The sequence below is a fragment of the Hypomesus nipponensis genome, chromosome 1 (genome assembly GCF_054491055.1).
Source record: "Hypomesus nipponensis isolate SF chromosome 1, ASM5449105v1, whole genome shotgun sequence".
NCBI lineage: Eukaryota > Metazoa > Chordata > Actinopteri > Osmeriformes > Osmeridae > Hypomesus > Hypomesus nipponensis.
Window position 1 is genome coordinate 5,428,353 of NC_140361.1, and position 61,294 is coordinate 5,489,646.

The window sequence follows — 61,294 nt, forward strand, 5'->3', positions numbered from 1 at the left end:
CTCTCTGAATTCCTCCTCCCAAGGTTTCTTCCATTTTTTCTCCCGTTGGGAGTTTTTCTGGGAGTTTTTCCTTGTCTTCCTTGAGGGTTTAGGTTGGTTGAGGGGCAGTTCTATGGGCGTACGTGAAGCCCTCTGTGACATGCTTGCATGTAAAACGAGCTATACAAATACATTTGATTTGATTTGATTTAGCATACTCAACAGGACAGAACCTGGCGTCTAGGGCCAGTGGTATGTGGGCCAGGTGTCTGGAGAAGGCTTTCTGACAGGCAGAGCCTGACTGATACATAAGATCTTTCTTGTCTGATATTGAGAGTTTGCCTCGTTTTGTATAACACTATGACACTGCGTGATGCTTTGCTCTGTTATTCTTCTAATATCCTTGAATTCCCTTAAAAAAAAAAAACATGCTCAGAGTTACTTTGCAGCAGACCATGTCCTTGTGTTTGATCTATTCGGTATTTTTGCAGTTCTGTTTCTTGTCTGGTGTTACTCTCTTTCCACTTGGCTGACTGATTAAGGCGCATTAACTCCAGAACCCCGACTGAACACACCGCTAGTGGAGAAATACCTTTTTTCTTCCACTGATCTCACACACAACATGCACGTAAAGGTACATTTTGCAGGTCCCACAAGATGTGATGTGCAAATAAGGGCTGCATAAGGACCTCTCATAAGATGACCTCCAGGTCAAGTAATTAGTCTAGATAGACTTTGAAGAGGTGCATCTTCAGACCTTGTAGGAAGGAGGGCAGTAAGAGAGAGGAGTGTAGTTCAAGAGGGAGCTCCTTCCCCAACGGAGGAGCAAGGATCGGAACATGGCAAGGTGTGTGTGGGAACACTGCAGACACAAAATATCTGAGCTTTGTAGAGCAAACTGCCTGAGTGGAGGCATAAGGCTGGAAAATGTCACGGAACTATGCCTGTTACCTTCAGGAAGCACCATTTTATTACAAAGGAAACATTATTTTAAAGAACAGTTGAGCCAAAAAATCTTTCTATGCACACACAACTCACTGATAAGTGGACGGTAGGCAGCTGATATTTTTAAAGGCAGGGACTGTTTTTTGTGTAACATAACCTCTCACATCCTATAATCCATTATCCTAACTCTACTGTACATTATGCACTGGCCCTCTAAGAGTTTAACATGACATACATTTAACTGAATCTTGGACATGCATCATGGGCTTACAAAATAGTAATGGATTATGTGACCATTAACCACATTGACAGAAAATGAACAATGGGAGATAGGATTGGACATTGAACTCCACCCTTTTATTTAAATACTTAATTGGGTCTACCTGTAAGAAAGGTCGCTCCACAATAATAGCCCTCAAAAAAGTGAGTATCATGCAAAAATAGTTGCTCGGTTAATTAAACCTATTAAATAAAGGTTCCTGGTGGTCGCTATTGCAAAAATCAACCCCCCAAATAAATCTACAAGGTAATCACACAACTGTTGACCCACGTTCAGCCAAGCCGCTCCAAGGCCACAATCAAATAGAGTAACATCTGTAACGGTTAAACCGTCTGATAAGTGTATGATAAATGATCAGGTCACATCAACCCACCTTGTCACTGGACCCAGACGATTAGCGACAAAGGTGTGTGGAGGAGTGTAACCTAGGAAACTATAAAATAGGATTGACTGACAACAACCGGTGTTTTCCAATGTGAAACAAGTGCTAAATCTTTCCATATCACATGTTCCAAATTGGAATAGGACATAACAAGACTATTTTCAAAAGAAGAAAGTTCGTTTTTTACATGAGTACTGAGACATCAACAAACAGAGAAATGCAAAAAAAAAATCCTTTATGGGCAAGTAATTTTAACTGGCATATAATATGGATTACCTATTTTTTCTCTCTTCCATTCACCTTAATCCCTAAGATATTTACCTTGTGGATCTAATTGATTTAGAGATAAGAGGTCTTCAACTACTGGATAATGCAGAGAACGTTTGGAAAAGGACATATCAACGAAGGGTCTGACATTGAAGTGCTGCTTTTGGTCCCAGTCTGTTTTTAGAACAATGTTATTGTAGGTCTGATGTAAGATGTGAGAGGGTGCAAGGGAGGACAAGACACACAATCATCCTTCCTCACATGCCTACCTCTCACATGTAAACACACCAAGATACACAGACTACGCATACTAGAAACTGCAGACACAGAACTGTTTCCAAAAGAGCTTTCATTAACATACTGTACATGTCATCCCATTGAGTGAAATAAAGATCAAATCGGTAGGAATAATGGATGTGTTACCTGACAGGGTTGTCCCTTTCGCTCCCTCTGAGACCTCGACTCATCCACAAATAGCAGCATAGGCATGGGATTTGAATAGGTTGTTTTGAAGCCACAATGCAAGGACATTTCTTTGTCTTTCCACAATCATTGCATGTCCCACTGGTATGAGGAAAACTGAACCACATGTATGTAACCTTTTAAACCCCAACAAATCTATTTAAAACCAACAATTATGTTTAATGTGATGAGTTATGGTATAAAGAACCTCAAAGTAAATCAATTAAAAATCACAACATAAGTCAACCAACACACAAACGTGTCTCATAATACAATTATGAGTACAACTGACCAACGTAGCTACAGGGCTGTAGCAGGTGTAAAAGCTCTGCTCTGGAATTATTGTGTTTGTGTATACATTGCATAGACTATAGAGGGTCATTCCGAATTAAATAAATTGAAATAAAAAGCAAAACAGTGTCTATCTTGTGTATTGACACCCTTTATAACCCATGGCAAATCATTTGTTGTAGGACTAATAGCCATCTGAGTTGCAGAATTTGCAAAAATCGGGCAAGCCAAAATATTAAATATTTTAATGGATTCTTAACTCGAAAACTACTTAACAAATGTACGTAATATTATTACATTTACATGATGCTCTTATCCAGAGCAACGTACAGTAAATACATGGACATTGCCCCAAGGCAAGTAGGGTGAAGTGCCTTGCCCAAGGACACAACGTAATCTAGCATGGCCAGGAACCGAACCGGCAACCTTTTGATTAGGAACCTTTCGATTCCCTAACCGCTCAGGCATCTGACCCCATTATATGTTTCATATCATAAATGACAGTGACAGGGTGCTGACAGTGTGAGTTGATGTGCCAAAGGGCTTTGTAATCGATTGAAACAGGGCTTAGACATTGGCAGTAATGTGTTTGAATTTTATGAGAGTGCCTTGCAAATCATAACTTGATTAAAAAAATGGTTTTTAGAACGCTTCTGCTTGTGTTACACTTAAAAATATATTTTTTATGAATGATAGGGATTTGAGTAGGGGACAATATCATAAGAAAATCTGATATCTCCTTGATTACCCATGGCTGAAAAGCAACCCACAATTGCAACATCATACAGGAAGTGTACAATAAAAAAAAAAGTTTTGAAGATTTATTTTTTTACCCACCAGAAACCTAAACTGACAAACATGATTACTCTGAGAATGCATATATAGCATGGATCAATATTCAACATTGAGGATCCCACAATATATATATTTTTAAACAATGCACATTTGGTGTTTGGCGAGAAAGGGCAGTCATTAATCATGTACTTGGCACTGTTCTTGCTACTTTGACATACTAGACCAATGTGTCTTTGGTAATTATGGAGCAGCTTTAATTAAGTAGATGTAACAGAAGGTACAACAGCCGGGCCCGTTCAAACCAACCCCTCTGAATGGTAAACTGTGACTGTTCTGTAATACTATGCACTTGGTCTTTCATTTCTACAAAAATTCACAACACTGAAACACTGCTTCTGTCCCCAGGCTACCATTGCCACCGTATGTTCCTGACCCGGTGAGCATTCATACGTGATGGAAACTTCAATACACTTTCACGGCTTCATTGCTACTTGCCAAGCACTATATTTATCTTTTCAATCAGTTAATCTACATGAAAGAGGATGGGTCAATAGTCAATCGCTACTCACAGTGGATGTCAAAATTCGATACATCGTTTCAAACTGCACAGTCCAAGTTCTAAATGAATTTGTTTTTATAATCTTCTACACTCAATACCCCATTTTAACAAAGTGGCATTAATATGCAGACCTGAGTACATTTGCCTTAATCGTGTTGGGTACTTGACCAAGCAGCTCTTTCATGCATTGTCTGTAAGCCATTAAATGGTACTGACCTTCCAAGCAGTGAACGGGACTGCACCCGACTACATCAAGTGTCTCCTCCAGTCGCCACCTACGGTCTTCTTCTGACAACCGTCTGGTGGTCCCACCACTCAGGAGTGCCCGTTCCCAACACAAGCTCTTCTCCTGTCTGGCCCCCCAATGGTGGAATCAACTCCCCACCTCCAACAGAGACACTGACTGTCTCCCCTCCTTTAAGAAAAGGCTTAAGACGCACTTGTTCCGCACTTGTTACGGTACTTAGGAATGATTTGCTGGACCTGATGCTAGTTTCCTCCAGGATCACAATGACTTTTATTAAGAGACTTGTTGCTCTGGTTGGTTAGTTGTAAAGGATTAAAATTATTGTACGCGCTGTGAAATATTTTACTGTTGATTGCTTTTCTACAGGTACACTCTTGCACTTTTTGAGGTTCATGTTGTTTAATTGTAACTTGTTAAAACTACATGCTCTTATGGTTCTTCCCTTTGGCATTTATTAGTTTTTTCACAATGTATGCTTCACGTGCTGCCCGCAATGTTTGGGGCTATCTCATTGTTATGATCAGTGACCTATGCACTTTTGTACAGCTCTCTCTTGGAAGTCACTTTGGATAAAAGCGTCTGCTAAATTAATAAATGTAGATGTAAATGACTCCTGTTACCTCATCTATTTTCTAATAGGATACTACAAATATTTTGCATTTCAATGCATCTCTTTGAAAGAAGGGACAGGAAAGACCAATCACAGACAAGTGACAGACAAATGATCCTCTTATGGAATACCACTACCTTCCAGTCTGCCAGAGCGGCTTCAAGGTCATCCGTCATCATTCTGCTGGACCTTTCTGCAGCGTCCGATACGGTTAACCATCAGATCCTACTCGCCAGACTTTCTGAAATGGGCATTACTGGCACTGCACTTCAGTGGATCTCATCCTTCCTGTTGGGAAGATCCTACCAGGTCTCCTGGGGAGGCAAAGTGTCAGGACCCCGCCAGCTCTCCACTGGTGTCCTACAGGGCTCTGTCCTTGGACCCTTCCTCTTCTCTCTGTACACCACCTCACTTGTACCGATCATCACCTCCCATAGCTTCTCCTACCACTGCTACGCTGACGACACGCAGCTATACCTGTCGTTCCCCCCAACTGATCCAGCGATCTCTGCTAGGATCGAGGCCTGCCTCACAGACATCTCCGCCTGGATGACCAAGCACCACCCCCAGCTGAACCTCGCCAAAACAGAACTTCTCATCATCCCGTCCGAGCCCTCCATCTCCCACGATCTCTCAACCACCCTGGGATCTGCGACGGTGACCCCTTCATCCTCTGCCAGGAACCTCTGGGTTACCATGGATGACGAGCTCTCCATCACAGCCCACATTGCTGCAGTCTCCCGGTCGTGTATATTCACCCTCTGCAACATCCGGAAGATCAGGGGATACCTGTCTGAGCTTTCCACCTAGCTGCTAGTCCAAGCACTTGTCCTCTCAAAGTTGGACTACTGCAACTCGCTCCTCGCCAATCTCCCAGCATGCGCAACCCGCCCTCTTCAGATGATTCAAAATGCAGCAGCCCGTCTGGTCTTCAATCTACCCAGACGCTCTCATGTTACCCCGCTCTTCATCTCCCTTCACTGGCTTCCTATCACGGCCCGTATCAGATTCAAGACTCTGGTACTGACCTTTGGATAAAAACATCTGCTAAATGAATAAATGTAAAATGTAAATGTAGGCCAAAAAAAGGAGCTAGGAAGCCCCAGAAAAAGCCAGGTAAAAACCCAGAACATTAACATTTAGCAGACACTTATCCAGAGCAACTTACAGCAAGTACAGGGACATTCCCTCGAGGCAAGTATGGTGAAGTGCCTTGCCCAAGGACACAGCGTAATTTTGAATGGCCTAGAATTGAACCGGCAACCTTATGATTAATAGCCCGATTCCCTAACCGCTCAGCCATCTGACCCCGAACAGACCTGGGACAGCCCCAGGACAAGCCAACGAGAAATTTATGACAGACCCGGAGGAGATCTGGGATGAACCAGAACAGACTATAAAGAGACCCCGGAAGAGCCAGGGACAAACCCAGGACCAAACAAGGAGAGACCCAAGATCCAGTTAAGGCCAGTAGTAGACCCAAGAGAGACAAGGGAGGACACACCAGAGAGAGACACATGACATAGCCTACCAGTAAAGAATAGTGAGAGACCACAGATGTGACAGGGGGCCAATTACACATTTAAAAGTTAATGAGTCAAATCTGATCGAGTCATTCAGGAAGCAAATAAACAAGTTAATGCATAACGTCACCATCTTCCAGTAAGTCCCGGCTCACCATACGTAACCCCTCAGAAACACAGGGCAATTGTTTGTTTGTAAGGCTCCCCTGGACCAAAGGAAGTACAGGAACTTTCTGACCTCTTGTTTTTCTCAGCTGACTGAGTGTGTGTGCACCTACTGTACACAAACCTTTTGCAAAAAGTTCAATGTGAAGGTAAAACCGACTTTTGGACAGAACCGTGTCTTGCTGACTCTCCTTATAGACCATTATAATTAGATAAACATATTACCCTGATGCACATGAAAGCAGTTAATTCTGGGACACTGAATTTTGGTAAAAGCACCAAATTCTAAGACACTGGTTTGTCATGTAAATGTCAAGTTTATTTTACTTCATAGGCCCCGTTCTGATGAAATGCGTACAAGCAAAGCTTGGGCAGTGGAGAGCTTAAGTGTAGATATCAAGGAATGACTGAAGCCAACCAGGGATACATGCAGCTGAACCAGATGTTTTCCCACATTGTCCCCTAGATAAGTTTTTCCCAGGCTTTGCTTTCTTGGGAAAGGAGCCAGGATTGAGAAAGTGTGAGAGAAGCAAGAACTGCATCCAAAATTATTCTCAAATTCTTGTATTAGTAAAATTTTTGGTCATTATGCATCATTAGTCCTGATTACACAGCATTATATATGGAATTGCAGTGCTACCAGTATGTACAAAACAGGCGACATGAGGACAAAATACATGTAAAAGCCTTTAAAACATCTGTACCTATTGTAATAACTTACCCCCAGTACCGGTCTGTTTATTGACATCTATTTGCCTTGTTATTTGTATTTCAGTTGGTTGAATTTGCCTGGGTCCATATGGGTCGATGGGTATGACTCTATTTGCGTCTCTGAGGTCTGCAGGGTCAGGCCAAAAGGACACAGGGTGGAATATTGCTCCTGGGGTAGTCAATACTGTGACCTATTACTGATATCAAACAATTGGGAGGATAGTTGGGGTTAAGGACCACTCCAAATCCATGTGCTTTTGTTGACGTGCCTATTGCTAATTAAGTCACCATTACTGTATGTATGTAGGAATGTGTATAGATAGTGTACAGGTTATACAGGAAAGACTAGATACAGTAGAAGGAATTCAAATATTGTTGAAATGTTTTTCATAAAATATATACATTTACTGAAGAGTTATGGGTGAGTCATTAACATCTTCTGTATAATCGCATTTATGTGAGACGGTTTAATTCAAGAAAGAAAACCTAAAGCCAATAAGGAGCCATTTGAAACTTTGTGGAAGTATTACATTTATACTATATTTGCATTTCTGTCATTTTAATCATGGATGGTACATTTGGCTTTCTGTCTTATTTATCATGACACTGACATCTGAGCTCATTAAGAGGGCAATATTGACAATTTCATACCCCCCAGTAATACTGTTGTGTAATAGACATACATGCACACATGGCACCCTCCCTCACTGACACATGTCCTGGCCTAATCTACTGCTATGGCAGAATGACAAAACACTTTTTCTGTGGTATGGGTCTTTTTCGCGTACAGTCGGTCTCTTGCTGTCCATGTAAGAATCAAAGAACTGAAGAAGTGTAACATTTGTTGAACTGCATATATCATATAGTTTATTTTTTTATTCTTAAATGCTTCAAAAAAAAATGCATGAATCAACCATTCCTCATTTCAAGTCGTTTTTCATTGGTCAGCACTACATTTTAATGTACATAAGACTACATTGAATACACCTTTTGCCACAACAGCAACTCAATCTTATGCTGGGAAATGTCGTGAATTAGATCCTTCATGTCAATTACAACCAACTGTCACTCCAATGCCCTCTCCATATCTTCTGTCATTTATTAAAGTTAACATGCAAATAAATATCAGCATAACCGGAACTGTATACAATATAATTGGAAAGCTAATGTAATCCTCCATCCAGTGGTGTGTAGGCTATAACTCAAAAAGCACTTTGTGGTCAATGAGCAAGTCATATCGTCTAAATGGTAGATTACAAAATTCTGGAACTCACTAAAACATTTATAACACTAGAGCCAGTACACAGTATGTATAGTTGAAAGTACAGTAACCACACCTTTGTATCTTAGGATTTGTATGTATATTATGGACACTTGCTTGTCAAACATCTACTTTAAAAATCATGGGCATTAATATGGAGTTAGGCCCAATTTGCTGCTGTAACTGCCCTAAGAATTCTGGGAAGGCTTTCCAATAGATGTTGCAACATTGCTGTGGTATTTGCTTCCACTGAGCCACGTCTGTGAAATGAGAGTTACAATGTACTTAATGTTCCCAATGACCTCAGTATGTATCGCCCAGAGTATGAACGTTCCTGGCTAGTGAGACAGAAGGTGAACATCTTCAGCTTGTGCATGACTTACCCAGCCACTTAATGTGATCCAGACAAAAAAAGTTAGCATACTAAATATGTTCACTGAATACCCAGCTCATGTGACGCCTGGACCATACTTGTTGACTTTAGCTGGCGAGTGTTCGACCCAGCACATAACAGTTGGCTTTAACGGGTAAGCACTGCATGGTGATGCTATAGGCCTACATTGTACAGTCGGCCTACGCAGCAAGAGTTTACTATGTGGAAATTATTTACATGAAGTCATTTAGCAGACGCTCTCATCCCGAGCGACGTACGGTAAGTACAGGAACATTCCCTCCGAGGCAAGTAGGGTGAAGTGCCAGTACCCAAGTACACAATGTCATTTGCACAGCCAGGAATCAAACCGGCAACCTTCTGATTAATAGCCCGATTCCCTAACCACTCAGCCACCTGACTCCCCTTATTAACTACAGGCATTAGCTACTGGCAATGCCTGACCAACTGCAAAAGTTTATCTTGGCATGTAAATATTGGCTTGACTTTAGAGACTCAACTTGAAACTTGGGGAAGCCCTTATCTCTCCCTCACCTTTGACTACTTACAGCTCCCCCTTCCAATCCTTCCATCCCCAAATTCACTCAATTTACATTTTACATTGTTCTCTTTGTAAGTTGCTTGGCAACTACAGATTGGCCTAGACTCAGTGTCACTGGAATACACAAAATGTATTGCCTTTTGCCTTTGACTATTTAATAACAAAAGATATGGGCTGGGTTGGGCTGAAATGATCAACCCAAATGGAAACTTGCACAAACCATCACATGCTTGTATCACAAACACATCTGACTCATGAACACAAATTAAAACCCAGTCTAGTTCCTAATGATGCATCCTTGTAGGTAGGAGAACCTTGGTTGTAATTGAGAGGCCTCATCTCAACCATGGGCAACTTTATAGATACATTGCTTTCTTCAGATCCATTACTACCTATTCATTGAGAGGGAATGACTCACACTTGTCTCCTGAATACCACAGATAATCTTTTTGTTTGACCACAGTTTTCTCCACCTCGTATTGTTTTTCCCTTTCTCTGAGTCAAGCACTTGTTGTCAAGGCAACAGCTCAATCGTCATCGCTAAAATAAAACCCAGATGGTTGAACTCTAATTTCTTCAATTCAGGTTGTTGAAAAGAGGATACTTTTTGTCATGGTGATGAACCATTCAAGAGAGATCAAAGCTTAAAGGTTAAACTGATAAAAACTATTTATTTAGATCCCTTAGGTTTACAAAATGTCAAGAAGGCATACCTGTTAGATTTATTAGGCAAATCTTTTAGGGAATGGTTATATTAAGCCATTTGTTCATTTGTTTTATTTTATACATTCAATTTAATGCTCTCTGCCTCTTTGCTTTCTGCTCTACATTTTATTTAAATCTTACAACAGGTTTTATGGAACCAATTTGCTTCTATAACTACATCCACTAATCCAGGAAGGCTTCAAAAGTATGTGGTACCTTCAAATGACTTCTGAGGTATTTTGCTAAATAATTGTTTGACTTCAGATGCAACACTCACTGTAGGTACAAACTGCGTCTGGAAGGCGTGTCATAATCTTTTCTTTTTCTTTTTGTTTCAAGCTTTATAAAATGGTCCCCAAACATATTCCACAAAGTATGAAGCAAATAATTGTGTAGAATGTCATTGTATGCTTAAGCATTAGGATTTTCTCCAGTAGAAATATGCAGCTAAGCTCAACCCATGATAAACAGACCCCAACCATTATTCTTCCTCCACCAAACTGTATAGTAGGCATTATGCAGTCGGGCATGTAGTGTTTTCCTGGCATCTGTCAAACTCTGATTGGTCTGTCAGACTGACAGATGGTGAGGGGTGATTCTAACTCCAGACAACGTGTTTTCACAGCACTAACAGTCCAATGGCTGCAAACCCTTGGCATAGCACATTGTGATCTTAGGCAATGGAAACTTCATGAAGCTCCTGACAGTTACTGTGCTAACGTTACCTCCAGATCAAATCAAATTTCATTTGTATGGCCTTTTTACAAATAATGTTACACAGGGCTTATTAGATGCAGAAACAACGACAAGGAAAAATACCCAGGAAAACTGATATTCTTTTTAATAAACCTTGGGAGGAGCAATTCAGTTAGGGATCCCTTCTTCCAGAGACAGTTGGTGAAACAGTGAGCTGCAGACCATAGGCTGAATACAATTATGCATAAAAATAGAGATAAAGGTGAAAAATGTGCCAGTTGTGCAACATAAAGTTAGCCTCCCAGATGGAGACAGGAAGTGTATTCCAGAGGAGAGAAGCTCTGAATTGAGAAGCCCTGCCCATCACTGAAGTGTCCTTGATGTTGGGAACCATCAGACATCCGGTGTCTTTTGATCGTAGTGTTGCTATGGGTGACAGGGTGTGAGGAGATCCAGGAGACAGGGCGTTCCTGATCCGTGGAGTCAGGAGTGGGCCAGTGTTGAGGAGCAAGGATAGGTGAAAGGTGGTTGTATTTTCTGGTAGTTCTCCAGGCTTCAGGGAAATGTCATCCATGCAGTAGTGAAAGTGTACTCTGCACTCCATGACTTACAATCATGTTTGCTAGAAGCAACAAGTAGAGAGAAAAACATTAATTTGATCTAAACCTTTCTAAGCATGGTTGCTTAGAAAATGGTTGGTTAAGCATGGTTGTTATTCATAGATTCGCAGGGATGATAATGATAATAAAAGTGTACAAACGATCCTGAATCCTGATCTCAGTTGTAAAAACCCTTTTTGGATGAATGTCAGTGATTTTTCTGGCATGTTGTATGGTCTGCATAGAAGGGTTAGTCAACATTCTCGTAAGTTGAAGATGGGGTGTCTGTTAAATCCATTGCTTTACAGCTGACAAAGCAGATGAGAGAATAACAATATGGCTTTATAGAGTACACATAAAATGAGAAACAGCATCACTGAAATGATCTCGACATCAGATGTACTGATTCAAGGAGTCTTTACACCTCTTTTCGATGCCATCTTATTTTGTTCTCTCCTTCATCCCTCTTGCTTTGCCCTCTTATCCATCTGTTATTTCATTTTTGTCAACAGCTTGCCTGCTGGTTGGCTTTCAGGCTTTTCAAGGAACCAAGAGGCCTCTGTTGTTGGTCCGAGAAAAATGACCAGGCCACCAGGCGAGAGTTACTGAGTTAGATTCAACCCTCAGTCTCATTTTCTTAGCCTTTATTCGCTTTGAACAGATCCCGTTGAGGTAATGACTGCACTTATCTCTTTCACAACCCAGCCAGGATAAGAATAACTACTTACTAACCAAGAGTGAGGTTATGCCGGGAAATATCAAACTGAGGCTGGAACGGCAAAAGCCGAGGTTTGATATTTCCCGGCATGACCGAACGGTCGAGGTTAGTAAGTAGTTTATTATATGGCATTTTTAGCTTCTTTTCATTTTGTAAACGAAAATAAATGGTACCTCTAGGCTCATTGTAGCTAGCTCTCAAGTCTTCTCACGCTGTGTTTCATTTGTTGCCTAGCAACTCATTACTTTTGATAGAAAGCGTACAACATGGTTCTGCTAAAATGGCTTTAATTTCAATACAAAATAACGACACAACTGATTAAAAGAGTCTAGTCTTCATCCTCACTTTCGATGACAAATCTTTTCAGCATCATCTGTATAGTAAAACTCAGCAGCTGACTCGTCGCTCATTTTGAAGATGACGTCAGAAGGGCAATACGGAGCCGTATTGACCGCTGAGGAGGGCAATACGCGTCTGGCATGACTACCCATTAGCCAATCAGAAAGCTCGTACCGTCGTTGCCATATAATAACAATTCATAATACAAAATAATAAAATGTCAACATTAAAACAGATGGGGTTTCAGAGATAAACCATGGCCAGAAAGACAAAGACAAAGAAAGACAAAGTGTCACCTCAAACAGATGGAAGGGTGAAGCAGGAGAACAGCCCAGCCACTGAGGGACCTCCTCTTGGCACAGGACCTACGGTTCATTTTATGACTGAGAATGAGGGGATTAAAACAGTAACGCCATTGGTCAGTAGAAGCTGTTATCATAGATTCTGCCTTACCTATTTAGCATGTCAAGTGGATGGCAGAAGTGGTATTCAGCAGTTTATATTACATATAAATATCATAGCGAGTATGTGTGAAATCTTGTTAAAAGATGACAGTAGAAAACAACTTAAGCATCTTGTGGGTTACTGAGCAACGAGGACAAATATGACAATTCCTACTGATCATTTCTGTTGGCCTCCTGCCCACCTGTCTAAGTACTTGTGTACTGAAGCACAAGGCCATTTGCCTCTTTCATAGTATCACTGGTTACATGAATGGATGCATGCCCATATGAACAATGAGGGGTGATGAAGTTGACATGAATCCGCTCAAGCAGTTTCTCTTTTGATACATTATTTTCAGAAATCAGATTATTTGAATGAGTCGATAACGTTTTCAGCTGTCTCTACTGAAAAAAACCCACTGTACATTTTTGGGGAAAAGCACTAAAATAAGGAGAGCGGGAAAATCTGATTAGCAGGAGTGTTTGATTTTGTAATCTCTAATCCTATACATTTAATCCTATCCCTACATACTACCAGATCAATACTGAAATGTCCCTTTTCATTATTAAATTAGTGTATGAGCCAGGAGGTGTCTGTCCATCATGACGAACCAGGTTATTTAAGTCACTTGAGTTTGAGCTAAATCAAGTTGTCACTTGAGTAATGGGAAGTTGGAAAATCCAGAGGTAATATGTAGAGAAACTGCAAATGACCTTTTTGTACTGCTGAAATCTAGTGCAGTGGTCGTTTATTTGGACTCAGTTTTTCCACATCTTGTACAGGGATTATTTATTATTTTTACATTTATTGCCCTTTTTACCAACATCAGTGTGGTTTAATGTGACTGCTTTGAACTGCAGAAGACTGCAGGGGATATTTTATTTTAGTCTGTCTACGTGGTGGTGGATGTTAAGGCCAGTTGTGTGTTTGAACGTTGAGGTATAATGTGTTGCACTCTCACAGATGACCCCTTCACATGTAGAGCTGAGACCAACACAAGCAAGAAACCTCACTATGAACAGCTCACGTCTGCCCCCCACTGGTGGCTCAGCAACATTCCCCTTTTTATAAAAATGCAATTGCACTGTATACTCTTGAATCTGTTTCGTCTGTATACAATTCCGAACACTCTTTAACGATAGGTATGGCAGAGACAGACAGACAGACCTCCTGGCCAAGGACTATTGGATGAGCAAGAGGTAATCCCAGAAAGACACAAAAGAAAAAGAAATGACAACATCAGTCGACATTCCATTAGATACCAAATGAAGTCTTTATTGTCAGGTAAGGCACATTTGGTTTGCAGACAAAGTTAAAATTTATAACATAAATAAGTCATACAGTACATTACAACAGCGTCCAGAGAGCATTGGTTCAAAGTAGCTTGTAAGGGGATGGCCCAAGAAGACAATGATAGTATTGGACATTTTCTGCATCTCTGCAAGACAAAATGGTCTGAGCAATGCTGTGATGGAGGCCAAGACAGACTGAATAAAATGTAGTAAATAGATAAATTCATTAAGTAGAAAACATTTCCCATCAACTCTATATCAACACAAAAGGTGCCTACCCATACTCACCCTCACAAACCCACTTATCAATTAACTTAAACAATAAGCACACATGCACACATAAACTTGCAGCAATTGATGAACAAACTTTGCATCAAACTGCATCAGAGTTAACACAGCTACTGTAATACAGTAGGCATGTTGTAGCCACAAATGACTTGGACCTGAGTTACGTAAATGTAAGAGATGGTTACAATTGCAAGTCATACAAATGAAGAATTTAAGGGCCTTTATTACAAAGTTTGAAGATAAGTAACTGGTAATCTACACTGGGTAATCTACACTACACAAATTTACCATAACTTCACTTCTTAAATTTTTAGTAGTTGTGAAGAATGTTAAAACCAGCCCAAACAAATGCTCCTAAACAAAGTTAAAAATGTACGTTGAATATTATTCCACTTTTATCATTTTTGAACACTTATTTCAAGTACATTTGCTGTGGCCAAAATTGGGAAGGCACTAGGATACATTTACAAGTAAAAAACAAAGGCACTTGAAATTGAGGTAGAACTTTTGGATCTGTCCCACTATATGCAATATAAATACCTTACTCATACAGCTGCAACAATGTTATATATCAGAAATAAAAAACAAATCTTAAAAACTAAAAGATCTGGGTGGTATTCCAGAAAGCAGGTTATGCAACGCTGTTGCTACAATGCTGTGTGTCAGCTCGGGAGTTCACTTACGTGGTTATGTCGCATAACCTGCTTTCTGGAATACCCTCCAGAAGGTTGGGATTCAGTTTTGTATTTTACTTGATAACTGGTGGTTAACATACAACGTCCAATATGGTCATCTCTGAATGTACTTAGCTCACAAGCCTGCTTCTCACTATCTCCTCATGTTATGGTTAAGCTGGCAAAGATATTGAACGATGGCTGGAGTATCCCTGAGTAGAAGCCTGGAGGGCAGATATTAAGTTGGAGACATTACATGGCAATCATGAGCCCCTTGTAAAGGGTGAAACTCTCAATATCTCAGTGAGTTCTTATTGACTAATTAATGAATATATATGTGCAGTGAATGTCTTGGAAAATACACTCAGCACATTTACTGAGCAACACAGGGCATTCTGGGGAAAATCACTAACTGTTTTTTAAATGGTTTACATTCAGCTTTAGAAAACACATCTTTTGGAATAGTATTCTTAAGAGAACATTGATCTTCCTCTGATAGATGCAGTAAAACGTTATTGTTTTTTGCTTATTATCATAATTGTTTTAAACCAGGTGATAATACACTATGGCCAATAGTATGCAGACAACGCTCAGTATACAGACATGTGCTTGTGGAACATCTCATTTCCAAACTTTGCAGATTTATCTGCTTTCAGTCTTCTGGGGATTTCCAATATCTGCCATACATGAACAACACATCAAATCTGACATAAATATTGAAACATTTGTTATGTGTACCCCTTTCAAATATACGTAGATGCTGTATGAAGACATTGAAAACTGTCCTCAGCAGTGTGGGTCACATTGCCCATTTTCACCTGAGAGACGTTGAGCATAATGCACAGCATCACTGATGGTGAAAAACACGAGTTCTCTTTCTCCAACGTTGTCTGGGTAGTACCCCCCTCTCTGCAGAGAGGCACGCACTGAGAAGTTACACTGTGCCAGTAGTACCTTCACTCCCAGCTCTTTGTAGTCCTCATATACCTCTTTCAGTGAATTCACCCCAGCTGTATCTAGAAATAATACCGGACTACAATCTATCACCACACTGTGGAAGCTGGACTTAGCTGGCAGAAAGACATTGGTGGTCATCTCTGCCTCTTGACCCTTGGTTCTGTTCTCTTCTGCCCTCATCTGTTTCCGGTTCTTTTCCAACTTCTTCCGATGGACCTTTTCCTTGACTGGGTCTAGCCCCAGCCGGTGATAGAGGCACTTCTTGAACAGGCTTTGATTGGCGTAGTAGATGGGTGATTCATAACGGAAGATTGCAATGCCAGGCTGGCTCTGGACACCGTGATAGCCGGCTAGGTCCTCATACAGTTCGCTGGTTCCAACCCTTCCCAGCTCAAGGCCTTGGGCCCTCTGGGTGCGAACCAGAACACAGAAGGCTGAAACCAGGACCCCGACCAACAAACCAAGCTCTGTGTTGATCAAAGCCGAAGTTGCGGCAGTAATAAGCCAGATGCTTGCGTCAACATGGTTTACTTGCCACATATGAGGAACTTCCGTGAACTTTCGCAGTGCCCCGCTAAGGTTCACAATGATGATCACAGCCAAAACACACCTGGAGAAATGCAAACCCAGAAACAACATCATCAATAAAAATGAAATAATTATACAAGTGGGATTATTAGTGGATACTGTGCACCACAAAATCATTTTCTGAGTGACAATTAGAAAACACCAATAGTAAATGGCATTAACAATTAGATAAAATTAGATATTAGAGGTAACTCAATAGTCGTACCACAGTAAATCATGATGAATCAATTTGTAAACAAATTCATAATTGAAAAAAACGAATGCCTTACTTCTGCAGTGAGTAGAAGAGTGGGGCGATGAGCAGAAGTACTAGCAGCAGCACCAGAGCAGTGACCAAACCAGAAAGTTGAGTCTTGCAGCCTGTTGACTCCTTCACCAGGGTTTTTGTCAGTGCTGCACTAGTAGTAAAGCAACGGAAGAACGATGGCAGGATGTTACAGAACCCAATCGCGTACATCTCCTGGTTAGGATCCACTTGGTAGCCGTGCTTCTTGGCGAACATCTCGGACAGTGAGACAGTTATAGCAAATCCCACAACAGCAATAGAGAAGGCATCCACTGCCACGGCAGGGATAAGTGACCAGGAAGGCATCTGGGGTGGCAGGAAACCTGTGGGGATAGTGCCAGCAACATCTGACCCATACACCTCCTGGAAGCATCCAAAGTGGGAAGCAACTGTTGCAACAATGACAACAAAGAGTTCCCAGGGGATCGGTGCCTTGAGTCTGAGGAGTAGATCCATAGTTGTGTGGTCAGATTTTATTGAAAAATGTATATAAAAAAGTGTTATTTTGTGTGTGTGTGTGTCTGTAAATGTTATGAAAATGCAAGGGATACAGTATAATGCTGTTCCAAATAGAGCCAACGCATACCTGGTCTTGAAACGCTCATTCAGTTCCTTAGTGGGGACCAGGATGAGCAGGCAGAGAAGACTGGTAAACAAGTCACACAAGTTGGTGTCGGCCATGTTCTGTAGTAAGCTGAACCAGGTCTTTATTAGGGTGAACCAGCCTTGAGCTCTGGGCAGCTTCAGTCCTAAAAGGTACTTTAGCTGGGAGGTGAGGATGGTGAGGGAGGCCCCAGTGGCAAAGCCGCTTAGGAGGGAATCAGACAGGTAAACGGACACAAAGCCCACCTGGAGAAGACCCATCATAACCTTGAAGGGACAGGAGGGAAGTAGGGGTAAAGGTAACTATTGATACAGTACGTGCAGATATTTTGTGATCATCCAAGCGCTTTGAGGTTTGTTAACTCTCAGCCACAGTCTTACCTGGTAGACCCCAGCCATGAAGGTGACTGTAGCTCCGACCATAACGGCATAACAGCTCTTATCACAGACTAGACCAGCACCCGTGGTATCATTCCCCAGTCTGCCCAATACAAAGGACGTCGTTTTATTACTGTATCCCTCTGTGATGTATCCTGCGGCAGCCACCTCCCTGTCCACCACCTGCCCCACGAGAAGACACAACACGCCAAAGATACCCACAGACACGTGACGTGAGCTGCCCAAGAAGGCGTAGATGATGGAGGAGAAGAAAGAGGTATAAAGGCCATAAATGGGTTCCTGCCCAGCTAGTAGGGAGTAGGCAATAGACTGGGGAACAAGCAGTATTCCCACAATTAAACCTGACATAATGTCACCAAGGAGCCACTCTTTAAGATGGTAGCGAGGAAGCCATTGTAAGATTGGGATAAACCTAAGCACAGAAGCTTTGGCTATCTGAGCTGAGCTGCAAAAGCAATGTTTTTGTAGCCTCCGAGCAAACACCGTCTTCCATGGCTCTTCTGTCTTCTCTCGTCTCTCTAAGACAATAGGAAGCTGCAGGTCACTGTCCTTGGCTACTGAGTAGCAGTCGTTTTCAGTCACAGCAGGCCTTAATGTAGCCATCATATACCCTGCAAAGATATTAAAGGTTATTATTATTATTATTATTGTACTGAAACTTTGCATATGTCAGTGATATTTTCCATTGTCAACAGTTTTGTAGTTAAGATAATAATTGTGTTTCTTGTTCATGATGAAATAAACTGCTGATTTGACCTGGCACAGTATTTTTGCACATACACCTAAGGAATCAAATCAATTATAGCATGCTATTAATGGAGTATCATCATAATAATTTCTTTAATTCTAAATGTAAGGCCTTTTTGATTGTAGTATTACTATTACTTGTGTCTGCTGCATATTACATGGTAAATATTTGTTTTCCTGTTGATTCATGAAATACGCTCATTCGATTCCCTTGGTTGCTGTCTTCACTGTGACTGTGAATAAGTATACGATTTGTGCTGAAACATACAATCGGGCATAGCCTAGGCCTGTAGCCAAACCTCAGTCTATGAGCCTATACCTCTGTTTGCCAATAGGATTATTGGCCATGAAAAACACTAATGCAGTAGGAGTGCTTCGTTGTAGCCTACTGCACACACTGGAAAGGCAAAAAGTGGCCTTTTGATTTTTCGATTTTAACAACTAGGCTATTTTCATAAACAATCCTTAATGAAAAGCTACAAATATTAGGAGAAATGTTTTTATTTTAGTAGTTCTCAAAATTTGGAGATGGGTAAACTGTGGTGTGGTTTAGGCAGGCATGTCCACAAAGATTATCTGTATGTCCACTAAACAGTTGGTAATGTACAGTGAGACATAGTATACTTCTTCATTGGAGACTACACCAAACTACTTCTAAACTCCATCACTTCCACCCTTTGCTTGAAGCTTTATGAATGAAAACCGTAACTTCTGGTCGCCAACGTGTCTAATTGACAGCAATTAGCGTTCCAATAGTCTATATTTAATGATAGCATTCCTCACCTGAGTTTACGTTTATCCGTTCATTGCCCAGACTTGTTTCTTAACATGAGAGAACAAGAAGGCTGCCTCTAAATCCGGCTTACTTTTGACAACGTCACCCACGCCGTGTACACGTAAACACACGATGGAATGATAACCAACTACAAGGACCAAAAATAATCCTAAATCTGCACAAATGCGCACCGTTTTGACACTGCACGACATTTAGCAAAACGTAGACTATTTTATTTGTAATAATATAGCCTATAGGCAGAATTCGTTAGCGATGGCTATTTTTGTCCATGTCTTACTGATATTTGAGACCTTGCATGAGAAGTCAACATGTAATTCTCTGCCCCCTGGTGTCAGATACGAGGCTCCATTTCTTATGAGGAGTGGGTGGACTGAAATATGTAGCCTATAGGCTACTGTACGCAAATATAATACTAAAACACGGGTCCCTATCAAGGTTATAATAAAATAGCCTAAATGAATAGGCTACTAAAACAGTACGTCACTAAAGATTCATCTCTTGATACAAAAGAAGCGTATGGCCTAGAAGTTAGATTTCAACCAAATTCAAATTAGGCATAGTTTAGGCCTTACACCACCCACTACTAGGATGTATAAGGTGATTTTTAAGACTTTTGTGGCTGTTTTTTACTTTCTTTACCTGGTATAGGTCATTGGCTCAATCTTTACCGACTAAAGGTGAGAACATTTGTAATTAGTGTCCTGTGGGCCACAGGGATGTTGTAATACATTGAACACTGGCATGCCAAGGTACACCACGATACAAACTGTCCAACCTAACCTAATTTCCATACCAAAAGTTAATATTTACATAAAATGTTTTTTTAACGCATTGCCCAAATACATTTTTACACAATTACTGTTGACTGTTATTGAAATCTGTTTAGGTCTGTTTTGATTGCATTCCTTGTAGAAACCAAAAACATGTACAAACAACATTCACTATCTCAGGATCTGGTTGCACAAATATGCCACTCTGTAATATTTTTTGTTGGGTTTGGCAGTGTTAGGCAATGGACACTGCTATTTGTCTTTAATATCCAATATGCTTTAATCGATATCTTAATACCACTCTGCCTGGATTTGATTGCTCAATTTGATTTCTCCTCTAGCTATTTGCCTGTCTTCTCATATTTAAAGGCAGGACATGTTTTGTAAAATGGCTGCGAGCACATTAACAGACCTTGGAACAGATGTCCCTCTGGTGGTGTATAGGGTACATTTCACACATGATTTATTTTGAAAGCTCATTTGTGGTTGGGACTACAATTAGTTTACACCTCAAAATACAGTATAATGCAACCACTATGGATTTCACATGACTGGGGAAATATATTAATATGTTGGATGACTTGGTTAAGGTTAGGATGTGTATCAGACAAAGCAATGTGCAGGCTGTGTAAAGTTGGATAGTGGTGTGACCTGTAACAGCAAATGTAGATTCAGAACATTCCAAACACTGTGATAAGAATCACTGCCAATTTCAATATAAAAAAGAATTGGGACAACTGTTCAATTTAGAGTGGCCTTTTAATGTAATCAAAACAAGGTGCACCTGTGTAATGATCACACTGATCAATAAGCTTCTTAAAACACCCTCAATCCATCCACCTGATTGATGTGGCCCGCTCTTAACGCTAAAATCTTCAGAAGGTTTTAGCATTTAGAGCTTCTTAATGAATCTGGGAAACCCAGCCATTGTTTGTAAATGCCTACTCAATATTAGTATTTCTCAAAAGATTAACAATCCCCTGTCTTGAATCATATGTTGATCCTTCCTATGTGTTCTACACAATAATCAGCCTGTAACATTTTCAAACTTTTAAAAACTTTATTACAAGCAAAAGAGTGAAGCTTAAGGGTCAACAGAATACAGGATATTTTAAGTACAGAACTGCAGGTATAGAACAGCACATCTTGGACAAAAAAACAGGTCACAGGAAGAAAAAAAAATCACCATCAGATAAAACAAAATAAATAATGCAATGATCACGATAGTGCTTGACATCTCAAAATAACCTGTCACTAATTTTAAGATACTCAAAAGTATACATTGCTTCCAACTCCATTAATACCCCTGAGTTCATGTTGCTAAACTAATTGACTTTTCTGGCTGATAACTTGAATGTTACCACCCAACTTCTTAAAATGCGACGTGAACTACATTTATTTTCAACAAAAAAAAAAACATTTCAAAATAAAATTACAATTTGACAGTTCTTAAAAGTTTAACTGGTATCAAAGTCCATAATGTTTAGGAGTCTATGTGGAAGGGGTTGAAAACAGGGGCTAGGGGGAGGGGTGTTCATTCATTCAGAGTGGGTGGGTGATGGGCGACGATTCCTTGGGTTCCATTGTAGCAACAAAGAAAGTGAGCACCCCGACCCATGGGTGTAATATCAGTTCTTTGAATCAAACTTTCCCTATGGACTTTTCCAAATTAATTACGGAGGTCAATGGTTTCTAATAGCCGCCATATCCCCCCCTGCCGTAGCCGCCGCCACCACCTCCGCGTGCATACGGTGCACCGCTTCTGCTGGAGTAATTGCCCCCCTTCATAGCTCCGTAACCGGAAGACTGCTGTGCGTAGTCGTCGCCAAAGTCACTGTATCCGTAACCTCCCCCCATTTGGCCCCCATAACCTCCTCCGTAACCCCCCTGGTTACCGTAGCCTCCGCCGTTACTGTACCCGCCGCCGTAGCCACCGTCGTTACCTCCGTAGCCTCCGCCATAACTGCCATAGCCTCCACCTCGGCCGCCACCGTAGCCGTTGTATGACATCCCCCTTCCTCGTCCGCCTCTTCCACCGCGACCACCGGCCGCCTGCATCTCTTGCTTGGTGAGAGCTTTCTTCACTTCCACTTTGTGCCCGTTGATGGTGTGGTACTTCAACAATACTGCTTTGTCGGCCGAGTCATTATCTTCAAAGTAGACAAAGCCGAATCCCCGCTTCTTCCCGGTCTCTTTATCGGTTATGACTTCGGCCTTCTCTATTGCGCCATACTGGGAAAAATACTCATTCAGATGTTCGTCTTCTATGTCGTCTTTCAAACCACCTACAAATATTTTCTTGACTTTAGCTAGTGCCTCTGGCCTATTTGCATCTTCACGAGCAACGGCTCTCTTCAACTCCACGTTTGTACCATCTACGACATGTGGCCTGGCAGCCATGGCGGCATCGGCCTCCTCCGGTGTAGAGTACGTGACAAAGCCGAAACAGCGGGACCGTTGCAGCTGCTGATTTAGAACCACCGCGCAATCAGTTAGCTGACCGTACTGCTCGAAATGCTGCCTGAGTCCATCGTCGGTAGTTTCGACGTTCAATCCACCGACAAAAAGCTTGCAAAGTTGGTTTGTCATGATTGTTTGTAGACTGGCAAAACGGCAAATTCGTTCGTTCTTTTCTCCAAGATGCCGATCGACGTAAAAGGCCTTCCTTGCGTTTGCCGTCTGTAGTGTACGTGCAGCGTGCACGGTACGTTCTTCGTTCTGATTCGCAGTTCACTTAAGCCCCGCCTATCATGGCCACATTTTAAAAAAATAAGATACTGTTGAGAACCCCCGTGTGTAGAAGCTACCTTGTTAACAAGTAACCGAAAAAAAAACACTTAACAGTGAATCTCAGACTGAAGGCATTGTCTGAGGCATTACAACTCACGGTGTCCTACCAAATCAAATAATTTCAGACAATACTAAACTACAATTTTTCATACTCGTCCTCCAATAGGATTTTACTTGTCGATACCACGTTTTCCATTACATAAGAAAACATTCAGTGGATTTAAGATAGTAAAATGTCATGTTGAATCTCAAGTCACAATGTTGTGTTCACTATACAATCATTAAATGGATGCTGTGTCCAGCTATACAGTCACTATGATCTAAATCTAATTTATCCCAAAGCCATCACTCAGGATTAACCACTTAAATTGTCTTCAGACAGAATGCATTAATGTGACAACACCCATCCAAGTCCCCCCAAAAATATCCATGTCTCAGTTTGATCTCATTAAAGGGGCAGTTGCTAAACCAACCATTTACATGTTTATCATCACCTCAAATCCACCTGGCATTGAACCAATGAAGTGAATTATGTAATGTATACTATGTAATGAGGATAGTAACATCAGTTTTCCCAGACAGCTCTTCCGTGTCTGAGGGTTTATAAGTTTGTTTAAAGTGCAATTCTATGGGTGTATTTGAAGCCCTCTGTAAGAAGGGATATACAAATACAATTTGACTAAGGAGTTAGGTGTTGTGGAAAACCTACAGATATCCACCCCAATATTCATAGACATGGTGAGGATTCACTTTCAATCTGAAACAGGTTTCTGCAGTGCTGAAGTCAGATCTCATTCCACTCAACATTCATAAGTCTTCAATGATTCAATAAGACAAAAGCTAATATTGCTATAATATTTATTATAAAAACAAGGTCTTATATCCATACAAATCACTTCCCCAAGTAATCCCCCCCCCCATAGTTTGCGATGTGCCATCAAACATATGCATCTCCTTCCTAAAAATAAAAACAAAGGCAAATTAGGAAACAACTTCTGTATCATAGCCTGCATTTGTACAGAGACAGTAACGAGTTCATACTCAATGTTCCACCAATACACCTGTAATTTAGCCAGGTGGGGGTGCAGGGGCACCAGGATTGGGACAAAATCACCTTGGGTGACGCATCAGCAGTTAGCATGGTCCCCAGGTCTGGATGCACTGGAGACACCATGTTCCTCTTTGCCAGATGGATGTCCTGGGACTGGTCACAGGACAACCTGAGAGACAACACAAAGCAAAGAATGAACCACTAGTCAGGTCAAGTTTTTGGAGGTAGACACTAGGTGCTATTCCATGCGCATATACACAGGAATAGCAGTGTGTCTCCTTAACCATTACATATTTTAAGGACCAAATTGACCAGAAACCCCCTTTTTACTAAATACAAGACGCTATAGATTAAGTCTAAGTAACGATTGAGTTAATGCAAGAACCTTAGTAAACATGGTACATTTGTGTACCATTTGAAAATCCATAGCTTTAAATACTTGACCAACACATAGTGAAGACAGGTTGATTTACATACCTAGTTGCTGGATGTGATCCTAAAGAGATATTTCAGAGTCCTATCACAATCGACCCCAGGTATTGAACAGGGTCCTGTATAAACAAACTGCTACAGCTATTTTGGCGTACTGGGATAACAGTATGAACACCTAAATGTAGGAATCAAAAATAAATATGAGAGCCCTCCAGTCCACAATAAATTCACAAAAGCATAAAGGTAACTACTGTACGAGACAAAGTGCAAGTCATATTGAATTTACTTTATTAGCCATCTAGAAAGCCTCCATGCATTGGCTATGGGCAACGTGACTTTACCATCCCACTGGGAGCTTGCATACAATAAATTGGAAGAAAAACCGGTTAACTAGTGATACGAAAACAAGTAATTTCAATTCACCTGTAACCAAAAGAAGAGGCGAACTTAAGGCAACCTGGTTAAATGAGTAAGAACTAGCTAAACTTGTTTAACTTTTTATTTAAAATGAACATACATATGTATATCAATGCTTAACAATAGTAGTTTGATCTTCAGACAGATTATACAATATACATGAGATATTGCTGGAAGTGAAGGAAACGAACAGACTGATAAGGTGGACGCTTTGTGTAGTGGCTGGGAATCTACTGACGTACTTCGTTGATTTACAAAACATTTTGGCAAGAAAATGAAACTGACTGCATCCGCTCCACCAATCCCGCGAACACTACAACCTAAGGGCTATAATAGTGGACAGTTACACAATTTACATCAGAGACATAAGCTAGGAAATCCAATGCCATAGCACATGCGCCCCTTCCCCATACATTGAAAACAGACTAGTCTTAGGGAAATTCGATACCATTTGCTTAAAATGCAGATAAGAAAAATATAGTAGTATTTAACAAAACAATCCTAAGTTACTAAATTCGAGAAGATGCTGTACGCATAACTAAATAAAAAGCAGGTCAACTAACGACAGCTACACGCCCTCAACTTTAAACATAAGATAAATGAATTCTGCAATCGAACGTGTCCTACGGCAACAGCTGGTCGTGCAAATCAGGTTCTGGGAAGTGATCTTCCTACCTGTTTGGTTTTGAGGTCTTCGTTAATGATTAGGGTTCACAGTGTCCGCATTTTGGCCTGGTGTTTTACGGCTGATGCCCCATGACTGATTTGAGCTCGGTTAGACGTCCAATCTGACGGTATTGAGGGTGTGAGAATTCTGACGAATAGTCTGTCGTGGACATTGGTTCAGTAGCCGCCATAGGCACCTCTGCCGTAGCCTCCAGCACCGCCTCGAGTATAGGGAGCATTGCTCCGACCCGCAGCGTAATTGGCGCCGCTTTTCATGGGCCCGTATCCGGAGGCTTGCTGGTTGTAGCCAGTGCCAAAGTCACTGTAACCGTTGCCGCCACCATAACCACCCATCTGGTCGCCGTAGCCCCCTCCGTAACCACCGGCAGCTCCATAACCTCCTCCATAGCCGCCACTAGCATAGCCGCCGCCATAGCCTCCATCATAGCCCCCACCGTAACCACCGCCATAACCGGTGTTGTAACCACCTCTTGTATTAACGTAGCCGTTTTGATTGCCTCTCATGCCTCTCCCCCCTCTACTCCTACCACCCCCGCCGCCGCGCATTTCTTGCTTGGTCAGGGCTTTCTTCACCTCCACTCTATGTCCGTTGATGGTGTGGAACTTTAGAAGGGCTGCTTTATCGGCAGCATCGTCGTCAGTGAAATGAACAAAGCCGAAGCCCCTCTTCTTTCCGGTTTCCTTTTCAGAAATAACTTCGGCCTTCTGTACCTCACCGAATTGAGTAAAATACTCAGTTAGATGTTCATCTTCAATATCATCTTTCAGTCCCCCGACAAATATTTTCTTGACCTTTGCGTTTATCACTGGGTCATCGGCATCTTCGCGAGCAACAGCCCTCTTTACCTCCACGTTTTTGCCATCGACGACATGTGGCCTAGCCGCCATTGCAGCGTCGGCCTCCTCCGCGGTCTTGTAGGTTACAAAGCCGAAACAGCGGGATCTCTGTAGTTGCTGATTCATGACTACAGCACAGTCGGTAAGCTCACCGAATTGCTCAAAATGCTTGCGGAGTCCGTCATTGTCGGTATCGACGTTCAGTCCACCGACGAAAAGTTTGCAGATTTTGGCAGCGTTGTCCATTTTAGACCTTCTGGGTTTGTCGTTACCAGCGTCAAAAGAATATGAAGGTTGTGTGGGGGAGGGATTCAAGCTGTATTTATAGGGGATCATGACGTCACATTTCACGAACGCGCTTGCCAATCGCAGGACAGTGCGCCCATTTTGAGATCTGGAGAGGTTTTTTAAGTAAAGATGTGAATACTGATAAACTATCTAGGACGTCCACTACGTGGAAAGCGGTTCATTTGTGTTCGCTAATTCACAGTGTGTGATGGTTTAGTAAGCAGACTTTCAGAAAACGAGTGCTATAGGCTATTCACATTGCAAATTGTAAGACAATGTCCTTTGTATTATAACTGTTGTTGTAATATTGTGTTATAATTTGTATTATCACTGTTTTGATTGAACCCAGAAATCAATAAACCTGAACCCATTTTCATGTGTCTTCCATATGACACATGCTTCTGCACATTCTTTATTAAAACCTACTTAACCTCTATCGTGGTTTATTGGATTTAAGCAGTAGACTGTTCCTAGAATATTGTGAGTACTATGTGAGAAACTTGGATCCAATGTCAGCTGGTAAACTGATGAGGATATTTGCACAACAGCGGAGGCCAGGTCATGTGGTCATCTGAACAATGACTTTGGTAATGCAGCCGAGTGCTGCCTATTTGTGATTGAATAGATTGATGAGGCCCCTCACTCTTTATGTAAAGTCATCAATAGGGCAATTGAGACTCAAGGTGCCAACAGTATCAAACTTCGCTTGCCGATGCTTTCTGAGAAGTGTAGAATATGGTCTTAATGGTCATCACACCATGATTATTTGTAAATGGTGACACATCCATCTCCTCCCCTTAAGTGTTCACTACCCTCTCATGCATCACAAACTTCTTTTCATAACGTTTTTTCCAATCACCTGCCACTCTCAAACATCCCAGAGTCAAGCCTTGGGAGTTTGTTGTGGATTAGTATGTTATAGTATATATAGCGATACAAGTTATATACCATTGAGTGGCTGGTTGGGAAAAAATGACAGGATACATTTTTACTTAAATTTTTATCATCAATTGTTTCTTGAACAATCCATTTATCCTACCAAGATAAACATGCATGAGCAGTTTCTAAAGTTGTTCTACTATGACAATACTTAACAGTTGAAAAGCAACCAGCCAATGAAAAGTGGATGGTAATAATTGAAATTCATGACAAAGTGACCTTTAATCATCAAGGAACACCTATGCCAAACTATGCTGTCCTATGAAATCGGAAGTCACAAACTATCAGCCAGCAGATACAATTTTTGGAGCAAAAATATTCACAACATCTTTTCTTTATTGTAATGCACAGGGTTTATCATCGTAAAATATATATGAAGTTAAATGGCAAACATTAAGTGATGAAAGTGATGAGTTTCATCCGCATTTCAAATGAACAAATATCAAAAGTACAGTGACTAGTTCACACGTCTAAGTTGGTTGGGAAATAAGGAATTGCCAAACCTCACACAATGTAGGAAGACCACTTGGCAATAGAAAACAGATACGTTTTCAATAGAATAGCTAAATTATCTGAGTAAGTCCAACTTTTGTCAAGGGGATCTTCTGGTGATCTAAAACTATGATAGGTTGGTGTAGAAAACATTGTAGTTCTTATTAGTTTGTTTTGGTCATTCTCCAGTTTAGTCCCTTCAGTTACTGAGAAGACAAGAGAAACATTTCCCAAATGTAAACAATTGACAAAACCAAATCTGTACACCATGATGGTCAAATTTGTATCCAGTATTTTTCTAAAAAGGAGCCCATTTTCAAAGTCTGCAAATCAACGCCCATGCCCCTAAACATGGCTACAAACAATGTTAACAAGAATGTGCATCACGAAACGAGAGGCCACTATGCAGTTCACTTGACCCCGCCTACAACTCAGTCTGCCAAGTTTATATTGACAGCGCGCTACTCGAGGGCCTACTAGGTTCAATCAAACTCAAAATGTCTCACTTTAAAAACACAAGTCTGTTAACTAATAATCTCTTGTTCACTCCCACAGTGTTCTGAGTCTGAGCCATCTCTGACCAGTATGTTGTTGTCAGTTGATGGGGGTTGTGGTTGTAGACAGGATATTAATCAGTCGGATGAGCTGGAGTTGAGCTCAGTTGCATCAGGGCAGGCAGGCCATATATGTAGGCTTCCCGCCTCGCACTGATTAGACAAGGTCACAGGTTACGGTAGAAGAGTATCCAATCACGTTGTTCCTTAGTTGCCCCGTCTGATCACATAATGTAGACTTTCTCGGCCTGGGAGAAGTTGAATACCTCTTTGGTCCGTGGGCAGACTACCTTGTCATCTTGACGGATGGACAGGAGGGACTGGAGAGAATGAAAATATAAAACAATTAACAAATAGCTACATCTTTGATTTGAATCAAATCACCCATCAGCTTTGGCCAAGCGTGAATCCATTTCTCTTTTTTTCACTGTAGTGATTACTGATCTGACAAATATGCAGTGTACAGCTAGCTTAGATTTTTTTTATTTGATTGAATATTTGAAAGAACTCAAACAAACAATGGCCTTAGCTTTCAACACGGAGATGCAGTGTTATCACAAAGCCATAATAATAACAGAAGACGGAAAGAAAGACTGACATTGTATCCGTAGACGTATCCATTGGGCAACATCATGGGAGGGTTGTTCTCGTTCATCACCTCTCCGGAGATCTTACACACCAGCCGAGAGTTGGCACAGTGAGCCATGGGAAGGGGCTGAGCCAGCTTGTTCAGAGACTTGCTACAGACTGGACAGTCTGGGTTCTTTGAGGTCCCGTCCTCCTTGTAGCACTGACTGGGGGTGTGATGGTTAAGGGGCTAAAACTGGGTTGCTGATGGTACCAATCACATAGTCTGGAAATCCCCTCTTTCTATTATAGAATGCTACCAATCAAAAATAACTGTGTTGCTGTATCATTATTGTATAGACAACAAAAATCTGGAACATAGTAGCTTATAAATGCAGACAGTGTAGAGATGGGACAGGGCGAGATAGAGGGAGAGGAACAAGCGAGGGCGGATACGGCGTCTTGATAGCAGACAGGCCTGCCTGGAGGGTGATAGTAAACACAGAGTTGTTCCCCAGCTGATGGAGACGGTAGTTGTCGTATCTAAACTGCTGGATCAGCATCTTCCATCGTGCTGGGTCCAGCAGGTCCTGGGGAAGGGGGAGGGCAGGGAGAACATTCAGACACAATTCAACTGATACCATCAAAACCTCCAATAGTCTCACACAAACAAACACATCCTTTACAATCGTACAGCAATGGTGGAATAAGTAAACATGAATCCCAGTGCATATTTGATTTGATGTCAATCAGTTAACACATGCATCATGGATCATCCTTTTTCCCATCCGTTTGGTATTACATTACATTTACATTTAGCAGACGCTCTTATCCAGAGCGACTTACAGTAAAGTACAGGGACATTCTCCCGAGGCAAGTTGGGTGAAGTGCCTTGCCCAAGGACACAACGTCATTTGGCACGACAAGGAATCGAACCAACAACCTTCTGATTAATAGCCCGACTCCCTAACCGCTCAGCCATCTGACCCCCCAACAGGTATGGCATGCAGTGGGCTCCATTCACAGGAGACTTACTTTATAGGGGGAGATGTGGGTGTCGGAGGGGAAGGCGAGCATCCCCATCACCTGTCGTACCTCGTCCAGCTGCCCTCCCTCAGCTTGGCTGAAGTGTTTCCGTGCATGTCTGACATGTATGCACGCACACAGACAAACAGAACGGTGTTGGCCCATAACCGCCCTGTACACTTTTTATTCCTCATTCAAAACGGCATTAAAAGTGTATTATCAAAGAGGCCGAGTTCATCCAGCAGCTTAGTATTATTAGAGAAGTTTGCTCATTCCCCTACCTGACAGCATCCATCCGTTTGTTCTGTCGTATTAGCTCGATGAACTCCTGGATCCTCAGACTAAACTCCAGACAACTCTGAAGAGGAGAACACAATGTACTGTATGTGAAATCAAGCCAAACAGAATATAAAACCCAGTTTAAGGTTATTCTAAGACAAACATTTGCTGAAATGTGAGACAAATAATGCTAACCTTCATTTTGCGAAGGCGTGACTTGTTGTCATGGCACCAGGCCAAACATGTGGCGGTTTCTTGTCTCTCCAGCGACTCCTCCACTTCCTTCGCTGTCAAAAACATCTCGATGTTCACCAAGTCCTGGAGCACCACAGAAGTGAGGAGGTTTATACAAGACATGACGTAATGCAGTGGTTCCCAACCCTAGTCCTCAGGGCACCCTGTCCTGCCTGTTTTAGATGTTTCCCTGCTCCAACACACCTGATTCAAATGAATGGGTCATATCCAGCTCTGCAAAAGCCTGCTTATGATCATTTATTTGAATCAGGTGTGTTGGAGCAGGGAAACATCTAAAACAGGCAGGACAGGGTGCCCTGAGGACCAGGGTTGGGAACCACTGGCGTAATGCATATAATTAGAACACAGTGGGACATTAATTCCACAGAGGCACAACAACACAAGTCTATTCTTTGTCAACTGGTTTCATAGATCAGGGAAAACAGAGATATCCTCCACCAACAAACAAGACAAGTTCCGACAGACGAAAAAAAAATCAGACATGCTGCCCAAACACACGTACCTCTATACCACTCTGTCGTGCCAGTTTTACCGCTGTGTTGTAGTAGCCGCAGCGAAGCAGGTGCTCCACCATCATACGGTCCATGCGTTTCTTCTTCCACACGTTGGTGCCAGCGGGCTGGTCACTGCTGTGCTCCTTTAGGTGCTCAATGCGCCGCTTGCACAACTTGGCACTCTCATCTTCTGCCTGTATGGACTCTGCTGCCTACAACCCAGATTCCACAACCAGATTAGGGAGGCTGCAGAACATGCAGAGCAGCTACATTCACTGAATGTCAAGGTTTCACCCATTATGTTTTACTGGAGTACTCATATCAAACTGCTATGGATCCCCCCCCCCCCCCCCCAATAGTTCAAAATGGTCTCTTTGTTGTTTTAGTGTAAGGACTAGGGTTATGCTTATGCTAGGGTTTTCTAGCATGCCATATCTTACATTTACATTTAGCAGATGCTCTTAACCAGAGCGACTTACAGTAAGTACAGGGACATTCCCCCAAGGCAAGTAGGGTGACGTGACTTGCCCAAGGACACAACATCATTTGGCACAGCCAGGAACTGCTGGTTCGATTACTAGCCCGATTCCCTAACCGCTCAGCCACCTGACCCCCTATATCTTGAACATGATCTTGTAGGAAAGGATGACCTTGTGTGAATCTAGTACCTTACCTTTCGCTTGAGAGCACTGAGTTTCTCCACAACCCCGTCTAGTAAAGACACCACTGAGTCTACTACTGGGAAGCTGCTCAGGGTCTTCTCCAATTCTGCCACCACCATTGTTACGTGACTAGTCTCTCGGTCAATATTCTTCTGGGCAGCTCTGAAGCGCTTGTTCAGTGTCTCGTAAGGTACCTGTGTGAATGATCAAGACAGACGGATTCGATACCAGCCCTTAAAAAAGACAGTGTAATTTTCATATTGTGTAAGGTTTCACAATTTTGGGTGATACTTGTTTTATGTATCCAAGTTAACTTTACATTAGACATCCTATTTTACAAAGTACAGTATGCTCGCCACTGACCATACAAAATTCACGCATCATCACTGAAATCGATTTACAAATACTTACCAAAACGACCCCTGACCACAAACAAAGACGCGAGCAACCAACAGCATTCTAACAGGCCATTAAACGATTGTGTAGCGGTGCGGTCTGGTGAGAACCTTCTAGCTAGCCATTTTGAGAATAACCTGAATCGCAAGGTAGCTTCAAACCACCATCTTACTTGCATTTGACTGCCAGTGTGTAAACAGAATTGCATACAATTGTATGACATTATGAGTGAGGTACTCTTCGCAATGATAGGTACCATGTCATGGTACAGACAGCTAGCTCGAGTAGTAGTGAACTAACTAGTAATCAGTTTAAGGTTAGCCTAGGTAGCTCTAGTCTAGCTAAGCTAGCTAGCACCAGAGTAGTCAATGTTGGGTAATCATTGGACTGTTGCTCGCATACTAGTTAGCTGTCTGGGAAATATACTTTCCGAACTTGTTAGAAGCAAGCCAATGTAGGCAAGCTGCTTGCATACGATAGCTAGCTGTCGTTAGTTAAAAGCTAAGTTACAAAGCTCTGATGTTAGTAAGACAGCTGCGTCAGTGACGAGTGGATGACAGCAACTATGCTAGCGTAGCCAGCTAGCAGTAGCCTAGTACTAGTATTAGACTGCCACATTTGTAGGCAAAGAGGTATGATCGACCTGGTTAGCATGCGAACTTTGAGACAACACATTATACTAACTTCAACCTAGTTTTGCGTCTTTTTAATAGGAAACCACGGCCTGGAACAGCTACTAGTAGTATTTTAAGTAATAATGCTACCACGACGTATCTGACGTTGAGCTAACTACTGTAGTCCAACGTTACTCTGCTTTCATCGGATTCTTTCACAGCTGAGCACAGTAAAGTTGTCAAAATAAGGCTTCTTCACAGGATAATACATCAATGACTGTCTAGAACAAATGCATTATAACACAACGTTGAGGCTTTGGTCTGTGTCATCGTCTCTATATGATCCGATTATTACCTTTAGGGTGGGATATTCTTGAACCTTGAGAGCCATGGATAGTTGTGATGCTGTCTCTTGCACCGCCATTTTCGTTTATGATGTTACTGGTGGTGTTGGCGTTTTTTTCGTTGAAGCGTAAAATGGAAAGCCTATTTAGCTCAATACTGACATCTTGCGACAATGTAGATGGAACCATGTTGGTTAATCTTATTACTGTGTGCAATGAGCAGCTATCGGATAACGTAGAAACTTAAATCAGTGTTGCACTGCACATTAATAAGATATAATAATATCCCTTTTAACCACTTTTCAATTCACTCTCACTGGCCCAATCATTCGTCTTAGATGGTCCCATCCTAACTTACTGTTTGTCTACAAACTAGCTTCCAAAATATATAATTTATTGTTCAGAGTCTTAACATAGTAATAAAAACACAAATTTTAACTCTCAATTCATTAAGCTGTCTGGATCATTTACAGCAGGCTACGAGCAAGATTTATATGGGATTTTACTTCCAAAAGAGATGAACGGGATGTCTGTTATATTACACAAACTCTAGATACATAGTGTAGCCTAACTGTAAAGTAATTAAAATGTTTTATTAACAGGACATAATAGGTTTCTATATTAACTTATAAATGTGACTAAGTTGTCATCAAACCATCAAAAAGAACCGTCCAACACCCTACCATTGCATAACACGTCATGTTTTCTATCTTGCAGGAAACAAAAGATCAATTTGAGTGGCCTTAGCTCCTCCCCCATTCCCCATCTCTTTCTTGCCGCCACCTCGTACTTGCGCACCTCCCTCTCCTCCTCCAACCTTTCGTTTTCTCTCTTTCCCATTCCTATAAAATGCAGTGACACTTGCATTCTGTATATGGACGCGTTTTTGACAGAGAATAATAGTCAAAACAGAGAGTGAGAAAGGGAAGGAGTTAGAGTGAGGGAGGGAGGGAGAAGGGACGGAAAAAGGGTGAGCACATGTGTATACTTGTCACTAAGGGGGCAGGAAAAAAGGAATAAGGAAGCTGAGGTAGCCGCCATATGCTGTGGATTTTGTGAATGTCTTGCTGAAGTGAATATCCTTCTTTGGGGGAAAAGATGGGAAGCTCTCATTTGCTGAACAAAGGCTTACCTCTAGGTAAACGTTTGCCTCTTTTGTGCATGGATCACACATTAAATGTTATATTGTATGATTGTGTGTGGATGGGTGTATTTGTGTGTGCATATAGATATTTGTTTTATGTTTTTCATACAGTATCCCCCCCCCCCCTCCCCTCCATTATCTTAAATCTGCACTGTTTGTTCCTGCTCACAGAGCACCGCTTGCTCTCTGCTGAGTGTTAGTGCGTCTGTATTTGCATGTGTGTGTTACACTGTAGTCCTGGTCATAGGATATGTGTGGGCAGCAAGGTCAGGGTCTGTATTGTTTATCTTTAGAATGATGTCACTTTACAGCCGTGATGAAAGACAGAAATACTCTGATTTTTTCTCTTTGGAGATTTGAGGTACTGGGGCTGCCAAGGACCAGGCAAATAATTTCCTGTGCATTCTCCAGTCGGAGAGAATGTCATCTCCGGCTCTGGCCTTGAAAAATGTTCCTAATTCTGACTTTTTAGGAGAAAGCAAATGCTCATTCTAGAACAGTCCACTGAGGAACTAGGGTAGACAAGGACAGATATAAAAATGCCCTCTTTAGCCTCTTGACTACTGTTTCTGAACTGTTTTTAAGTATTGTTCCATAAAAATATTTGCACGCAGTACAGTTTGAGCCCATGGAGGATGCGGTACATGTTTATTCACATCTCGTGTAGCATGTTCGGTATCGCAGGGGTCCTCTGATCGGGTTATGAAGCCCAGGCTAATTAACACAGATGTCTTTCATCCCCTGTGGGGACTCCCTATTGGCTGATTACAACCCATGAAGATCACATGTCAGAAAATAAGTCATGGGGTATCAGAGATTTGGCAATGAAACATCTTGTTATTATACATTAATACATGAAAGACTATGCCTTGCTTTATGTTATATTAGTGTGGTGTTTATTACATTATTATTTATTATCCAGTTTAGAGGTAATTATTAAACACGGGTGATAAAAACGATCCTTATCATGCTACACAGGTCTACACAAATGGTTGGAATTATTTCTGTACTAAATAGCTTCTGACCGACGGTCTGTTTTGCTGTGATCTAAATAGACTTCAACCTAAAGAGATCTGTATGTGCTTGTGTGTATGTGTGTGTGTGTGTGCCCTGTCAGGTGTGTATGTATGTGTGTGTGTGGTGTGGTCTGAGGATTTATTGAAGCAGGGAGAAGGAGAGAAGGAGAGGGGTGTGTCTTCTGGCAGGTCTCTGGTGGGAACTGAACCGTGGGTAGAGATAGGCTAGGCCTGCCTCCGCCATGTTGAAGCACGCCACATTGGCCAGGAACATAAATTACTGAGCTTGACGGGTGCAGACATTCTCTCCCTTTCTCAACATTGAGTTTCACCTACTATACCTAATTCAGAGCATCTGTAACCTTGATGTTTTGTATTAATTAACATTTCATCATAGAAATGCAATTCCTTGTGGGCACAATAAACTTATTTCTGCTAAGTGAGGATAGGACTGCCCTGTGTTCCGGTTTTTCTTATTCAGATATGTCAAGGATCTAATTACATGTGTTTTATGCGCCACTTACGATAGTTTCCCTGTTACAAACGTCCAGAACAGAGGACACATGTTTTGAACATCCAAAATAGAGACACGTCAGACACATATGTCCTGCATGTGTGAGTATGTTGACTTGTTTGTGTGTACAGTCACAGCCACTAGGAGACAGATACCCCAAGGATATGGAGACAATTCATGTTCTGACTGTAAAACTAAGAAACCACATTAGACCTTGGAGGGTGAGTCAAGATCTGGAACTAGATTTTTTTTTCCAGTAAGTCTCGTGGTTTGACATTAAAAATAGAAAATAAATTAATGGAGTCTTCCTGTATTGTGTAATTTTCCTAGAATTATTAATGTGAATTCCTTGAAAGGACATGGGGCTAATAATATCATAAAGAGCTGTAGAATAGATTCAGAGCAACTTTGTGATAACTTACTAAAAGAATACTGTTACTGTTAATGTGTTGCTTCTGTTTTTGTGGAAAACAAACAGAATAGCATCAGAGCAAATTAATGAGCGAGTGAATGCACAATTAAAACCTTACACTTTTGCTTTGCAATAACAAGAACAATTTAGTAAACAACAGAACATGTTTTGTTTGTATACTGTTTCTGTATGTGTGTTAATGTGTTTTTGTGTGATTGACAAGGCAGTTACTCTTTAAATGTACATTTATTTAAGTCATTTACAGTTACTGTACATTTAATTAATTTAGCAGATGCTTGTATCCAAAGCAACATACCAATACTGCTTTTATCCCTTTGGTCCCAGTTTCTAACTAATGGCCTATTATAATTATTGCACTATGGAGAGTGGGAAGGGGTGTAATTATTGCTTAATGACACTACACTTTCTCAACAGCCATAGTGCTTCTGGTGCATCAATTAAAATTTTGCTTTCTAAAACCATGGCTATACTGTTTGCTCTCTTCAGAATCCAGCTAATATATTGGAGGAACAAAACGTTGCTTTATGTGCTTTTTGATCTATTTTGTAAGGAAAAGGTTGTACGTCACATACAATGTAGGAAAGGGTTACAGAGTAAATCAGCGCGTCTAATATTACGCCACTAACTTTAGGTACTAAGATGAAACAATCTCCATGGTGTTTATGTGTGTGCTGTTTGTCTAGGCATCCGGCCGCCCATCATGAACGGGCCAATGCATCCACGCCCTCTGGTGGCTCTTCTGGATGGGCGTGACTGCACAGTGGAGATGCCCGTGCTGAAAGATGTGGCCACTGTGGCCTTCTGTGACGCCCAGTCTACCCAGGAGATCCACGAGAAGGTAGACAGAGCACACACACCAACACACACACAAGAACACCACCTTTTCCCCCAACACACACTATCATGACTATTATGCAATATGGCCCATATGTGTACTAAGCTTTATCAAGCTGATATCCAGATTTTCTTTTGTGTTTAGCCTATTGTCCAAGTCTGGATGTCTGCCAGAGAAATTATATTGTCAGTCTCTCTCAGTGTCTCTCTCTCAGTGTCTCTCTCTCAGTGTCTCTCTCTCAGTATCTCTCTCTCAGCGTCTCTCTCTCAGTTTCTCTCTCAGTGTCTCTCTCTCTCAGTCTCTCTTCCCCTTCCCTCTTCCACATCCATCAAGGTTACCGTCAAAGTCTTACTGTCATGTAATGACTCAATTGAGTGACACAGCAGCTTCACACAAGACATAAAACCAAACCTACCTGACCTGATTTCTGTGTCACTCTAAACCTTAAAGAAATCCTTCTTTTTCACAACACAACATACAAATCTAACCCTACCTATCTATCCTTTGCATTCTGGAACAATTATATCCTCGTTGTCTTTCCTGCTATCTGGTTACACAGTCGTTCACATGCTAAGATAACCCTGCTGTCAGTCTCTGTAGCCCTTGTTGTGCTAAGAAAACATGGTTATCTGTCTCTGTAGCCCTTGTTGTGCTTAAGACATTTGTACCTCTGTCTCTTTCATGTTTTTGGAGACAGCTGTGTCACCTGTGTCTTTGTCGCCAGGTTCTGAACGAGGCTGTGGGAGCTCTGATGTACCATACCATCACACTGATGAGGGAGGACCTGGAGAAGTTCAAAGCCCTGAGGATCATCGTTCGCATAGGCAGCGGCTTCGACAACATTGACCTCAAATCTGCCGGAGATCTCGGTAGGCTGCGTTGGCATCAAGTCAAAAAGGGAAAGACAAGTCACTCAAAAGCATATCTTACATAAATAGGAGTTATGATAACCTACAAAGATGTTGTCTTTTGGAGTCTGGTCGCTCATTCTGTTGTCAAACTTGTACTTCACACCTTTTGTCCATTTTGCTGGTGTTTTGAGACTCTCCCCCTCCTCACCTCGCACCTCGCAGGCATCGCAGTGTGCAACATGCCGGCAGCGTCCGTAGAGGAGACGGCCGACTCGACGCTGTGCCACATCCTGAACCTGTACAGACGAACCACCTGGCTGCACCAGTCCCTCCGTGAAGGAACCCGGGTCCAGAGCGTGGAGCAAATACGGGAGGTGGCGTCTGGGGCGGCCAGGATCAGAGGAGAGACTCTGGGCATCATCGGACTGGGTAAGGACAGGGTGTGGAGGCGGAGGAGGAGTCGGGAGGGTTGGAAATGGCTTTGAGGCTTTGAAGATTTGCTCCGATTTGGCATAGCATGGGGTAAAACATGGTTTGAGACTGGTTTAGTCTCATGAGATGAAAGGAGGACGTTTGGACGTGGCGTCCAGAATTGAGTGGTGCAGGCTTGGGGGGTTGTGACTAAAACGCCATGTGTTGCGGTGTTTGTTCAGGCCGCGTAGGCCAGGCGGTTGCTCTGAGAGCTAAAGCCTTTGGCTTTAACGTGATCTTCTACGACCCCTACCTGTTGGACGGTGTTGAGCGAGCTCTGGGGCTGCAGCGGGTCAATACCCTGCAGGACCTGCTCTTCCACTCTGACTGTGTGTCCCTGCACTGCAGCCTCAACGAACACAACCACCACCTCATCAACGACTTCACTATCAAACAGGTGCACGCACACACACACACACACACACACACACACCACTTCACAATCATATAACAAGTCCAGAACAAACACATAAGATGGATTTTCACCACCGATCAACAACAGAAAACACACAATGTTGCAATGTTCAGAAAGGCACATGCGGGCAAAGATGTTTCAGCAAAGATGTGTTCATGTGGTTCTGTGCAGATGCGTCAGGGAGCCTTCCTGGTAAACACGGCGCGAGGGGGCCTCGTAGATGAGAAGGCCTTGGCCCAGGCCCTCAAGGATGGCCGGATAAGAGGAGCGGCGCTGGATGTTCACGAGACGGAGCCTTTCAGGTGAGCGCAAACACAGACTCGCACAAGATAGCCCTTCTGCTCTCCCTGCCCTCCCTCCCCCCCCCCCCCCCCCTCTCTCTCTCTCTCTCTCTCTCTCTCTCTCTCTCTCTCTCTCTGACTGACACACACAAACACACATTGGAAAAGTGGTCGCAATTGTGTGTTGCTCGCGGCCGGGGTAACTCGATCTAACTGTGTGTCAGCTTCAGCCAGGGCCCGCTGAAAGATGCACCCAACCTGATCTGCACCCCTCACGCCGCGTGGTACAGCGAGCAGGCCTCCATTGAGATGAGGGAGGAGGCGGCCCGCGAGATCCGAAGAGCCATCACCGGTAGTTCACACTTCATGGACACTGGATTACAACCATACTTTCTCACTTTTAAAACGAAACAATGATCTTGCAAGTTGTTTATCCCGACGTGCAATATTGAGTCTAAAGCATAAACAAATCAGACTAACAGACTACGGTATACATGTGACAACTCGTGCAATATTTCTCATATGGTTCTCATATGGTGTAACAGACTGAAAGCCACAGGAACCACAGATTCACTAATGATCCAGCACTGTTCCCATCTTCAGGTCGTATCCCAGACAGTCTGAAGAACTGTGTGAATAAAGAGTTCCTCACCCAGACTAACCACTGGGCGGGTATGGACCCCGCAGCGATCCACTCTGAGCTCAATGGTGCTTACAGGTAACATGGCATATGAACAACGTTTCCCTGTTTTACATTACATTGCATATATTTAAATGAGACAGATAGGTTCCCACGGCAAGAGAGGTTTTAAACAGCTAGCCTTGTCCCATCTTCGAGGTTGAAAGTTCAGCCTTTGTGTACAGATTTGGTTAATAATCACTTCAGTCTTTTGATTTTAGGTAAACTTAGGTAAAAATAAACACTAATTTCTTTGTAACCATTGCTGTCCTTTTCTGTGTCTCCTGGTTCCAGATACCCCCCCGGGGTTGTGAGTTTGGCCTCTGGGGGCCTCCCTCCTGCCGGGGAGGGGATCGTGCCCAGCGCCATGCCCATCACCCACAACCTCCCCTCAGCCACACACCCGCCCCACAACCCTTCACCGAGTCAGCCAGGCAAGCCTGACGGAGACAGAGAGCAGCACCCTAATGACCAGTTGTAACTTTACCTTGAGTAGGTACCAGTCCAAGCTGCACCCACACAGGGCTCTCTGGTTGTAGCCAAACATCCTTTCCAGAGAGTGCTTGGGTACATTGTCCATCTATTTTGGGGAGCATTCAGTGAGCTGAAGCACTGCACAATGTTGCAAACATAAATATGAGGTACATATTACAGATTCGTACCTGTTCTAAGTGTACATTTCTACCTGAACATTGTTTAATGTTGCACCATCCTGGACACACCAACGGCTTTTCACCCCAAAGAGAAGGGAAAGGAGGTGCCAGTGTTTCTCACCTATTCCATTAGCAGGCTGACTGACTGACTGACTTCCTGGCCTAACCCTATTTTTGTTGCCCTTCTTTAGAAAAAAAGTTTCGAAAATAGATTATATCAATTTGGAAAGAAAAAATGAAATTCTGCTGTTTCTAGACTGTAGTTTGTTTCAAATACGTGGATGAATATCTGTTTGTGTGTCATATACGGATTCATTGTTCATCTGAAGTAGTCGGTAAAAGATTAATGTTTGTGTACAGTTTTTAGGGTTATGAGAAAATGATGTTTGTAGGATACAAGAAGAAAAAATAATATTAAAGCAACAAATTTGTCCCCTTGATAGCCACAAAAGGTTTTTGCACTCCTTCTCAGGAAAAGCCACTTTTGTTTTAAGACTGCTATGAGACTCGTTCGTTCTGTCAGTTAAGGGGCATGTGTTTTTCCCTGGGCTCTGTGTAAATGTTGAAACTGCATTGGGAGAGGCGGCCCTTGTGTCTCGTGCATACATACCTGGTGTCCGGCTTGCCCGTGTCAGTGTGACTTGATTGTAAGTGTTGTCTGAGAAGTGGCTGTTAGCTGCAGAATTAGTAGCAGACCTTCTGCCTACCTTTGGTTCCCCCTATGGTAAAGTAGTAGGCTTAGCAATATATGTATTATATTATACAGTAAAATATCATTATTTTTGGTCAACCAAAATCCAGAAAGAAATGTTTGTGACTGACTGTATGCATTTGTATGAATTATTTTGGAAAGAAATTAAAGTCGCTTTAGAAAGGTTAGGATTGGATTGTCTGTGAATTATTTTTAACAAGATGGTGGCATTACCTACATCTGCCACTAGATGGCAAAACAGCTGCAAGAATTCTCACAAAGAACAAACGCTTTTAGTGCTATATCCACCTATCCTTTTGTGTTTTTTTTCCCCTTCATATTTTGTCATTGGATCTGCACAAGGGTATAACTACATTAAATAATTATAAGTATAAATTAAAAAATGAAATGAAACCCATTTGAAAACCATACAAGCATGGTAACATTTGCCAGTTGTATCAATGATAGAAGGACAAACAGACGGATGAACCAACGGATAGAAAGACAAATAGCTAGGTAGATGTTAAAATAATATTTTAAAATAAGGTTTTCTGTAGATAGAGAAATTTACATTTAGCAGACGCTCTTATCCAGAGCGACTTACAGTAAGTACAGGGACATTCCCCCCGAGGCAAGTAGGGTGAATTGCCTTGCCCAAGGACACACGGCGCGGCACGGCGGCGAATCAATCCAGCAACCTTCTGATTACAAGCCCGACTCCCTCACTGTTCATCCATCTGACTCTGACATAAAAAGAGATCAAATAAATGTCACAGCAATTGTTAAAGCAGCATATGTACAACCACAGTAAACAAATCTACAACAAAAAGAGAGTGTGTAACCTCAAAAGATGGTGATAGATATTGTTTATTGTACTGCCCACTCTTCTCTTCAAACACACTGCACTCTGGAACAGACAATGGAAAGAGATCTCTGCTTTTTTCATTCTAAATTACAACAACTGGAACAGCTTTGTGAGCATGTGGAAACTGTGGAACAGAGAATATCAAAAAGCAGATGGGAACATAGGAGCAAAGGTTTGTATTCTATGTAGATCCCTCTCATCTGAGTGGAGCTGTGGACGATTTTAAGAGCAAGTCATAGTAATGGAGTACATATTGTACTCACTGAACCTTTGTCCATTCTGTGTGAAAAGCACAACGCAATGGTTGATGTGTTTCCTATGTAGCCTGAGGAAGAGGGAATGCTCACCTGTATAAGATAGGTGCTAGTGAAGTAAATTCCAGCTCCAATCCAACGTTATGTGCATACATTTACGTGCAAAACACCAATATTTCAACAGCAAGCTGTTTTGGACAGGATATAAAATGTTATCTGGTCCCAACAAGTAATTTAATCTCCATTACCAACCTTAATAAACCAATAATTCTTGAGAGATGCCTGAATGATGTCGGTTTTAAGATTCCCCACTATATCTCACCATGTAGGTAAATAGTAAGACAATAATCAAATCAAATGTCTCGACATTATTTTACTTTGAACGTTTTATTGTGTCTATATTGTACTGCACCGTGCAATGTAGACAATATACTGTTTCAGAAAAGGTTTTCAGTTCTCTACCCACCCAAACATTGTGACCTGCACCTTGTTATTTGATTTGATTGGGCTTTTCTCTGCATTTTATTACAATATAACCCCTAACAGCCAGTCTTGCTGAGTTGCACTAGAAGGTTGGCTCTTTCAGCAAGTAGTAAAAGTCTTGTGTTGTACTTTGAAAAGATGTCCAAAAGCCTAGAACCAGTTTCAACTCAAATAAATCTGAACAGAACCAAATTGTCTAGATTTTCAAGGTCCCAAAACTTCCAAAGCTAAGCACTTTTGATTAAAAAAAATCTATTAATCAAGGCAGTGATTGTATTATTTACTCTATAAAACTCATGTAAATCATTATTTCAGATCTCCTTGTGTTTTGTAGAAGAATATCATCTCAACCGCAATAAGATTGTGCAACACTTTCTTTCACAACCCTTTTCAATGCAAACAGACTGTTTGGCAAAGTCTTCAGCGACTTTAAACGATGGGAAAGTAGGCCTGGAAAACACCTGTACTAAAATAAAGGAAGAATGTTTTATGTTGGGAAGAAGACACATTCCAGTTTTAACCATTGGAATGGGTTTATATTCTTGTTTTTGTATTTTGCAGTTATCGGTCACGTTTTTCTTAAACTAGTCCAAGGAGGGGTGACCCACTTACTGCCTGGCTCTTATTTCCCACTGGCAAATCAGACAGGAGCCGTGAAGAGCCATGTGGTTCCCATCAAAGTCTCAGCTAACAACACCGTTGTATTTGCTTAACAGCCTCAGACCCCTGGTTCTATCACTTCACTTGTGTATGGTTGGCCAACATAAAAAATACTCTGTCTGGATTCCAATCTATAATTACATTTTGTTTGGCCAACAACTATAGGCTTGTAGCTTACATGTGAGAAATGTTTTGAAAAAAATGCTTTCATCTGAGCAGCTCAATTCTGGAACATTTCCAAAGGCAAAATCACACCAGTCCCATCCTCAGAACTTGACCGGGGGATTCCATGAAACATTACTAAATCTGGGAAGCTAAAGCAAAAAAAGGCATAGTTCAAGGAACAACTGTGAGTAAACCCGTGTGGAACTGTCTTATGAACATCATAGTCATGTTTTTGGGGAGTTTTCCGCCTTTCTGTCCAAACAGTTGGACAAATATTTTGGACAAAGCCTGCTGCACATGAGTGTTGGGAGCAAACAAGAGTTTAAGATGGTACATCATCAAAAAGTTTGCTTATTGGTACCAAACATCACTACACATTTTAACAAAACCCTAAACAAATTAGTATCAATTCAAAATTGGAACAAATACTATCAGATATTACATTGCTTCTTTAAGCGTGTGAACATCTGAAAATCAAATTGATCAGTCAGGGACTGATTAAGAATACTGTAACAAGCATGAAAGAAAAAAACATTGCTATAAACAATCTTTACACATTTTTAAGTTCATTGTTGAACCTGAACTGATAATGATCAATAAACTAAATAATAATGGATTGCTTTTGGTTTTGTTCTGACAGAAAAAAATGAACAACCCCCTGGTGGCCAATTTGTTCAGCTCAGTAAGTAAGCTGATGAAGTGTAGATGTTTGAGTGAATTTACAATCTCTCTGTCGATAAAATACTGGATGGGAAGAGAAAAGCTAGCCTGGAGCACCAAGAGTTCTGAACATTTGAATAAGCTCCAACTTTTGTTAAAACGCCATTCATCAAAATTACACAAGCAAATTACTTATCCTTTCAGTCTGTATGGGGTACTTTTGGTGTTATAACATTTAGAACATGTAAAAACATTTTGAAACTTTGAAATATGCTCACTTCATTCTTTGACGACATATTCAAGGGCCAAGTCAGAGATATTGAGAATATCAAGTCTTTGGTCTTGAGTTCATGTAAAGCCTCAAGGAACTCTTGGAAATAGTTTTCTGTCTGCTGCTGTTTCATTTTATAAACACGGCAGTAGGGACTTTTGTAGGGGCTGACTTGTTCATCCCATACAGAGTTTCCTTGTGAATCAATTCTCCATTGCCGTGGTTATGTAATGGAACTCGTTGAGTAATATCCAACAAAGGACTTAACTCAGTTGGCAAAGGCTATTTTGAAGGAAACCTCAATTAAAAACCGATTAGTCTTAGTGTAGATCCAATGCCCTACTCAGAAAACAAAATGGGCAAGCTGAGATCCCTTCTTTCCCAATAGGAAGTCACCTTTAATAACAGTTTTTCTGGCCTGCCAAACCATATGTCAGAGCCATTAACTGCATTTTCTGATATAAGACAAGTTTGCCTGTCCCACCAAATGGTTCTGCAGAATGTCAAACAGATTGAGGTATTGATTTTATCTGACAGCTAAATTATTTAGCGTCCGGTTCACTCTGGTTTTATGAGTTTGTCTGGCTTCAGCCTCAACATCCTCTCTTTCTCTCAACACAACCTGACTACTGCCATGCTGTCTGCTACTGTCTTTTTACTCATAAATGAACATGCATTTGCATGTTCATTTGCATTTTATTCCCAGCAGACGGTTAACACAATGGTGTGACATGGAACCTGATTACCTGGTGCCTTAACATTTAGCAACAGCTGGATGTTTTTTACACTATCAAGATGGAGCAAATGTCTTTCTGTAATTCTGAGACTAAAGACCCATGGGTACAAAAAGGCTTTTGAACAAGTACTCCCACCTAAGTGAAGCATTTCATGAAAGCAAAATCGTGTGAAGAAAGGAAGCACTCCACAGGTGGAGAAGCCTACAATGTAGCCTGTGTGTGGGAGCCTTTTATCCCAACCAAGCAGCCAAAACCCAATCTTTATACTTTGGTGGACTCGCTCACAAGAGTGCAGAACACGAAGAGTTACAATTATATCAAAGGGGATTGAACAAAACAACCGAAAGACTAGTTAATGTGCCAGACAACGGAAGAGTTTCCTGGATTGTCCTGAAGCATTTCGTTTCCCAGGATTGAACTTTGCAATCAAAGGCAGTAGACTGTGGTTGTAGAAAACAGAAGCGACAGGTCTGCATGCTTCCAAAGGTTTGAAGGCTTCATTTCATCTGTCATTCCACCTTTACATCGTGTCTCTTACCATCTGCCATCCACGTGACTGCAGAAACCCTACTTCCTTCTTACATACACACTCACAAATCAAATCAGACCTTTTGATGGTTGATTCAAACAGCGCTTGGGTCTGCGTGGACAGGACCTGTCATTGAAAGATATGTGACCTGCCGGAGAAATGGGTTTTGCGCTTTAAATGAAATTGGACCACACTGTGCTACTGCCAAGGCACTATATCAAAATTAGGTTTTAGGGTAAAGCTCCTTATAAAACAGGCTACCATGCTGGAAAACTCTTTCTTTTCTATTTTTTTGGTTGTGGCCCTTAAATCACTTGTTTTATACCTCCGGCCGAGGTCAGACGGCTCCCGTGGCGGAGAAGGGGATGATGGGAATAACAGAGGGCTCTCCCTTCGAGGGTCAGTGAGGAACCTCTGGGATCCAGACAAGAGAGAGAAAGAGAGAGTGACATAGAAAGCCTGCACAAGGGGACACAATGAAACAAAACGGACCGATACACAGCATTCAGAGAGAAATGCTATCAGCATGCAAAAAGCTCAAATTGAAGATCTCTAAACATCTTTACACTGACTGACAATAATACGATTATTGAAGAAAAAAAATTCTTACACAGCTGACATTACTGAATATGAACGAGTGTAGGATTTTACAACTTTGGCAGACAGGTTCCACATGAGGCTACCATGAATAGGACATCACCACACTGGCAACACTCCCCTCCCCTCCCCTCCCCTGCCCTCCCCTCCCCTCCCCTCCCCTCCCCTCCCCTCCCCTCCCCTCCCCTCCCCTCCCCTCCCCTCCCCTCCCCTCCCCTCCCCTCCCCTCCCCTCCCCTCCCCTCCCCTCCCCCCCCCCTCAGGTATTGCTGACACACTGTCTGTCTGTCTAGCAGGCTGCAGTCTATATGAACAAGACATGGCAAGGAAATTAAATGTGATTATTGCTTTCTACCTGGGGGTCGTTTTTGGGAGAAAAAGTAGTACAAAAGCAAGTGTTGAATGTTTAAACCAGATGTTGGGAGACTGCGTGCTTGGCGTTAAGAGCTTCTTAATGAATCTGGGAAACGCGGCCAGTATTAGTAGGCCTAGTTAGTGTTAGTAGTTCTGGCCTGTTTTCTCCTCACCTACATTCAGACACATCAAGTCCCTTTAGGTAAATACTACTTCCTGTTCAGTACTGTACTTCCTGCTTATAATTAGGTGAACATTTCTGTAAACAACTCTCACAAAACACCCTTTTATTTGAATTTTATTCCTTTCAGAAATTGCCATCCTGAGATTCAGTATATTGTATGCATACCCATGCCACGATAACAATTCTAGAATGTACATTTACATTTAGTCATTTAGCAGACACTCTTATCCAGAGCGACTTACAGTACAGGGACATTCTCCCCGAGGCAAGTAGGGTGAAGTGCCTTGCCCGAGGACACAACGTCATGTGCACCGGCCGGGAATCGAACTGGCAACCTTCAGATTACTAGCCCGTAAATAATGTAAATAATACAATCTCAACAGAAATGCACAGAGCAAGAGGTGAGGAGAGGCGCCAGGGTGTGGGCTGAGCGATGGGGCAACCGAAAACTTGAGCATGTGGAAGTCATTATATTAACCCTCAGCGGTGGAAAAGCTGTGCTTGTGGGCTGGAAAGCCAACATTTGTGTGTTTGTTGATTGTGTGGGTTAATTGTGTAGGTATTTGTGAGTGTGTGTGTGTGTGTGTTTATGCGGTGTTGTATTCAGTGGCAGAACTGAAAGATGCAGAAGTACAAAGTAGATTACCACACCTTACCCATCGCCAAGCCACCAACCCCCCCAACCCCTCTTTACGAAAGTAAGAAAGGAAAGAGACTGCGGAATAGACATTTAGAGAAACCACACACTGTTTCTAAACTATGAGCTAAGTGAACTTGCAAGGTAAGGTGAAATGTAGTTTCTGGAGGGTGGGGGAAAGATGGTTGAGAAGAGAAGGAGACTGGAGGCAGAAGTGCTAATGTGGAGCATGTCTGAGGAGGGGTGTCCCTGGGGGTGAGAGATGTGAGGGGGGTGAGAGGAGAGAGATTCCTCTAGAAGGCATAAATAGCAGAGAAGCCGGCTCAGGTCTCGCAGTCACTTCTCCAAACGTCCCCGGACACAGGTGGTGTCTTCTGCACTCATCTTCTCCTCTCCAACACCACTCCTCTGTTTATCCCCATCCTTTCTGCCAACTCTCATCTCCCAACTCCAAAAAGTAAGTAGCTCTCATTCTCATTCCTCATTCACATTTGTAAAGTGTTGTGAAAGGTCTAAAAGGCATGCATGGAAAGTGCACACAGTCTACCATGTAACTGTCATTTGTATCTCTTCCAACAATTAAAAAAAACTTCGATGTAATCAACAGCCAGTTTTGACATTTTTCCTTTGCAAACCTCTTTTGAGAAGGGCACATTTTGTGTAGGATGAGTAGTTATTTTTGCTGAAAAACCATGAACTTGATCTGGGGAGACTGAGACACTACATTTTGATTGTATTTAGCATTTCCATGTCAGTCTGTCTTTTTTGAACTGAAGCTCAGGACTCCTTCATATTGTGGAAAATGTTTTAAGGGGGAATTCTTTCCCTGTGAGTCATACAACCCACTGAGTGTTAAACTAACACGTCCAACTTCTCCCTCCACTCACATACTGTACTAACCCCCATTTATTTCAAAGAGCAGAAACAAGGTTGAAGCTGTAGATCATGCCTGATCTGACACAACACATGGACGCATGTTAGGGAATGACTGAGTGAAGGGACCAGTTCAAGGTTAAAGAGTTAAATATTAAACTGCAGCTTCAGACAGAAAAGCGTGGCTGCTTGCACAGACATAGGTATTGTGTCCTTTCATTCCTCCCACCTTATTTATCCCTCTTTCTCTTTTTTTTCTCATTCTCTCTCATTCTCTAAAAAGTATGGAGAAAGTGAAGAACATCTTCTGCCCCAACAGCCTGCCCCACCAGCTCACCACTTTGACCCTGACTCTACTGGGACTTGCCCTGCCCATGCCCATGCCCAACCCTGCTGAGTCCGGATGCACGGCCTCTGCAACTGCCAAGTACAGACTAACGTTCACTGGGAAGTGGAGCCAAATGGCTTTTCCCAAGCAATACCCTCTCTACCGCCCCCCAGCCCAGTGGTCCCCTCTCATTGGTGGGTGAACAAGTGTAGAACTGACAGTAATTGGTGGTAGAATTGCCTCTCTAACAGGCTAAAATACATCTACAGACGTTAATTGTATGCAGATGCACGACTCAATGTTAAAGAAACTAAGGAGTCTGTAAAAATTAGCCAAGCTCTTTCTCTGGGGTAAAATACAAAGACTCTCCCAGCCCTAGAAACAAAACCGATAACCTTGATTTTCAAGCATTCATATATAATGTGTTTTGAATCATGTCTTCTGCCAGGAGTGACCCACAGCTCTGACTATCATATCTGGCAAAGGAACGACTTCGCCAGCAACGGGGTGAGGGAGTTCACAGAGAAGGGCGAGGCCTGGACCCTGATGAAGGAGGTGGAGGCAGCCGGAGAGCGCATCCAGAGTGTCTATGGGGTGTTCTCGGCTCCTGCCATGGATGAAGGAACCGGCCAGATGACCTCCGAATTCGAGGTCTTTGCTCGCCACTCTTTTGTAAGTCTAAGTGCTTGACATTTTTTCAACTGTAGGACACAAGAAACAAATCAAAGGAATATTTGGGAACACATCCCACTAGAGAATGAATGAATTTATCTTCAGTGTCTCCATCTGACTCAAGAAGTAAAAGTATTTTCCAGGGTCTCACAGGTAGATGTTTCATCATAGTATCCTGAGCCTTTTTTTTATTAACGTACCCAAGTGGTTTATTGATAGTGTATTGATATGGGTATTTGCAGTAACACAAAAATATTTTCCCTTTTTGCTCTAATCTTCATCACTCACCAGCTGTCCTTCATCGTGCGGATTGTTCCCAGTCCAGATTGGTTTGTGGGAGTGGACAGTCTAAATCTGTGTGAAGGCACACAATGGAAAAACAACATCACGACAGACCTGTACCCCTACGATGCAGGAACAGATAGTGGCTTCACCTTCTCCTCCCCAAACTTCGAGACCATCCCTCAGGACAAAGTCACACAGGTACGTAGATGCAGAAGTATCATGTATTGCTTCTACAGACCGACCTGGCTGCCAATTCTTCCTCCCCATGGAAGATTGAATTTCTCCTTAAAAATCCTACTTGCTGTTCAGCCGTCCCACAGACTACATCTCCCATTCTAGTTTCCAGTTTTGAAAAAGATGACCTGAAAGATATCCTCCTGCACACAACATGACTGTGCTAGCCTGTCTAGATAAAGTTTAGAAGTGTAAGGATTAGAGATTACACTTTTCTTTAGGATTACTGTGCACATGGTTACTGTAGTCTCTGACCTGCATATACACTGACATTTGGTTTTTCTTTCCTCAGATCACATCATCTTTTCCGAGTCACCCAGCCAGTTCCTTTTACTACCCCCGTTTAAAGCATCTACCCCCCATCGGCAAGGTTACCCTCACCAAGATCAACACAAACCAGATCTTTACCCTTCCCATGGAACCAACCCAATCAAACCAGATACCAACTGGCAACGAGATAGAAGATGTCCTCATAAGTAAGTGTATCTGAGTTGAATTGGTTGAGCTCACTCCTCACTGTACTTACCGACTACCAAAAAGGTTTGGTTTTCGGAGACGTCGATGGCTAAAGCAGTGTTTATGAGAGGCGGTGCAACTTGGATGGCCAGGGATCTCATGCCAGAGAGGGGAGGTAGGGAGGAAGTGATACACAAAAGTGAAGCTAGACCTTTGACATAAATAGAAGAACATCATTGTCCATACAATGCCAAAAACGTATTTAATAAATCATGTCATTATTTTCATCTAGACATGAACATTTATATAACTTTGTGATCAGTTAGAAAACTATTTTTTTTGCAATCATTTTGGCATTTGAACTGATGAAAAAGCTGGAACAAAACCAGAAATGGGTCAGGAAAACTATAATCTGAAGGTTGGTCTGACTTCTGTGACCATGGTAACCAGACAACAAACAAAAGAAAGTTGGCCGGAGACAGCATAAGGTTTCCTCCTCAGCTCAGGGAATGCTTGTAATAGAAGTGATAGTTGTCCTGCTTTGCTGTTATTTCCATGTTGCTTCCTTATGCTTTTCTTCTCCTAAAATTCTCTTCTCAATGTCTGTGGTAGAAATCAGCTTTTGACTCATGTCTTGGGGAGGCAATGGCTTGGAACGCTAAATGAGAACACGAATGCTGCGTTGCAATAATTCTATTATTCAATAAAGTAAAAAAAAAAAAAGAAAGAAAAAAAGATAACTTGAGACAGAAATGTCTGGCCAAGCTTTTTGGCTTCATAAAAATTAGACAATAAATTTGTCCATAGCTATTTTACAGTACAAAAAAAATTACATCTATGAAAGAAGGCTAATGGAAATCTGCTGTACATGCAAGACTGTCTTGAAAAGGAAGATTTGATTTCAGTTCACACATTAGCATTACTTGTTCAACTAACTGATCCACAAATTAATGATTTAATTGCACGTGCACATATACACATGATATATAATAGTAATACTTAAGTAATACATGCTATGCAGTTATTATGTGGTTTTGTGTGTAGGTGGACCAGAAATACCTCTAAATTAACTATTTTGAATTCAGACTATAAAATAGAATATCTGTATATTTTGCTTAGTATTTTAGATGTTGCTGTTAGATATTAGTGTAATTGCTAACAGGTGTGCATCCTCTCTTCAGATACCCCTTTAGACTGCGAGGTGTCGGTGTGGTCTCTCTGGGGCCTGTGTAAGGGGGAGTGTGGAGAATCAGGCACAAGGCACAGGACACGTTACATTCACATGCACCCGGCCAACAGTGGAGCAGTCTGCCCCCCTCTGGAGGAGGAGAGGAAGTGCACCCCTGACAACTGCTTATGACTGGGCAGGGGTCAGCGGAGACGCAGACCAAAACATTCCAAAAGACGCCCTCCTAAGGAGTCTAAAGTGTAGAAAACAACCGCTGGACCAGTTTCTGCTGGGCCTCATAAACTCTGAGCCAACTCGATACAGTAGACAGGTCATCTGCAGCGTGATGTCAGAGAAGACTCAAGTCCCAAATCAGCCCCTTGCCTCGTGTTGTGTGTACTCTTGAACATTTGAAAAGATTGATAATGGTCATGGTATGTAGTAGTGGTTTTTTCTTTCATCGTTGAACTTAAAGGCCAAATAAATTATTTTAAATCCCAAAAGGGATAGGTAGGAAGGTAAAGCCTTTGAACTGAAACAATCTCTTCACACCAGGTTACCTTACATTACATTTAGTCATTTAGCAGACACTCTTATCCAGAGCGATTTACAGTAAGTACAGGGACATTCCCCCCGAGGCAAGTAGGGTGAAGTGCCTTGCCCAAGGACACAACGTCATTTGGCACAGCCGGGAATCGAACTGGCACATGAAACAAAAAACTCAGTCAAATAAATTGTTCAATTGAACAGAATGGCCGATTTCTTCGGACATAAAAGCCAGAGAAATGTAAAATCTTGTGCGTGTTTAAGTTACACTTAAATTCAGTTTCCTTAAAGTACTGTCAAACCTATAATGTGCTCCAAATGTAAAGTGTGCATTGTTGTCCTTGATCATCTTTTAATAAAAAGAATATATTTATTCACAGGTTTTGGACCTGTAATGTACAGTAAACTGGGCTAAACAGAATTTTTTATTTTACGCTATTGAGATTTTTGCAAAACCTAAGTGAAACAGTAAAGCTGAACAAAATGTCTCCCCAAAAATTGTTGGCAATTTTCATTTTTTTTGTAGGAATGTCCTTTCAATGTTGAATAAATGACCAATTCCAGCAATTGCTTTCACACTAAACAGATCCATTGTTGTATTGTTTTTATTTTATTGTTATGCCACTAACAGTGTATATTGAAGGAACTGCACTACAATTGTTAAACAGAAGTTATTTTTTCTGACACCACTTAAGCTTTCATACTCTATCTTACCTGACATGCCCTGATGCATACCTGGTGAAGACTGGTAACTTCAATGTTGACAGAATAGCCACATACTCTGAGCATATAGTTTGTATTTTTTTCTGGTAGATTTGTTTTTTTTTAAATCAGAAAAATACATTATTGAAGAAACAGGATGGAGAAAGAGTTGTGGGGGTTTAAGGGATGGTAAGACGTTGCTATTTGAAAATACGGGACACACTAAGCGTGACTTTAAGAAATAAGTCAACTATTAGTTCAGTTTGCCCATATTTTTACAGAGGCCAGGTCCAGTGTTATCATTGTCTGACCAATCACAGCATTTCAACACAAGCAGCTGTGAGATTCTCACACCTCTCACTCTACCTGAACCCTTGTGCAGCGACACCAAGGCTGGCTGTAAGACAGGGTATGTACACGAGGTGGGCCACAATAATACACAGTTGATAATTTCAAGATGGATATCAGGTGGGTTGGTGTAGTGGCACAGTGTTACCTGGTGCTCACGGCTGCTATGTACTTCGACTTGGGAGAGCAGGAGAAGAAATGCATAATTGAAGAGATCCCTGAGGATACCCTCGTCACTGGTGAGATTCAAGACACCATGAATACTATGTAGTCTGATTCTGAGGTATTTACATTCTGTGCCATTCCCATTTCACCCGAACGCTAACCCAATTTACATGTTAACATGGCGAATGTTTTATATTTAAATCGAATCTGTTCTTGATTTGAGGTTTGTGGCCTCATGTAGCCTTTCTGTGTTTTCTACTCAGGCTATTTCCTATTGGAGCCTTGGGACCAGAAAAAGGGAAACTCAAACTCTCCACACCTAGGCTTGACTGTTTCTGTGCGCGATCCAAGCCACGAGGTGCATTTACTTCACCTGTGTATTTTGGATGTACATTACGAAGGCTTTGTACTGTTTATCCTGGCTCTTCAATTGGCTTATATACACTGAGAATTGAAATACCCTCTCTCCTTATAACAGGTGTTGATGTCTAAAAGATATGGCAGGCATGGAAAGTTCACGTTCACTTCCCATGCCTCTGGGTCACATTTTCTGTGCATGCAAACCAACTCAACAAGGTTTTCAGTCTTTGCTGCTGAAAGATTGGTGAGAAATGCCTCTATTTACACACCTGGGAACACACAAGACACACAAGTCTACACCAATCAACATTTTTATTAAATTAAATACAATTAAAGTACAGCAACATCCAACCTAATACTTTGAATAAACCAAAATGCTAAAAACAGACAGATTAATGCTTTAATCCCTATGTTAGAAAATCCATCTAGACATTCAGATGGGTGAGCATTCAATAGACCCCAATGCAGAGAAGGCCAAAGACACAGTCCAAACCATGGAGAACAGTCTGAGTCACCTGATAGACCAGATACAGTACATAAGCAGGCAGCAAAACTTCCAGAGGGTAAGGTAACATCTAGTGTTTTAGAGTGTCTAAATTGATGGCGAAAGTGAGCGATTAACCTCTGTTCTTTTCCATCCAAAGGAACGGGAGGAGACTTTCCGCCAGATCAGCGAGGAGACAAATGGGAAGGTTCTCTGGTGGGCTGTGGTGCAGACCTCCATTCTGCTGTCCGTTGGCATTTGGCAAATTAAAAGACTGAAGGACTTCTTCATTGAAAAAAAGCTGGTCTGAGAAGATTACTTCGCCGATATCGAAGAGTATAATGTAATGGTATTAGGGTAATATAAAATAAGTAAACTGTCTCCAACTTGCTTAGATAGCCTAACTGTTAAATAAAAAATAATGTAAACACATTATTATCTCAGTGTTTGTGCATGTACTTAGAAAACATTTGATCCAATGCCACCAAAAATAATTTGTCTTTTAATAGCTTATAAAGAAAAACGAAATAAAACTGTGTAGAAGTAACAATTCGTGACTTGTATGAGAGCAGCCAATCATAAGTAACTTCAGGATCTGTTTAGGATCGCAAGCATCGATGGGATTGAAAATCAAAAATCCAGACAGCGTGTGCAACTAAAATCCCTGAAAAAGACGTGCTATTAAGTAATTCATAATCTAGATAATGTAATACTTTTCTTTACAAAATAATACATTCTTATCTACTTCAGCTAGAAAGCTCGAATGATCCGATAATCTATTGTACTAGACTACCAGCTCGTTAGCTAGCACTAACTGTTCGTTAAGTTAGTAGGCTAACAAGCTAGCTATCTGGCTAGTAATGCCTGAGCTACAAGCCAACTGTTAGCTTAGCTGTGTGTTTTCTGAGTGTGTGTTTATGTGTGCCAATTAACAAGCTAGCCTACCTGTAACACTTGTACACTTGTAACCCTAAGATTACTTGTAATGAAGGCTATAGCACTCTAGCAATTTAGCCAACTTCATTTGACAGTGCAGGCCAGGTGACCCTAGTCAGCAAGGATGCCTCACTGGATCTGCTGTAATTCTTGCTTCCAAGCCCCTGGTCCTGACCGCAAAGTAGCTGTCACAACGTGTGGCCACATCATATGCAGCGTGTGCTTTCAGAAAGGTAAATATACAGTGTAACTTCCAAAAGTACTCATAAACATGCTGTGCACATAGCCAAACCTGAAGACAGGGCTATCTACTGATGTACTTCGGTCATGTTCTTGAAGGCACTGGAAACCAAGTCCTTGTAATCCCGTCATCTCCCTCCTATGATTGTATTGACTTGTATTTGTTTTTAGTAATGATGTACAATTTATCATTGAATCTGGTCAGATATTTTATGGGTTGTAGTCAGTGATACATTGTAGAGGTAAGACACAAAGCACAGTAAGACAAAAACTTATGAAGGATGCTTGTTTCCACATTGAGCGCCTCTAGGGTATGCTGTTTATGATTTCAGACATTTAGCTTGTATCAATGCAACCATTATCATAACATTAACATTTCACATTTTCTAGGATGAAATGCCTTGGCCCTTTCACTTTTGAAATCACAGTCAATGGCTGGAGACCCATAAATGACTGAACCAAATTTTATAGAATAAACGTGCAACAATTCAGGATTGGGTAAATACAGGATTGGGTAAATACGTTTTCATGACACTGAATACAGTTTTGGAACTTTGTACTATTTTCATTTCTAGGCAAGCAAGGGGAATGCTTGATATGCAAAGCAAAATGTCAAGTTAGTCCTCTTTCTGACAAAGTGAGTATACATTTTCTTCTTCAGAAGGTGTGTTTAGAGCTAATATATACAGATCTCTGTTCTGGTTGGGCTAATCCAGCATAGCTCTAGTGTCTATTGTATTAAAAGTACATGGATATAAAAGTAAGACATATGTTTTTTTTACAGAGCAGTGCAGATGTAAAGGCCCTCTTCTCTGACATCAATTCTGTGGCAACCAAACATTTTACAGAAATTAGCAAGGTAACATCTACAGTCATTTAAAAAGACAGGAAACTATCGAATTGTTAATTTAGTCAGCCATTCATTTTATCTGTCATGAATCCACCCATTAATTCTTAATATTTTTTGGGGCCATTTTAGGTGCTATTATTCCAGGCAAGGCATCAAAGGAGACTAATGGCACATTACCAACAGAGGGTAATGATAATTAAGCTGATGGCAAGGTTTCGTAATTTATAATGACGCATGATACATTACATAATTGTTTCTCTGATTGTCAGTGTTTTACGTTGATTCATCACTAATGAACCCAGCGAACTGAAACATCTTTCTTTCCATCTGTCTAGAATGAAAAACTGGAAGAAGTTCTTTTAACAATAAAGCAAGAAATGCAACAGATGTCAAAGTAGGAAAAAACTATACATCCCATTCAATCACTCTGGGTGTCAAACGTTTACTGATGGAAACATTTGTGTTCTACAGAAAGCTTGCAGAGCAGAGCGCCTACATAGCTAAGCTGGAGAATACTCTTCAACACCAAAGGTATATGTTACAAATATGTGGCTTTCCAGAGTCAAGACTGCTAGACTCTCACTAGATGTCGCTCTTAGCAGTATTTGCAGCACTCCTATATGAGACCTGAAATAACAAATAAAAGCAAAACTGTTACTGAAATAGAGCAGTGTGAGTATGAACACGTTTATGCGACAGATTTTGTTCATGTATCTCTTGTCCTTGTTTAGTGTACCCCTTTCCACCCAGCCAAAGAACCAGAGATCTCACAACCCATGTGGTTCAAAATCAGGTAATCTCACCCTGTCTGTTAGCTGTGACTGTGGTTTGGCCCTTGTTCCCTGTAATTTGTTGACCATCAGTTCATTTCCTTCATTTGTAGTTCTACAGATCCCATATTCCTCTCCCATCTCCCTGTCTCGACAGTCCTCCACTTCTAGCCTGTGAGTACAGACACAAGCTTACATGCACATCGGGTACATTATTGGTGATCTTCTACTTTCGAACGTTGTACATATTGGGTGGGAGGTGGTAAAATGCCTTTTTATAAAGGGTTCGGTTAGATTACTATTGACTCTGTTTTTTAGCAACTAAATGAAAAGATCCACCAAGTGGGTCCAGGTCTGGTTGTGTGTTCTCTGTGCTTATCACTCTGTATCCTCGGGGGCCCAGATCGCTGGAACAGCCCCACTTTGCTACAGAAAATAGAGGGAATGAAAGGGGGGAGAGGGGGAGAAGGGCAGCACAGTGTAAACCACAGTCCTTTCCAGGACTACATGGGTTTCATTTCTTGTTCTTATTTTCACTCCTTATGTTTGGCGTCAGATGTGATTTATGCTACTCTACGATTTAACTTTTCACAGGGTGGAAAACATGGAGGTAGATCCAAGGAGTCTGTTATTCAGGAAAGTATGTTTACTGAGCTGTTGATCTTTACTTACTAAGCATGATGTCATTCTGTGTGATGATGGGGACACAGTCATTTACGCCCAGCATTGAAAGATTTGTAAGACCTGTTGGCTTGTGTTAATAGATTGTGTGTCTGTTCCTATACTTCTGTTTAATAGCCTGAGATATGTGGGAGCGTTCCGAGGTTGTCATTGATCAGCCCACCCCAGGACGGACACATAGGTATGTCTGTTCTGCTGCAGTAACCACTCCTTCTGCTCTCTTCCTCTCCACTTCAAGCTATAAACCTCTACTCTGATCTCAGGTCCACTGAGATCCAGCGAATATCTACCTCTCCTCCTCTCCACATCTCAGTTCTACCTCTCCTCCTCCTCTCTAAATCTCAGTTCTATCTCTCCTCCTGTCTACATCTCAGTTCTACCTCTCCTCTCCTTCCTCCACATCTCTCCCTCTTCCAGTTGTCCTCCATCCCAGCTCCAGTGCTTGAAGTGTTTATAAAGTGCATATGTTGTGATATTGAAGTGTGTAAAGTTAGTTTTGTGTGTACCCTATAAGTGTATACCATTTTGAATGTAGAAGTAATCTAAGTGGAGCCCCCCAAAAGCCCTAACACCGCTGTCTCTTTAGGCACCGTCTGTTATCGATCAGCCAGTCAGAAAACCATGGTCAACCGCTCGGCTTGCTCGGCCACTGTCAGGTGACGCTTGCCTTTGTATTCAAGTAGAAGGAGTTATTATCACCTTGTATTCACTGCAGGACACGGGAGTCACTCAACTGAAAATCCTCTCCTGGATGTTTAGTTTTTTGCACCGGGCCAATAAAGCATAGAAAGTCTTAAGTGTCTCCATAGTGTGCACACAAGTTTAAATCAAGACTATTAGCATTAGAGCTTTTCTTTATGACAAAACATTTTGAATAGTTCACTCCTACATGGTAATGGGATCAGGTACAAAGCTGTTTATGTCCGACAGTTGGGCAGGGTACCAATGAGTTGATAAAGATTGTGCGGGCAACTTAAGCACTGACGTGCACATCACTAAAGCGGAGCAGAGGTTTCCACCCCCCCAGATGTCAGTGTCCAGGGTGCACTGTAGAGGGGATATTTGTGGCACAGGATGTGACATTGTGTGTTTTCTGTCTCCGCAGTCGCCTGCAAGAACTCCAGATGACCCCTGAACTGTCTTACCGTGCTTCAGGGTGGGACACGCCCGTTTTCAAGCCTCCATCTGCTTTCCGCTACTCCTCCCTGTCCTCTCTGGTCACTCCCTCACTGGGCAAACCATAAACACACTCTAATGTGTTGTCAGCTTCCCAGGCGGTCATAGACCCCTGCGATTGGTATTCTAAAGACGTACTGAGCAATTAAATTGATTCCTTTTAGTTTGTAACTAATAAAGACAGGGACCCTGCCTTCAGCTAAAACTGGGAGTGAATTGAGGTGAATGTGTATGTCTGTTCTAGGGGGTTTCTTTCCACTCACAGAACGAGGCCCTCTGTCATAGCTGAGCTGCCTGTCCCTGCAAGGCATTCTCAGCAGAGATGTTAGGAAACCACAAAGCAGGGTTTCAGGGTCCATTTACTGAGAAGAACACAGGCGCAAGCGTGAAGGGTGTTGGGTAATGAGGTAATTCTTCTAAGTGACTTGTCGGTCATGACAGATTTGAGGCAGAAGATTTTACTGCATTCTCTTCATTTGTTCCAAGCCCCAATGAGATGGTTTATCTATTTTGGCTTGTCATGTTATTAGGACTTGCAAGACTGGTAGACCAAAAGCTCTGGGTTTCCCATGTGGATTTATTCAGTGAGTATTTAATCTGTTTTATACCCACCATAATCCAGTTTTTACCATGGTTCATGATTATGGTTCTCATGATCTCATAACCAATACAGAAAAGACATGCTGAATGCCTGTTTAAAGGTACGAAGTTTCCTCATACTTTCTAGTAAACCCATCAAAAGCTGTTATAGGAGTCTTAAACATACATTAGGTGATGATGACATTGACAGCTGACATTTAACCATTTGGAGACAAGTACAGGTTGATTGACATGTCAGAACCAATGAGGCGAGGGAGGGAGGCATTCCCACCACTCAAACATGGTGCGAACATTGATTTGCATAAGCCACATTCCTTGGGGAAGGAATTAACCCAAGGCACTTCTCTTTCTCATATTTGTTTAATGTGGTAAAACCACATACATTTGGTTTTTGACAGTTGCTTTAAATGAGGTGAAATCGGTGGCAGGGTTCACTTGTAGTGGTCTGCTCTGGTCGAGGTTTGTCACATACAAAACATTTTAGTATTTTGTTTATAGCAAACATAGATAGAAGTTAGTAGTCATGTGGGCTGGTTTGTTAGTTGGTTTTGACCGGAGGAGCTTGTGTTTTTTTTCCTGTTTTTATCTGCAGTTGCCCAGAGCAACATGTTCCCACTTGATAGCCCTTCATAGTTGTAAACAGACAGCCTTTAGCGGGTCTCGGGTGTGGAGGGATGCTATTGTACAGAACAGAAGGGTCTGAACACCAGCGCTTCTCTGGGATTTAGGATAGTTTCCGTTCTCTTTGGGTCCTCTGAAGGTAAAACGATGCATGGAGGCAAGATGTCGTTGTGTTAAAGACTGTTAAAGAAAAGCATTACATTACTGCCGTGTGTCCATCTCCCTCCCTTACTCCCCCCCCTCTCTCTTTCTCTCTCTCTCTCTCTTTCTCTCTCTCTCTCTCTCTCTCTCTCTCTTTCTCTCTCTGTCTCTTTCTCTTTTTCTCTCTCTTGTTCTCTCTCTCTCTTTTTCTTGTAATTGTCAAAACTGAACAACAGGTGGCAATGTTATTCATCTATACACAGAAATTTAACAGCATGCAGTTTAAAATACACTAGTTGTTTGAATATACTTTTTGTAGATTAGGATCTGTGTTGTGAATGTGTTGCATTTGCATACATGAATATGACATGGTGGTCTGAGGTTTAGAAATGGGAAAAGGTACATGCACACACAGAACCTAGACTGACTGACCCTCCCTGACTCCTCTCTCTCACACACACACACACACACACACACACACACACACACACACACACACACAGAAAGACAGATGCCCAACATGTGGGGGCCTTTGAAGGGGCCTGACTCAACTGCATCCCATGCTTGAGTGATGTAAGCGGGGCTGTGGAAAGATTCCTTCCCCGTCAGCCTGCCTGGCAGGATGTGTAAAGAAAGGCTGAAAGACAACACCGAGATTAGGCCGCTTTTGTCACGGCCCTGTGGCAGACTTTAAAGGCCTTGGCTCTCGTCCCATCGCGCAGATTTCTTTTCTCACTCGGCATCGCTCTCTTTTCACAGGCGAAGGTAAACATTTGGGAGGGGAGGAGAAAAGGAACAGCCAATGCACCTTTTTAGCCTTTCTTGTGCCTTTTCATTCTCATTCCC

The 61,294-nt window shown here is 41.9% G+C and overlaps 8 protein-coding genes across 12 annotated transcripts; 4 read left to right on the forward strand and 4 right to left on the reverse strand.

Moving 5' to 3' along the window:
- Positions 1–14,169: 14,169 nt before the first annotated feature.
- On the reverse strand, positions 14,170–19,799 carry slc26a2 (solute carrier family 26 member 2). The gene is made up of 5 exons (XM_084708677.1): positions 19,528–19,799; positions 17,980–18,608; positions 17,582–17,865; positions 16,979–17,434; positions 14,170–16,731 (listed from the first exon to the last, which is right to left on the reverse strand). The coding sequence occupies exons 2-5, from the start codon at positions 18,601–18,603 to the stop codon at positions 15,951–15,953; spliced, it is 2,145 nt and encodes a 714-aa protein (XP_084564803.1). The 5' UTR covers positions 18,604–18,608; positions 19,528–19,799; the 3' UTR covers positions 14,170–15,950.
- Positions 19,800–21,350: 1,551 nt separating this feature from the next.
- On the reverse strand, positions 21,351–23,005 carry LOC146302172 (heterogeneous nuclear ribonucleoprotein A0-like). Its single transcript, XM_084708782.1, has one exon. The coding sequence runs from the start codon at positions 22,897–22,899 to the stop codon at positions 22,003–22,005; it is 897 nt and encodes a 298-aa protein (XP_084564908.1). The 5' UTR covers positions 22,900–23,005; the 3' UTR covers positions 21,351–22,002.
- Positions 23,006–23,941: 936 nt separating this feature from the next.
- LOC146302173 (heterogeneous nuclear ribonucleoprotein A0-like) lies at positions 23,942–26,825 on the reverse strand. Its single transcript, XM_084708732.1, has 3 exons — positions 25,676–26,825; positions 24,215–24,320; positions 23,942–24,058 (listed from the first exon to the last, which is right to left on the reverse strand). Exon 1 carries the CDS (start codon positions 26,768–26,770, stop codon positions 25,844–25,846), a length of 927 nt encoding a protein of 308 aa, XP_084564858.1. The 5' UTR covers positions 26,771–26,825; the 3' UTR covers positions 23,942–24,058; positions 24,215–24,320; positions 25,676–25,843.
- A 972-nt stretch (positions 26,826–27,797) lies between these two features.
- On the reverse strand, positions 27,798–33,563 carry maea (macrophage erythroblast attacher, E3 ubiquitin ligase). The gene is made up of 9 exons (XM_084708721.1): positions 33,446–33,563; positions 32,092–32,274; positions 31,427–31,630; positions 30,865–30,987; positions 30,672–30,748; positions 30,400–30,508; positions 29,821–29,954; positions 29,396–29,591; positions 27,798–29,117 (listed from the first exon to the last, which is right to left on the reverse strand). Exons 1-9 carry the CDS (start codon positions 33,512–33,514, stop codon positions 29,022–29,024), a joined length of 1,191 nt encoding a protein of 396 aa, XP_084564847.1. The 5' UTR covers positions 33,515–33,563; the 3' UTR covers positions 27,798–29,021.
- ctbp1 (C-terminal binding protein 1) lies at positions 32,522–41,605 on the forward strand. Of its 3 annotated transcripts, none has more exons than XM_084708708.1 (9): positions 32,522–32,625; positions 37,225–37,379; positions 38,101–38,245; positions 38,450–38,656; positions 38,881–39,095; positions 39,285–39,415; positions 39,619–39,746; positions 39,998–40,112; positions 40,368–41,605. In XM_084708708.1, exons 2-9 carry the CDS (start codon positions 37,242–37,244, stop codon positions 40,552–40,554), a joined length of 1,266 nt encoding a protein of 421 aa, XP_084564834.1. In that variant the 5' UTR covers positions 32,522–32,625; positions 37,225–37,241; the 3' UTR covers positions 40,555–41,605. The 3 variants fall into 3 exon arrangements, with proteins under 3 accessions (XP_084564834.1, XP_084564825.1, XP_084564815.1); XM_084708699.1 differs by lacking the exon at positions 32,522–32,625 and adding an exon at positions 34,293–34,572 and having other exon boundaries at positions 39,625–39,746; XM_084708689.1 differs by lacking the exon at positions 32,522–32,625 and adding an exon at positions 34,294–34,572.
- Positions 41,606–48,111: 6,506 nt separating this feature from the next.
- spon2b (spondin 2b, extracellular matrix protein) lies at positions 48,112–52,959 on the forward strand. Its single transcript, XM_084698991.1, has 6 exons — positions 48,112–48,269; positions 48,969–49,207; positions 49,462–49,685; positions 49,977–50,168; positions 50,497–50,680; positions 51,842–52,959. The coding sequence occupies exons 2-6, from the start codon at positions 48,970–48,972 to the stop codon at positions 52,018–52,020; spliced, it is 1,017 nt and encodes a 338-aa protein (XP_084555117.1). The 5' UTR covers positions 48,112–48,269; position 48,969; the 3' UTR covers positions 52,021–52,959.
- A 574-nt stretch (positions 52,960–53,533) lies between these two features.
- Positions 53,534–54,848, forward strand: LOC146302177 (transmembrane emp24 domain-containing protein 11). The gene is made up of 5 exons (XM_084698995.1): positions 53,534–53,663; positions 53,853–53,947; positions 54,068–54,193; positions 54,366–54,512; positions 54,594–54,848. Exons 1-5 carry the CDS (start codon positions 53,534–53,536, stop codon positions 54,741–54,743), a joined length of 648 nt encoding a protein of 215 aa, XP_084555121.1. The 3' UTR covers positions 54,744–54,848.
- Positions 54,849–54,999: 151 nt separating this feature from the next.
- rnf212 (ring finger protein 212) lies at positions 55,000–60,552 on the forward strand. Of its 3 annotated transcripts, none has more exons than XM_084698993.1 (13): positions 55,000–55,118; positions 55,465–55,602; positions 56,185–56,246; positions 56,394–56,468; positions 56,589–56,645; positions 56,795–56,853; positions 56,931–56,990; positions 57,191–57,252; positions 57,343–57,403; positions 57,824–57,869; positions 58,028–58,091; positions 58,497–58,566; positions 59,016–60,551. In XM_084698993.1, exons 2-13 carry the CDS (start codon positions 55,494–55,496, stop codon positions 59,152–59,154), a joined length of 864 nt encoding a protein of 287 aa, XP_084555119.1. In that variant the 5' UTR covers positions 55,000–55,118; positions 55,465–55,493; the 3' UTR covers positions 59,155–60,551. The 3 variants fall into 3 exon arrangements, with proteins under 3 accessions (XP_084555119.1, XP_084555118.1, XP_084555120.1); XM_084698992.1 differs by having other exon boundaries at positions 55,014–55,139; XM_084698994.1 differs by having other exon boundaries at positions 55,027–55,139; positions 55,470–55,602; positions 59,016–60,552.
- The last annotated feature ends 742 nt before the right edge of the window (positions 60,553–61,294 follow it).

Excerpts from the sequence above, each read along its gene's own strand:
- spon2b (XM_084698991.1), top strand. The coding sequence starts at position 48,970 with ATGGAGAAAGTGAAGAACATCTTCTGCCCCAACAGCCTGCCCCACCAG. Across the intron at positions 50,169-50,496 it reads CTCAGGACAAAGTCACACAG|ATCACATCATCTTTTCCGAG; the intron begins GTACGTAGATGC and ends TTCTTTCCTCAG. Across the intron at positions 50,681-51,841 it reads GATAGAAGATGTCCTCATAA|ATACCCCTTTAGACTGCGAG; the intron begins GTAAGTGTATCT and ends TCCTCTCTTCAG.
- rnf212 (XM_084698993.1), top strand. The coding sequence starts at position 55,494 with ATGCCTCACTGGATCTGCTGTAATTCTTGCTTCCAAGCCCCTGGTCCT. Across the intron at positions 56,469-56,588 it reads ATTTTACAGAAATTAGCAAG|GTGCTATTATTCCAGGCAAG; the intron begins GTAACATCTACA and ends GGGCCATTTTAG. Across the intron at positions 57,253-57,342 it reads CCCATGTGGTTCAAAATCAG|TTCTACAGATCCCATATTCC; the intron begins GTAATCTCACCC and ends CTTCATTTGTAG.
- LOC146302172 (XM_084708782.1), bottom strand. The coding sequence starts at position 22,899 with ATGACAAACCAACTTTGCAAGCTTTTTGTCGGTGGATTGAACGTCGAA.
- maea (XM_084708721.1), bottom strand. The coding sequence starts at position 33,514 with ATGGCGGTGCAAGAGACAGCATCACAACTATCCATGGCTCTCAAGGTT. Across the intron at positions 31,631-32,091 it reads TCAGTGCTCTCAAGCGAAAG|GCAGCAGAGTCCATACAGGC; the intron begins GTAAGGTACTAG and ends TCTGGGTTGTAG. Across the intron at positions 30,509-30,671 it reads AAACGGATGGATGCTGTCAG|ACATGCACGGAAACACTTCA; the intron begins GTAGGGGAATGA and ends CATACATGTCAG.
- LOC146302177 (XM_084698995.1), top strand. The coding sequence starts at position 53,534 with ATGGATATCAGGTGGGTTGGTGTAGTGGCACAGTGTTACCTGGTGCTC. Across the intron at positions 53,664-53,852 it reads TGAGGATACCCTCGTCACTG|GCTATTTCCTATTGGAGCCT; the intron begins GTGAGATTCAAG and ends TTTTCTACTCAG. Across the intron at positions 54,194-54,365 it reads TCTTTGCTGCTGAAAGATTG|AAAATCCATCTAGACATTCA; the intron begins GTGAGAAATGCC and ends TCCCTATGTTAG.
- slc26a2 (XM_084708677.1), bottom strand. The coding sequence starts at position 18,603 with ATGATGGCTACATTAAGGCCTGCTGTGACTGAAAACGACTGCTACTCA. Across the intron at positions 17,435-17,581 it reads AATGAGCGTTTCAAGACCAG|ACTCAAGGCACCGATCCCCT; the intron begins GTATGCGTTGGC and ends TCTACTCCTCAG. Across the intron at positions 16,732-16,978 it reads CTCTTCTACTCACTGCAGAA|GTGTGTTTTGGCTGTGATCA; the intron begins GTAAGGCATTCG and ends GCATTTCTCCAG.
- ctbp1 (XM_084708689.1), top strand. The coding sequence starts at position 34,533 with ATGGGAAGCTCTCATTTGCTGAACAAAGGCTTACCTCTAG. Across the intron at positions 38,657-38,880 it reads TCTGGGCATCATCGGACTGG|GCCGCGTAGGCCAGGCGGTT; the intron begins GTAAGGACAGGG and ends GTGTTTGTTCAG. Across the intron at positions 40,113-40,367 it reads GAGCTCAATGGTGCTTACAG|ATACCCCCCCGGGGTTGTGA; the intron begins GTAACATGGCAT and ends TCCTGGTTCCAG.
- LOC146302173 (XM_084708732.1), bottom strand. The coding sequence starts at position 26,770 with ATGGACAACGCTGCCAAAATCTGCAAACTTTTCGTCGGTGGACTGAAC.